The 69,894-nt window shown below is 43.3% G+C and overlaps 4 protein-coding genes across 9 annotated transcripts in view; 3 read left to right on the top strand and 1 right to left on the bottom strand.

The window, feature by feature from the left end:
- LOC139341718 (sorbin and SH3 domain-containing protein 1) overlaps positions 1-33,804 on the top strand; it is a 40,780-nt gene extending 6,976 nt beyond the window's left edge. The window contains exons 2-28 of one of the 4 annotated variants that reach the window (XM_070978362.1): positions 2,888-2,930; positions 3,271-3,357; positions 3,740-3,856; positions 4,619-4,725; positions 4,887-5,028; positions 5,252-5,281; positions 6,088-6,230; positions 6,526-6,586; positions 6,723-6,797; positions 8,311-8,346; positions 8,551-8,653; positions 9,638-9,752; positions 13,361-13,444; positions 17,644-17,693; positions 19,648-19,826; positions 21,716-23,182; positions 24,402-24,466; positions 24,638-24,808; positions 25,466-25,512; positions 26,027-26,141; positions 26,336-26,461; positions 26,607-26,801; positions 27,044-27,565; positions 28,239-28,334; positions 29,219-29,406; positions 29,534-29,640; positions 29,959-33,804. In XM_070978362.1, coding sequence (XP_070834463.1) covers positions 3,324-3,357; positions 3,740-3,856; positions 4,619-4,725; positions 4,887-5,028; positions 5,252-5,281; positions 6,088-6,230; positions 6,526-6,586; positions 6,723-6,797; positions 8,311-8,346; positions 8,551-8,653; positions 9,638-9,752; positions 13,361-13,444; positions 17,644-17,693; positions 19,648-19,826; positions 21,716-23,182; positions 24,402-24,466; positions 24,638-24,808; positions 25,466-25,512; positions 26,027-26,141; positions 26,336-26,461; positions 26,607-26,801; positions 27,044-27,565; positions 28,239-28,334; positions 29,219-29,406; positions 29,534-29,640; positions 29,959-30,026 — 4,443 coding nt within the window. In that variant the 5' untranslated portion in view covers positions 2,888-2,930; positions 3,271-3,323 and the 3' untranslated portion in view covers positions 30,027-33,804. The remainder of the gene's footprint in view (positions 1-2,887; positions 2,931-3,270; positions 3,358-3,739; positions 3,857-4,618; positions 4,726-4,886; positions 5,029-5,251; positions 5,282-6,087; positions 6,231-6,525; positions 6,587-6,722; positions 6,798-8,310; positions 8,347-8,550; positions 8,654-9,637; positions 9,753-13,360; positions 13,445-17,643; positions 17,694-19,647; positions 19,827-21,715; positions 23,183-24,401; positions 24,467-24,637; positions 24,809-25,465; positions 25,513-26,026; positions 26,142-26,335; positions 26,462-26,606; positions 26,802-27,043; positions 27,566-28,238; positions 28,335-29,218; positions 29,407-29,533; positions 29,641-29,958) is intronic. The other 3 variants (XM_070978365.1, XM_070978363.1, XM_070978364.1) reach the window with 3 other exon arrangements.
- Positions 33,805-35,513: 1,709 nt separating this feature from the next.
- Positions 35,514-42,166, top strand: pdlim1 (PDZ and LIM domain 1 (elfin)). Its single transcript, XM_070977537.1, has 7 exons — positions 35,514-35,768; positions 37,033-37,184; positions 37,712-37,796; positions 38,971-39,137; positions 40,479-40,627; positions 40,792-40,909; positions 41,520-42,166. Exons 1-7 carry the CDS (start codon positions 35,676-35,678, stop codon positions 41,704-41,706), a joined length of 951 nt encoding a protein of 316 aa, XP_070833638.1. The 5' UTR covers positions 35,514-35,675; the 3' UTR covers positions 41,707-42,166.
- Positions 42,167-48,384: 6,218 nt separating this feature from the next.
- On the top strand, positions 48,385-60,589 carry sgpl1 (sphingosine-1-phosphate lyase 1). Of its 2 annotated transcripts, none has more exons than XM_070977626.1 (14): positions 48,385-48,548; positions 51,500-51,665; positions 52,308-52,375; positions 52,748-52,895; positions 53,003-53,082; positions 53,934-54,062; positions 54,153-54,241; positions 55,008-55,116; positions 55,206-55,304; positions 55,393-55,539; positions 55,816-56,054; positions 56,144-56,290; positions 56,380-56,500; positions 57,778-60,589. In XM_070977626.1, the coding sequence occupies exons 1-14, from the start codon at positions 48,537-48,539 to the stop codon at positions 57,919-57,921; spliced, it is 1,698 nt and encodes a 565-aa protein (XP_070833727.1). In that variant the 5' UTR covers positions 48,385-48,536; the 3' UTR covers positions 57,922-60,589. The 2 variants fall into 2 exon arrangements, with proteins under 2 accessions (XP_070833727.1, XP_070833728.1); XM_070977627.1 differs by lacking the exon at positions 48,385-48,548 and adding an exon at positions 50,786-50,871.
- pcbd1 (pterin-4 alpha-carbinolamine dehydratase/dimerization cofactor of hepatocyte nuclear factor 1 alpha) lies at positions 59,940-69,535 on the bottom strand. Of its 2 annotated transcripts, none has more exons than XM_070977629.1 (5): positions 69,336-69,535; positions 63,152-66,608; positions 62,254-62,385; positions 62,062-62,142; positions 59,940-61,073 (listed from the first exon to the last, which is right to left on the bottom strand). In XM_070977629.1, exons 2-5 carry the CDS (start codon positions 63,152-63,154, stop codon positions 60,981-60,983), a joined length of 309 nt encoding a protein of 102 aa, XP_070833730.1. In that variant the 5' UTR covers positions 63,155-66,608; positions 69,336-69,535; the 3' UTR covers positions 59,940-60,980. The 2 variants fall into 2 exon arrangements, with proteins under 2 accessions (XP_070833730.1, XP_070833731.1); XM_070977630.1 differs by having other exon boundaries at positions 63,152-63,376; positions 69,336-69,524.
- Positions 69,536-69,894: the final 359 nt, after the last annotated feature.

Genomic DNA, 69,894 nt, shown 5'->3' with positions numbered 1-69,894 from the left:
ATTTGGAAAGGTATTTCAGAACGTTCAGTTGGAGATTTCTGAACTTGTGTGTTTGAGAGAGTCACGTACTCGTGGAACTGAGTGCAGCAGACGGGATGAATCATCTTGGCTTCGCTGTATATTCCTGCTTTTAGGTAATTACACAGGTTCGAGCTCAGACGGTCTTCCATCGGCTGTGATTCTGGAGAATTTTCACTGATTTTAGTGCATGAATGACGCATTCACTGTTGGAAATGGTTCGTACAGTGTTTCTCTGGTCTGTGAATTTGGAGTCTCGAGGCGATCAGAGGACGTCTGAGCTCAGTACAGCTCTACTTCACGGCACCTTTTGTGCTCTCTCTCATTTTTAAGGAGACCGCTATAACATTGTTTGATTTTAGCGTCAGTTCAACTGAAGGCCTTGGTGGAAAATCTGAGCATAAAGCTAAAAAAAACCCCACTTTGAACTGTTGAGCTTCTTTAACTCACTCTCGGCTGAACTTTGAGCTCTGCTTTGACTTTACATCCATTCGTTTTTGCCAATGCCAATTGACCTCTTTTGTGAAGTGGAGACATCCAAAGGCTTTCTAGATTATAAGGAGTAATGGTGCATTCTGGTAAATTGCAGTTTTACAGGAGTTTGGCTGATAAAGTCTCCTCTTATTTTCCTGTTTGTCTTGGCCTCAGTCACTGCTGGCCATCCCAGAGCTCCTGCACTGATCTCCTCTTTTTCACAGGATGGATGGCGTTCTTTGGCCGGCTCTGCTCTGAGGCATCTCTTCCTAAAAAGGCCAGGGGTGATCTCTGCTCTTGTGTGTTTATACAGTGAACTGAACGCTGCAAGATGTCATCTTCCCATTATCTATCATATGTGAGAGGTTCAAAAGCTCCCACGTCTCTCTTTATACTTCCTATTAACCATTTTGGAGTTCGTCTGAGGATACAGAGGAAGTACAGTTGAGATCAGTATAAGCACTCCTCAAAGGAATGTCTGTTAATGGTTTTGGAAATGAGATCATGGACGTGTTGCCTCTCTGGGAGGCAGGGGATCAGGAAGCAAGTTGATTTTATTAAAGAAAGAATGGAAATAAATACAGAGAGTCTCTGATGCTCCGGGACAGCTCAGCTCCAAGACTGGAAGAGGTTTTAAAAGGCTTTTGCTTCGTGTCCCTGTGGGACTTATTTGGAATCGTTCCCATTTTCCCTCATCCATTTAGGCCTATTTGCAGAGGTTTCCAGCTGGAACATGAGTCCCCAGCCTGTTCTGCAGGTTGGCTTATTTACCAGCATGGGTAAACATGGTGCACACACAGTCCCACACAAACCCGGGTGGAGCAAGCACAGGTAGAACTTTAAAAGCAGCTTTAAAATTTACAGGATTCAATAAATTCTGGATGGATTTTTGCTGTTTGGGCTTTTTCCATCACCATTATCTTTAGCCTACAAACAAAAACACCATGTGTCTGTGTGTGTGTCTGTGTGTGTCTGTGTGTGTGTGTGTGTGTGTGTGTGTGTGTGTGTGTGCGCACATGTATACTTGATTGACTGTTTGAGTGCCTTTGTGTGTGTGTTTGTGTCTTCACTCAATCGGCCCTTTTCTTGGCCTTTTAAATGGGGACGTCTCCTAATTCAGCTGGCTGGCTGAGTACAGAGGGGCCCAGTGGAGCAATGGGAAGTGTTTCACAGCTTCTTTTCTGGTGGCCTTGGTGTTGCTTCTGCATGCTCCACTGATGCAGCTCAGATTAACATATGTTTGTTCTGTCTCACACCCTCCCTTCCCTTTCCTTAAAGGGGAGCACAGATAAAATTTTGAATTCATATCGCTGGTCCAAGACAGGCCAACTTCCTCCCTAAACCAAAAGAAATAAAGGCATGCACAATGAGGCTTGTGATGTTGTCACAGACGCTCTCAACTGCACCTGTAGAATTTCTCTTAACAGTACATGAACAGAAAATCCTCCGCCCTTCATTTCACATGCAGCATGACTTTTGACTTTTGTGATCATAGATATCATGGTTGAATAGCCATGATATTGGGCTGCAAGAACACAGTCAACAGATCGCTCCGGCATCTGGGCTGTGCTGCTGTTTGCTCCTCTCATCAGGGTAGAAAACATCATTTTATATATCAGATTTTGCCCTACAAAACACTCTAGGTTATTACTTTCTAAAAATGTAGAGTCTGTGTCATTGATTGCTAATAAAATATGGAGTCTTGTGTGTTGTAGACAAGATTTTAACAGTTGACTGGAGGTTCACCGCCTTCCTGTCTGGCTTCTTTGTATCTCATTTCAATGTGTAACCCAACCACAGGAGTACTAGTGCAATTTCATTAGCTGTACACGGTCCCCAATTACAGCTATTGGTTGCGGAGTTTCCGCTATTTCTCGTAGAAGCTACAGCCAAGCTGACCTCTTCAAGAAATGTTCTCTATGTGTATTATTATTTCAGTAATACACAGGCTTCCATAATAAAGCATCCTGCAAGCTGACACTGCAGCAAAGTTCTGGCCTGGTTAGCGAACTCGCCCTGATCCCCAGCTCATGTTAGAGTCCATCTGATGTGAAGTTTCTTGAGTCTGATGCGATTAATTTGCAGAGCTCTTACATATCAGCAAATACAGCGTGCTGACCTCGTTATGCTACATGTTTTATCTGACTGAACACACAATAGTTCAGAATCATGTGTGTCATTCTGGCTTTAATCTAACTTTCTTAACTGCATTATATCAACATCAGCAGTGGCTGAATTGTCTGTGACACGTGATTATCTTTGCTGCATTCTTTGCTATCTGCAGACTGATGTTTAATGATATGCCACACTGATTTATGTGCAGTATTATTCTCAGATATTAGCTCCTTTCCTTAACGACACATGAATATTCACGTCCCTGTGTGTCTCCATTCAGGCCTGTCCAGAAGAGGGCAGCGTAAGACCGAGCACAACTCCCAGTAAGTCATCTCAGTCTGTGGCCAACAAATAATGCAGTGGGCCTGATTCATGAAAGTACCGCTGAGCAGTTCTAATGCTTGAGGTGGAGTAATTGGATGCACAAAGACACATGAGAACTTTCATTTAGAGCTTTTATTGATACTAATTAATTTTATGTCTACATTTTTTCCTATACAGAGGCTGGGTTTGTTTCAACTTTGTGATTAACTGATGAGATCCTTCACCTTGTCTTTGTGTGTGTGTGTGTGTGTGTGTGTGTGTGTGTGTGTGTGTGTGTGTGTGTGTGTGTGTGTGTGTGTGTGTGTGTGTGTGTGTGTGTGTGTGTGTGTGTGTTTGAAGTCCCATCAGGTCCTCGAAAGGTCTGCTCAGTCAGGATCACACCTCTGACAGCCATGAAAGGCTCTCCTGACCTGATTCCTGCTGCAGGTGACGTATCCCTCCGCCTCATCAATCTTTCAGGCCCTACAACTGTGCACACTCACAAAGAAATAGGAAACTTTTAAAACTCACTCGTTAACAATGTGGCATCTCTTCAGTAACCCGTGCTGAGACGGGACGAGCTCGAGCTGCTCCTCTTCCAGCTCTGACAGTGTGATCATGGCAATTAGTTTTACAGGACTGTAGGCTGTTAATTTAATGGCCTGGTTTTGTTGTTACAGTTCTATTTTGGTCATTTGGGGCACGAGGTAGCGGTAACTTGGATTCCCAGTGGCTCTGAGGCGGGAGTGCACTCTGAGAATACTCAGTATAAGACGGCCATGCTTTGAACGATGAGGAGCTGTAGAACTCATATTCTGAATGTTTTCAGACTTGGACCCCAGCAGAGTGTGCAAAGGGAAAGGAGTCGTGACTCTGAGAGCCACCCTCGTCCACATAGATGATGAGGGCTGCATCAGCGAGGAGCCAAATGTCATCACAGCGCCAAGTAAGTCTGAGGGAATGCCACAGCTGTTTCATAACAACTCTCCACATGATGAAAAAATATTTGCAGGACAGTAATAGTTGCATGGCCACGTGAAAAAAAGGGCAGGCCAGTGAAGAATGTGGACAGAGAATGTGAGAATTTAAAAAGCGTTTCATCATTTTGTTGAGTTGTAAAAATTCCTCGCACGCCGCTCACAGTTCTGCGTCGATGTCAGGATTATGTAACTGGTCATGTTTTTGTGCACACTCAGAGTCGCAATAAAGGCCGATTGCTCATATTTTCATGCGAGAGTCAAAGAGCCTTTTTGTTGCGGACTGCCCACGTTGCACTTTGGAGCAGGGCGCCTTGACTGTGGGCTTGTTTGTTACGTAGAGCACATCGGACCTGGAGGCTGGCCAAGGCTTTTGGGGAGATGCTTTAATTGTTGTAGAGCCTGAATATAAAGGCCATCGGAACAAACGGCCTTTGCAGCTCACTCAATAGGCGCTTTGTCCTGATGACAAAGTTCAGAGATTGTGGGAGAATCTCTTTTTTTTTTTTTCTTCTTTCCTCTCCTGACCATATTAACATCTCTGTACATGAAATCCACCAAGGAAAGCATTCACACCCTGCTGAAAGAAATGGAGATTTATTTGACCAACAATTAGCTGTTGAGTGTTTCTGGTTTGCTGTTAGAATTTCACTGAAATACTGTACTTTATAGAATCCTTTTGTTCTCGCTGCGCTGGCTGCCAAACTGAGAGAGTTCTGGACTGTTTTTAGGTGGCTGGACAAGCCAGATTAATGGAGACAGCACTAAAGCGGGATTGGCTGAGGGAGGCAGCAACATCACAGCTGATTTACCTCCTGTAAACAACACTCATTGCCAGGTACGTTTACTTCCACGCCATCTAACACAGGCTCTTTGTTTGGCTCTTTGTGGTTTCACAGTAATGAGAACTTTGTGATCTCTTTATTTGGAGGTCTTTATTTCACTGAAAATCTGTTTCAACTTTCATGAATTTAACGTTGTATGTTCTGCTACTTTCAGGCATATTCACCAGAAAGCTTAAACAAAAGTCAGGCTCCATCCTCCACTGACGTTCAGAACTGTGTCACATCAGCATCCAGCTCTGTTTATCCCTGCACGAGCACAGTTAACCCCACCATAGTGCTGCTGCAGCACAACAGAGGTGAGCACGCCAGTGTGAGAAATGGCCACGACGGCTATCAAAAAGAGCTTCTTTCGAGTTTCGCAAACATGCTTTCACATGTCTTAGCTAATCCTCAGCTGTGTCTTGTCTGTGGTCCATTAGCCTTGTCTTGCTGTGTGTTACACATTTCCAGTGCGTTCTCACTTTTGCCTCATTGCTTAGTCATTTCTCACTGTCCTTGTCTGTCTTTCTCTCACAACAGAGCAACAAAAGCATCTTTCTCATTTTGAAGGTACGCACTGGGGACTAACAGATATTTGTCATTTATTTTTCATGTGTTAGACTTAGCCAGCAGCCGTGCCAGTCTTATTACAGAGCAATGTTTTTTGTTCCTTGACTGAGCCATCTGTCACCCTCCTCCTGCCATGACACAGGCAGATAAATGTGTTCGCCACAAGCCTCGTGAAGAGAATGAGTCATGTTTTATGCGTCAGTGTGTTCAAAATATTGGGAATGTGAATTTGTTGAACCAGACTGTAGAGAAACATCACCAATATGTTTTTTCCTGCATATTTTCCTGCCATTCGCTTACATGGCGACAGTCAGACATGAAAGTTAACATGACTGCTGGATTGAGATTTCACATTTTCCTTTTTCTTCCACTTCCTTGACACCTGGCACTTTTCAGTCTTGGGGAGCAAGTGCCACATGCTGCATAGGTGTGACAAAGTTTATGCTGAAGTCATCGAATGCCTTTACTACTAATTATAACAGAATATAGTCACAGTATTCAAAGCATGCTGTGACATTTTGGGCAGAATATACAGAATGTTGTGCATTGCTGCAGCATACAAAAATGTTTGCAGTGAGACGGGTTTTTTCTGTTAATTTCCTGCTGTTCACTGTACAGCCCACAGTATCTGCATATCTTGTCTTGTCATGCGGTTCAGTGCAATGCTTCAGCCTGGCCTTCACTCCAGATACCTGACTTAAACTGTTTATCTGTGTTATCTGTAACATTTCACCAGAAATGTGCTGTGAACTTTGAGTTTTGTCTGGCTCACAGTTTGTTTTTTGGGGTGATTTTTTCTGTGACAGACCCAACCCCAGAAAGGGACAAAAGCCCTGATCCTGGGAGAGATTCAGTCAGTCCAGTCCCTGATATGGACTGGAAGAGGCTGCGGCTGTCACTGCACTCCCCTGTCCTCAGTCCTATCAACAAGCCCATTGTGCCTGTACGGGTGAGCAACGAAACCTCCTGTTCTTCCTCCTCCTGTTTTGTTCATATGATACGTGGGGCCTTGTAAAGGCGTGCTTTACTATGTTTTTATCGTAACATCGGATGTTGTTGTGCCAGGTTACACATCTTAATGGAATGCGGCAATTGTTAATGTTAATTATGTGGTTGAGTTTACAAGTCAAATGTCCTGCCAGAACAGTACGCTTGAATGTCACCAGACCTGCTTGAAAAGACATAAATAGCTGTCATCCTCATTTGTTTGCTATCAATTAAAAATCTGCACATCGTAATTTCAGAACACTGAAAAGTCCAAAGACTGGTACAAGACGATGTTCAAACAGATACACAGAATACCCGGTAAGAGAACGTCATCGTTTCCATGACTTGTACGTGTGATCAGTTTTGATCATGTTTCTGTGTTGGCTTCCACGGCCTGTGTGTGTTTCTGTGTAATGTCACGCTGTCTGCTCTGTCTCTCCATCACTGTGCTCAGAGCCTATTGAGGAAAACCCTTACCGCCCCACCTACATTTTCCCTGAGAACTATGACATTCAGGTGAAATCAAAAGGTATCCGATGGCAGTGACTCCACTCTCATTGGCTTTACTAATCTGCAGCCATCCTGGGCCCTTTCAAATACTTTAGCTGTGTTTCATCTGTCATACCTGGCACTGTGACGAGTACAAAACCACATATGTTAAAGATGTCCAAAGTATTTGAAAGGCTTCTTCCTTCCGACGTCTTTTCCATACCAGAGCGCCTGTTTCCATGAGTCTTAAATACGCTGCAGGTTTCGTGCAGTTATCCTAATCTAACTCAGTTTTGCTTCCTGGGGACATTTTTCAGATCAGTCACATGTCAGAGTAGGAAAAGCACAGGCGTTAATGATAAAATCAATCATGATTGAATCCCGTTTAGCTGCTTCAGTTTCAGAGTCCTGTATTGCGCATGCTGGCTTACTGTCACAGCGTCACGACTCAGTGGGACGCTTAAATGGAACAGAGCCATCGTTAATGTTATTAGTGACATCTGTGCTTTTCCTCCTATGACAAAATGTCTGCTGTGAAAAAGGCCTTTAGTCTGAGTGAAGCCTGACCCACACTATGCACAAAAAGTCAGGATTACTCGCCTCAGCTTCATCAATTTGGACCATTCTTTTCAAATCTGTCCAGTGAAAGCCCCCCAACTTGATGGTTATAGCTCTGCACAAAGTACCTTGATATTGACACGTTGACAAGGATGATGCACGGAGCCTCGTAGTGTCACTCTACTTTCAACAAAATGTAGCGATTACTCATGGCCTTTCTCTTTTTGCTGTTAACCATCTGATATTAAAATTGATTTCTCCAACATTTCATTCTTTGGAAATGCTTTTTCTAACAGAAACGTCGTCATACAGCAGAGCATGCTCAGTCTTTTGATGTAGTGTACTAATATAGCCACTAGATGCTGCTGCAGCCCTGTGCTTTGGATTTGGACTGTCTTGCCCTGAGTTCAGTCTCTCAGGCAGTACATGGTCTACTGCTCTTAACAAGCTTCAGCAATCAGTACTGTGTAGTTATGATTACATTTAGGTTTTGTGGTTTTAGTGGTTGGTCGAAGCAAAGGAGGTAAGATATATGTGCAGCCTAAGAGAAAGACTTGCCTGGACTCCTCCTTAGTTGTACTACATACCGTGTGATCAATATGATTCTGTAAATGTTATCTCAAAGCAAATATGGAATTTGTACAGAGATCTTTCTAAACGTGTTGGTTATGGCCTGTTCGCTTTACAATGCATTACTTATTCAGGGCCTTGACGCTCGTCGATGCTTGGATCCCTTTTTAGTTCAGTAATGCTTCCTGTAAAGTGCTTTGATTTGACACACTTTGATTTTGTTTGGTGAGCCTTTAATGCTCGGTCTAATGGAAGGTGTGAGACAGGTAGGAAAAGACTGGAAAAGAGTGTTTCCAAGGCCTTTTGAATTATTTAGTTGTGTGCTACATTCCTTACTATGCATTCACAAAGTATCACTTTCCAAGCGACAGAGCATAGATAAAGACTGTCGTGAATGATGTTTGATTGTTGCACCCCTCTTTCAGATGATGGTCCCAGCCCCTTCGGTTACTTGAAAGATGGTGAGTTTTGGAATTGGTCTTTTGGTCTTTAAAATGAACTGTTTATCATCCATTATTACTATTTATTGAGACTCATTCAGGATAGCACTCAGCAGGCCACGGGCATGATTTATATTTATACACTGGTAACGTTTCAGTTGATGCATTAACACTATTGAGCATCAGGCTACTGATGCCCATCGATATTTATGTGCCTGTTTTCAGTAAAAACGGTCCCACGCTCAAAAAGTGACGACGAGGTCGATTCAAGAGGCCGGTCGATGCCTGTGCCAACAAGGTCCTCCTCCCTCAAACCCTCTGCCAAAAGGTCAGTGTCCTCAGTCTGCTGCAACCTTCCTTATGGCATCCACTCTTCATGTTTGTTCATGATGAAATTAGGTGTGGACAACTCAGAATACTTCAAATACATACATATGAAAATTATCACTGTGAATATCATTCTGACTAGACAAATCTAGTGTTCCTGTGATATAGAACCACGGCTCTAATAGTAGTTCATAATGTGCATGTTCTCAGCTTGCATTGGCCTATTCACATTGCAGTCCTAGTAAGTGTGGCTAAACATGACTGCGCACAGCAGAGCTTCCTAAATTGGTAAATCTGAGGTTATTTTGGCTCCTGTGGCTTCCACTACTGTGTCCTCCAGTTTTTACCGGAGGTGTGATTAGTCTCGCCCTTCCACATGCGTGTCAGCACTGACTCAGGATGATCTGCTCTTAGAGAAATGAGTGATAGAGTGATTAAGGAGGACAGGTGATGGAGGATAAACTGTTGCCCAGTAGAGCTGCATGACATGTGGAGGGATGACCTTCCTCTTTCCCCAGTGGTTATGTATGAAGGGGTACATTCCTAACAATGCCTCTGTCCCTCTTTGAAAAGAATTTCATTAAAAGAAAAAGTGTTTTTGTGTAGTGAGAATATGTGTTTGTTATTTATAGTAAGAGTCTTGTTTCAGTCCTTTATGGCACAGTGAATTTTTAGCTTTGGCTGTCTATTAACAGATCCTCCGGGGAATCGCTGTGCTCTGTTTTCTGTCCCTGGGTCCAATCTTGTTTACCTGATCAAATTACTGATTTGCCTGAACCGTGAATTGGATTTTCTGTCATATCATTATTAGAGGAAGAGAGGGACAGGAGGAGAAAGAGACGGGATAATGAGGGCGGACGTCATGTTTAAATTGAAAAAAAAAAAATCATCTTAGCCTATGCTGGTTGCCATGGAGACTACTTGATAAGGATTGGCTCTCTTCCATCCCACACCCCACCCCTCCCTGACACCCGCCTCTGCACAGGAACGAGTGGGAGCCCCCGGATAAAAAGGTAGACACCAGGAAGTACCGCGCCGAGCCCAAGAGCATCTTTGAGTACGAGCCGGGGAAATCATCGGTGCTGAAGCTGGAGAGAACGGTATGCTAGCCGCCTGCCTGTTTCTCTCTCCCTCTCTCTCTCTCTCTCGTTCTGTCTGTGTGCATGTTGTGTAAGCTGTCCCCCACTCCACCCACCATCCGCCCCCCCACCCACCCACCACCTCTGTATCTAAGCTCCTGGGTGGCAGCTTCACTAACAGCTCAGAAGGCGACGTATGTGTAGCCTGAATCGCCATGTGCACCACATTCCTGAAGGGTGTCTTGTTGCGGTGACAGATGATCCTGCTTGGTGGTGGGGGAGTATCACTTTCAGGGATTGCCATTGTCTTCCTGTCTTCAGTTTAAGGTTATTGGACCGAATCTGCTCGGTGTGAGAGGATCCCAGCGCAGACACAAAACATGGGTCCTGTGTTCTTTCTTGAGAGGAAGTGTAATGCTCTCTATCCCACTTTCATCCGTGGCCTTAGCAGTTTGTGTTGAATCAAATGGCGCGGCATCGTTCAGTGTCCTTGAGGTTTTGTGAGGATATAGCTTTGTTACATATAATAGATGAACGGCAGCTGCTGCCTCAATCTATAATGTAGTATTTACCAAAAGGAGAGCACCTTATCTAAGATCCTTTTATATTAACCTCTTACATAACAGAGGACATAGAGGTGTTCAGTATTGTGACTAAGTAGTAAGTTGATTGTATAATTATTGTTTGTGCTCAGTTACATCAGGCTCGAAGATGTCGTTAGCCGAGATCTGGCCTGATCCCAGTGGCAACAAATAGACTCATTAGAGAGAGTTCGCAGTAGTTCATCCCGGGATGGCTGTAAAATAATGGACTGTTGTTTTTCAGTTACATGCTGAGATATTATGGGTCAGTGTTCTTGTTTCTGCAGCAGGTCATTTTCCACATTAGGTCCATTCTTTTTCCTCTCTGGTACTTACTTTTGTGTTGGTGCCTACATACTTTAAACTTTCCAAAATATGTATCTCAAAGATATTTATCTTACATGTGGAAAAAATGAGTTGCATGTTTTGTTGGTCGTCATCATGTGTTTGATTAGAGGGAATAAATAAAAAAATAAATAAATATGTGGTTAATGTTCGATCACGGCTCTTTTTAGGTAAAAGACTTTGCTCATGTTCATGTTTTTTCCTGTCTATTTTAATGCATTACCCATATGTACATATGTACATTGAAACATTTTGGTGGCCTTCTGTCCATACTGGTCACAAAAAGATATCTTTTAACTAAAGCAATTGCAATAGGGGAGATACAAAATTGCACTTTAACATTCAGCTGAGGCTAATATGAGGCTTCAGAAGTCAATTCTAGTGCACATTTTCCAAAGTTAAAGTCTTTTTAGTACAAAATTGCCTTCTTTGTATTTCATCAGATACTGTTTCTTGCTGGGCTTCAGTGGAGGGTTTGTAACAGTATGTTAGAGAAAAGTTACAGAAAGTTTCAGGTTGAGAGAGTTGTTTCTTAATTCCAGCAGCCTGTAACTTTCTGAATGAGCATACAGTATGTGTATGTGAGTACTGTATCACAGGAATAGTTTGACACTTTGAAGAATATACTTATGTGCTTTCTTGTCGAGAATTAGATGAGAGGTTTATACCAGTCTCATATCTGTCCATTCTGAAAGAACCAACAACTCCTAAGTTTAGCACCTGCTAGCACCTCTAAAGATCAGTGATTGACAAGTTTAATTTCATTTGTTGAGAAAAAAAAAAAACAATAGAGGAAAACCAAATTATGTCAGTCTGTCACTACTTGTAGTCTCAGCTGGTTGCCTGGCAACAACAACAACAACAACAATAATAATAAACTTTATTATATAGTACTTTTCTTAATTAAAAATGTCAAGAATTACAAAGAACTAAAGACAATAAAATTACATGAATAAGATGAAATAAATAGTAATGAAACAGTATAAATATAATCTTTTACAGAAGGAAAAGTTTTAAGGAGAGATTTAAAAAGAAGCTAGATACTAATTTAAGGGGAACATACCAGGTCAAGAAAACAGAAATTTATTTGAAGCAAGGCCGCTTAAGGCCTTAAAAGTAAGCAATAAAGTTTTAAAATCAATCCAAATGGGAGCCAATTCAGGGAGGCAGTCAAAGGCATGTGTCATGTCTCTCTACTGCGGCAATGTGTCGAGCAGCAGAGCTCTGTACCAACTGGAGACAGTGGAGGAGCCGTGGCCGATACCCGAGTAAAGCACATTGAAGTAATCAAGCCAAGAATGGATAAAAGCATGTTTAACTTGTTGTAGATCAGCAATTGATAAAAATGACCTAATTTTAGAAATTAGCTTGAGCTGGAGGAAACATGACTGTGAACACTTCATCATCAAAACAGAGGCTAGCATCAAATATTACCCATAGACTCCTAACAGCCTGCCTTACGTTATTTGAGAGGTCACCAAGATTAACACCAAAATAGCTGAAGGATTTTGAGGGACATAACAGGATGACCTCAGACTTATCATCATTAAATTTAAGGACATTGTGGGACATCAGAGGTTTGATCTGAAAGAGGCAGGTTACGAGATTAGCTAGGCTGCTATGATCTATGGGTTTTAAAGGCATGTAAAACTGAGTGTCGTCGGCATAGAATTGATAAAGCACATCATGATTTTGAACAACCTCTCTAAGAGGCAGCATGTATATAGAAAACAGAAGGAGGCCAAGAACTGAGTCTTGAGGGACGCCACAATTCAACTTAGCTGTCAAGGAACTAGAGTTGCCCACAGTGACAGAAAAAGTTCTATTTCTAGAGGTATGTGTGTAATACGCTAAGAGCCGAGCCCTTGATGCCTAAACAAATCTCCAAATGACGTACGAGGATGCTGTAACTGTGACTGTGTCAAAGGCTGCACTTGAATCTAATCTAACTAAAATCAGGGAGAAGGTCATTAGTAATCCTAACAAGTGCTCCCTGTGCTATGAAGTGCTCTGAAATACTGTTATTATTCAGAAAAGATATCGTTTAAGATGAAATTACATTCTCCTGAACCTTAGATAAAATAATAGTTTTGAGATTGGTCTGGCGATACCGAATATCAGGGGGTCCAAATTAACTTTTTTTTAGGAGTGGGTGAACATTGGCATGCTTTAAGCTGTCTGGAAAAGAACCAGAGACCAGTGAGTTGTTAAAAATGAGCAAAATAACAAGACTAGTACAGATTAAACCAATGTGATATGATGCATTCATTGAAAAAGGTGCTGGTAGGCAGATTTTCTTTCTGTTGAACAAAGCCAGGCTAGCTGTTTCCCCCTGTTTCCAGTCTTTAAGTGGCTGCTGGCTGTACCGTCATATTTATCATAGGGACAGGACAGCAGCACCATTCTTCTCATCTTACTCTCTGCATGAAAACAAATGAGCAGTTTTCCAAAGTATCCAACTCTTCCTTTAAAACAGACTTTGAAAAAATGTGAACCTATTATTTATTTTACTTGTCAAAGGAAATCAGTAGGTATCTTCTTCAGTGAGAACACCTACAGTAAAGCTAATATATGGTGTTGGCTACAAACACCGGCTCCATCAGCGCTGTCTGTTAGGCTCATTACCTTGGTTTGTTTATTCTGTGCTGTCTGAACTGTCTTCTCTTTGTCTTTCTCCTCCTCTTCTTGTTGCCATGCCCCTAGACTCAGGATGTAAGTCCAGAAGATGTAGATTTAGAGAATGAGCCTTGGTATAGATTCTTTTCAGAGATGGAATTTGACAAAGCGGTAAGTGGTTGCTGTCTTTAAAGTGACAGTATATTGTGTTTTATTGCATGTGATAACATCCATGTTTAAATAATGCCTAAACAAACTGTGTCTGTCTATTAGGACTACTCCAGTTTCTACTCCCACTGTCACTCGCAATATTACACCGAAACACAAAAAAGTAATGTGACAGCATGTGTAAGAGGAAAATGTGTTTCCTCTTGAACTTAATTTACTACCATGTGTCCCATCAACGTGGCTTAATGAGACCAACTACTGATCAACTTTCATGCATCCCTTTTTTTCATAATCTCTCTGTTTCCTTTAAATTTTCACTGTTTTTCAGGACATATACCAGCAGTCATGTCTGCAGCAAATGTGCTGTCACTCCTCATCCTCACCTCATCCAATATAAAAGGATTTTGTCCCCAACAGTGTCTAAAACAGTCGACTGAGATCTATTTTTGCCCTCTTCAAAAGTGCCTCCCAGCAATTTAAATGTATCTGTGAGGCTGAGTGAGCACAATCCGCTCAGGCAACAGAAAACTGTCTGACCACTTACTCAAGCTGTGGCTTTCACCTTGTGCAAATTGGATAATGAATATTTAATAAGGCTGATTATTGATGAGAATTTATTATACTCCGCTGATAGCACAGGTGTCCATGCTAAAGACCAATTAAATTATCGCAGGGATGTTGTGAATTTATCACCCTCATATATTCTTAACAGGATAACCTCGCTGTCTCTTGCCAAAAGTGGCAAGGCCTCTGTTCCCCCCACCCAAGAGGAAGACTTTGTTTTATTCATTTTGATGTGCACCCTGCCAATTAGAATACCTGCCATAAGCTGGAGGCCTGGGCTGGATGATTGATCAGAAGTCACTCTTCACTCGGAGAGGCTGCAGTCAAGCATTAGGCTCCAGGATAATCCCAGGCCCTTGAAATAATAATTGCTGCCTGTCTGCTATCTGGTGTATTTACCAAAATATCCAAACGGGTGCAGGCATGTTGAAGCAGTATACAGTGTCATGGCAGATCCATGCCTGGAGCCTTTAGTTGGCACCAGACAAGCGTGCCACCGCAAACAGATGTTGGGTCTCCTCGATCTCTGTCTGTCAGAGCCACACCCTGGATCATATGAGGTGTAACTACGACATGGGGTCACATCCTAGCATCAGCCAGACTCAGGAGCAGAGTCTCCTGTTCTAGGTTAGTGTATATGCGGAGGAGGTTTAGCACTGGAGGCAGCCCGACTCTGTCTCATGGCAGCCTGGATGTTTGCCAGATGAGCTCAGCTTGATGACTGGCTCCTGTTTAATGTCAAAGTCACTTCTAAAGCTGCACCTGGTATGTGCAGTATTTGACCTTAAGGCCCAGCCAGTCACACTGGCTCATTGGAGTTTGATTGACGTATCAGTACTCACTCTGTATTACCAAAGGAGCGATACGGCTGGAAGTCTTTAAAAACATGCTCAAGGGTTAAATGAAGAGCTAGGTCACCATGGCTCTGGTCCAGCTCGCTCTTGTTCTTATTTATAATCTTGAAAGTGCTGCGGAGAACCACTTCTACTAATGAAGTAGTATTCTAATAAGAGGAGACTTCTTGACAGTATTAAAAGTTCATCTGATTCCTCTGATCCACATCTTTAAAACAGTCCTTGTGTGGTTTTCACACTGTTAACCAGATGTCAACCAAATAGCTCTAAAGAGCAGCCTTACTGTAAGTGACACATTAGACTGCCCTGTCTTGTCTTCTTCTTTATCCTGTCTTGTCAAATCATCGTTACTCGTCCAGTAGTGGCCACTTCTAATCACCTAATAGCTGCTGAGTAAGAGTGACACCTGTGTATAATCACAGTCATGGTCCTCTTCATTAATATTACAAGGTCTATATGAAAGAGGAGTCTGAAAACACATCCAGTGACAGTTACCGTCAAACACATCGATATACATGACTAGCTGGAGCTGGAATTCCACACATAGCTATGGTCAGGAAGAGCATTTTGGTCCCCTACGACCGACAGAGTGACTCCATCTGTCGAGCATATGCTGACGAGGGGGCTGCTGCCACACTGTCTCAGCGCTGAGTTACACAGAGCCTCCCCCTACCACCTGACATATTCTAAAGGAGGCAACTCCATAAGCCCACCAGCTCATTGTGCTGTCATATTTAACCTCTGTTACACACTTAACCTTTACCTTTAAGCATTTAGCGGAGATGAGATGAGGGGTCCATGTGGCTATAACAGGCCCTTCACACTGGGGGAGCTGTTTGTTTTCATGAGTACATATCAACACAAATAAGGTGCTGGAAAGAATGAGATTCATGTTACCATGACCTACTCATGATTGCTATTTTGAATATGAAAGCGGCACACAGGAGCCGGGGCTCTGAGTAGCTGGGGGGGGACACCTGTTAGGAAACATGCACAGGAAATTCTGCAGAAACGTTGTCATCGGTGTTCCACTGACTCACCGAGACCTTCATTCATTTCCTTATACAGCTTCAGATATGACACACTGTCACTGCTTTAAGCAAGTGGTTTCATCCTCTGTGTGTGTCTTTAGCTGATAAATCAAGCCACTTTTAGCATCTTTCTTTAATTCTTGCTATGCTTATCTCCCACCCCACCCCCCATATTTTATATGATGAAACTGCCTCAGAGTAATGTGATAATAATAATGATGATAATGATATATTATATAACATATAATTATGGTTAATGTATCAGTGTAGGGTTAGTTTGAAACTCAACAGTTTTACCCTTTTATATGAAGAAAAGTGACACTAATCAGGCATCTTGTAAACATCCAGATTAAGATTCCATTCCTTTACTCCAGATAAGCCTTTCATGCTTGTTTCCTGTTTACTTTCCACTGATGCTGGGTGTGTGTAAGCCCAATTACCCAGGGGTGTCAGAGGACACTATCCTCTGTCCCTGATATCAAATTTGAGGGGGATACAAGACGGAGGAGCAGCAGATTATTCAATGACACTGGCGTGTTCCTCGAGTCGACATGGAACATTTGCCTTTATAAATAGATCAGACTATAGACCTGCCAGCCTGATGTTCTGCTCTGATAAAGATAGGCATTTATTCTGAAAGGTTATTAATGATCGTCCTGCCCTGGCAACTAAGTAGAAAGGCATGTTGTGGCAAATGAGCTGTTGAGAATGCTCCTTGTCTGGTCATTGGTGTGGGAAGCTGAGGCTTGGCCACACCGTGGGGAAGTGGATGCGGTATTAGCAGCAGGGCCGGGCTGGCTGGGACGGGGATTGTGCAATCGTATTTGCAAACAACACTTGTGCTCTTATTCATAGTGCCCGTGTCACGTCTGTTATTTTTACCTGCTGTGACGTCCGAAAAGAAGAAAGCAACAGAAACAGTGGGCTAAAATTAGTTGGCTGTAAACCGTCCAAAATGCGAGCGGGTGCCACCACACTGAGCGATCACCCCTGTGTTTTGGAGATAACATCTGCTCCTAAATACCAACTACATTTACTCTTGTAGCGTTTTCAACGTTGATTCACTCATTTTGTGCTCACCGTTTATTTCTCTCTGCCTTTACATTTTTACTCTTTGTCTTTATAACATTGTTATAATTATCTGTTTCTGTAATGTTTTACTCTATTCTTTGCTTTGTGAATAAGCATTTTTGTTTCTTTTTGACTCTTTAAGTGTATTAGACAGAATGACGAGGGTGTGTGTGTGTGTGTGTGTGTGTGTGTGTGTGTGTGTGTGTGTGTGTGTGTGTGTGTGTGTAATTCGGCCTGCTTGCACCACCAGCTGGTTAATTGTCCCCCGGTCTGGTCCAGTGGTAATGAGAGTGACTCAATACCAGACAAAAGAGACGGCTTCACTGGGAGACAGCAGCCCATTGGCTGAGCCTGTGACAGCCCCCTCCCCGCATGGGCGCCCCCTGACCGATGCACACCCACCCGCCCACTCCCCCCACTGCCCTCCCTCCACTCTCCTCACTGCCGCTTGTTTTCTCCAACTTGCATGCAGGCCAAAACACACGCTTACTCCTCCATGCCAAGCCCAGTCCAGAGAAGCTAAGAACCCCGGCTGCTCCAGACAAAAACCCAGACCAGCGAGTGAACGACACAGAGGAAAAGAAGAGAGAATCTGGCCATAGCTAATGCTCCTGCCTCTGTTCTAGCTGGAGGAGACCTTCCTGTGGATCTATCAATGACTTCTTTGTTTGGTTTGTTGCAGAGTGCCCCCTCTTTCAGCCCCCTGGAAACAGCCTCCGACCTGCAGCAGTAGTAAGTCCATGCCTCCTTCTTATTCAGATACTTGTGCTTTAAATCTTGCTTCCTCCTTCCTGTAGGTTGATGATTATTTAAAGCATGTTATGGGGATAAATGTCAGTGAGAGATTTTTCCACCCTGTAGAGCTCACCCGCCTACTGCAGGGGGACTCCTGCTTCCTGAGTAGATCCTGTTAATAAGGCAAAAAGCTACCAGAACAGCGTGTCCTCTGTCTGTTGGTGGTTGTAATGTGGAGACATGGCTGCTATGTGGTGATTTATTTAAAGACAGCAACCTGGATGTCACTGGGATAGAGGGAAGTCGCCAGCTGCTGCATAACTTAAAAACCGTTATCTCCTTCTGAATGGGTGTGTGTACAGAACCATGACCAGCAACTGGATTATGAAAGAGGATGTGAGCTGTCAAAACAAAGCCCGCCGAGCCCTTGATCTTTTTTGTTTTTGTCTGATGAGATTGACATCTTCTATTTTTGTTTGTGTAATAAAATGCAAGGAATTTAGGACTGAGCCGTGGTGACTGTCTCGCGCTACAGTGCAGGGAAAATAAACTTCTCCCTCCATTTCTGCTAAGAACTTTCCATCTGCTACAATCATTATGTCATCGTGGCCAAGTGTTCGAAAGGAGGTTCCCGCTCCAACTTTTTAAGCCACTGATTTGTTGTTAATTTTTGAGAGAAAGAGGTTCCCGATGAAGGGGTCGTGGAGGTTGGCTCAGACTTCTCAAAGGAAACCTTAAGTCATAAACCGACTTCCCTCAAAGGCAGATATGTTTAAGGCAGGAAGTTGTTTGAAATCAGAGGCACTTTGAAGAGCGTTCTTATAAAGATATCACTTGATTGTCAAATGCAAAACCACACGTGTCAGTGCCATTAGATGAATGAATGAACCGCTGAGAAAATTTGTGCATTTTCACTGTGTGTGCATGGTAGTCATTAGCTTAGGCATATGCTAGACAGCTAAAATAGCACGTGGATATTGTATTATTATGTTAAAGTATGTGGAAGGTTCAGAGAAATTGCTTGTATGGCCTCACATTAAGAGCTGTCATTGTGATGCAGTACTACTCATCCAGACTTATATTTGGCTTTAACTCCTCATTATTCCAGGTAAATAGTTCAACATTAGAGTTACTGTCAGGCAGGATACTGACTGTTGATTTCACCAGAACCTTCCCAAGAGATTGTCTTAAATGTTATGATTCCTGTGCTGCAGATTTCCTTCATGGCATTTATGGGAATTCTTGTAAGTAACCTAGAACCAACATGATTTTAATGGCTCTCTGCAGCCCACAGTGCGCAGCAATGAAAGGGCTTCTTGTTGAGGTGGTGAACAATGAGAGTAATGTATCCATACGTTTGTCCAAGCTTGTAAAAGTCTGACTTGGCAACACTTCCAATGTGAAACACATTTTGGAAAATACATTCCCCTTTCTCCTAACTGAAGTGAAATGTGTTTGCATGAGCTTTCTTTTTATTTAGATGACACTGGAGTCTCTGTCAGTTTAACGATCCTGTTTGTCTGTACAAATAGAGGAGCAGCCTGAGCAGCACATGAGCGGCCTGTGAAAGAGAGTAAACCTGAGAGGTGTACAGGTGCATGGCAGGCGCTGATGCACCATGTGGGAATGTTCAGAGAATATTTTTAGAAATCTGTCCTGTTGGCCCCTCTGGAATGCCAAGATATGTGTGGTAGCCAATGCCCTCTCTTAACATCAGCCTCCAGATTCTGCACTTTCTTTCTCAAGTTTGGCTTTTTCTGTCTCTGATTAGTGTGTCTCCCACAAGTCTGTGAAGACAGGAATTACCTTAAGATATACTGAATAAGAACCATATGACAGCTCATTACCCAATTTGAGTGCCTCTGTTTATCATAAAAACATGTAACACAACCCCCATTGAATGAATTTGTGTGTTTAATTAGCTGTCTGCGTTCCTCTCACCACTGTCTAGCTCCTCGAGCAAGTCTGGACACAGCGAGGTGGAGAAGGACAGTGGATCATCCACAAGTGAGCCTGTGGCTCCAGAATGCGACCGCCATGTTTACAAGAGTGTCCTGGAGGGAGGCGACATACCCTTACAAGGTCTTCGGGCCCTAAACAAGCGCCATGGCAGCTCCTCCTCCTCTAAAGGTAGGATACCAGCCACTTTACATATGTGGCCAGTAAAGTGGAAGGTGTGTGTATGTTTATGGATGGGGGGGCTAGACAGTACAGCCATTAAAGGCCTTCCCTGCTGAGACAGAACCAATGACTTGCAGCCACTGATGTTGGACCGTTGAAAGTGTCAGACAGGGATACATGTGTTTCCGTTTACCTTTCTGTTGGAATCCACACATTTTCTTCGCTCCCAGACCTCACAGCATTGGCCAATCACCTCACAGCATTCATTCGCCCAGCAGCTTTTGATTTATTATTGATGCCATGGATGTTTTCATCAAACATGTACTGGCCCTTTGCTTTGGAAAACTCATGGAGGGAGTGAGGTTGTCTTGCAAAGTTGATGGAAGCTAACCTTGGGGATTTTCCCCCCTCTTGCTCCAGTTGTGGGCCGCCAGTCGCTAGGCAGGCTTAGGGCAAGACTCCAGAGCGTTTAAGCGCCAGGGAGCGGAGGGCCAGAGAGGGGATGGATGAGGAGGGGACGAGGGAGATAAACACAGCTCTGCTCCTCACAACCCGGCCAGACAGGGGTGAGATAAACAGCAGGGACACAGAGGGTGGGTAGGCATGAGGAAGTCAGCTGTCAGTGTGAGGTCAAGGGCTGGAATGCCTGCGCACATGGCCAGGGAGAGAAGCGCTGGGGGGGAGAGGAGATGTAAGGAAAAGAAAGGAAGGGACAGTGTGACCCAATACATGTCATTACATTACATCTGGGAAAACACACAACAGATGTCACTGTAGGAACTGTACATTCAGAGTTCCAGCTTGGTATTTTCCCACAGTAATACATTGACTAAATATGAGCATTTTAGAGGAGGAACCATTCGTATTAGTAGTTTTGAAACAACATGGTTGCATCCAGTCAACTGACCAGCACACTCCTTTATTAGCCTCCTGCTCAAAGAAATAGTGCAGTGCTAGAAAGTGCTAGAAACCAAACACTTCATCATGTGTTTGTGTCTTGTGCTCATGAAATAAAGAGGTATCTGTATTAAACTTTGTGTTATAAAGAACTGAGCCTGAAGGCTTTTCAGTGGCCAGAAGCCTTTAGCTGCCACATGCTTCGGATAAAATATAGTTTACTTCCTCAGAGTGTGTGTTTCTGCTCGATACGAACGTGACAGATGGGTCACGCGTGCTACAGAAGTGTCTCACAGCATGTGAAAGTGTTTTGTCATTTCCCAGTTCCATCTGTAGTGCTATCTCAAGCATACTGTAGCCAGGAACTGAGTTTAGCCAGAAACTGACACGAGTATTTCGCTAAGGTTTTTGACATTATATTTTACTGGGCTGGTTGGCTCAGGCTATATTTTTTATTTACAACTGTGTGGGGGAGCAGTGCATTAACAGCGGTGCCACAGGCCATTTATCACTGCAGCCGTCTGTCTAATTGCTAAAAGTAGAGAAGAATCTGTGTAGGAGGTTAAAGTTGGACAGGCAGCAGTTTTATTTTTATTTCAGTTTTTAAACTGTACTGATACCACAGTCAGTGTTAAGAATCCCTGTATGACTTCGAACATCACATAACATTTCATGGCACATTGCTGTTTTAATACTTTATGTTTCACTTGTTATGTTGCTGTTTACAGTGATACTGATAATGCAGGACTCTGTTAGACAGTCAATTTCCCCTTGTTCCATCCTGACAAAGCATAATTCTTCACTGCACAACCATGCTGTTATTATAACAGTCATCTATTACTTGATGCACGATGCATCAAGTCTGCTTCCTCTTCTCATCTACTTTTGATGCAACTTGGTCTTTATTTTAAAAATGTGCCTGACTCTGTTTTAGTGTGTGTGAACCTGTGACCATTGTAATCTAATATGTTGTTTATTCTGTTGTCCTGCATGCTTGCCAGTGGATTATAAAGGTGGGAATGGCTATATAATTTCACCCTGCTCCTCTGTAAATAGTCGATCGGTTCTTGCCAGTAATGCAATAGGTAACCACTGTAAGAGTATGAAGCCTCTTTCTGCTGCCAAAGCCTGCATACCCCAAATCCTGCCCTCTAAATTCAAGCCCAAGCTGCTGCCGCCCAGTGGTGACAGTCAGGAAAGCAGGACTAAAGCTGTCAGGCACCCAAAGGCCCACAGCTGTGAGGATCTGTACACGGGGCCATGTGACACTAACTTTGCTGGAGCAGAGGAAAGAGAGGGTGGGCAACATTTGGACTCCAAGTCCAGCTGTGGCGCTGATTGCACGGACGGCCTCAGGAATGTTTCCCCTGCAATTAGGAGGAGCGCATCTGAGTTTTCCAGCCTGTACAGGACCATGCATCACATCCAGCGGCCCAGCTCAGCCGGCTGCAGCCCCCACGGCAGCGTCCGCAGCCTGGCTTCTCTTTTTGAGAAGGCAAAGGCCAACGGGGTTGAAAGGTCAGAGGCAGAGGACGGGGGTAACATTCCGCGGGATGCAGTGTCGTCACGGGTCAGCGAGTTTGAAGTGATCATCCAGCGGTCCAGCTCGGCGCCCAGTCGCTCCTCCTCCCTGCCCACCCTGCACTCCAGCCACAGCCACAGCCCCAACCACAGCCCCGCCCACCTCTACATGGCGTCTGCAGTGTCAGCGGAGTCCCTGTTGGTAGCCGACACCACCCAGACGGACGCCTGCTCCCCAGTGGAGGCAGAGGGCAGGAGCTGTGGGGAGGAGGCCTTGTCACCAGGCAGTGTGACTGTGGAGGAGACTGCTTCCTCCTCAGAGGACGGACACAACGACAGGACTGAGTCCCCCTCTAATATTGAGGCAGAGATTGAGCAGATCTTCAGTAGACGTTCCCCAGAACTCATCCACCAAAATGTCAGTGGACCAAAGAGTCCCTCCACACTGCTTACAGCGTCCGCTCCACAACACAACCATATGTACCACCACCACCACCACCTCCTGCACCACCTGAACCATCAACTCCTCCTCAAACCCAGCAAATGCAAAGGCTCCTGCCCAGCCTCCTACACCCGCTTCACCACCATCCTCAGGCATGAGAGGCAGCAGGCCACGTCCCAACAAGAGAGGCCGCCACATCAGGAGAAGAAGACCACGCTGCCAGGGAACCTCTTCCTCATGGGCCCTGCTCCCTTCAGGTTACGCAAGAACCTGCAGTCCCACCAAACTCGAAGAACCCAGTTGGCCACCAAGGTGACAACAGGCACCCAGAGGCCCTGCACTCTGTCTCCTGAGCTCAGACCTCTGATCCCTGAGCGTCTGTCCTCCCTGGAGGTCCTGGAGAGGCTGAGTAACGGAGAGGGGAGCAACACTGACCACCTGAGTAACGGGCAGGGCTTGGACGCCAACGGGAACCTACTGCAGCCGCTGGCAGCTCACCGCAGAGGTGGCTATCTCCATCTCTTCACCACTGTCACCCTCCTCTCTCCTCCCTCTGTGGTCACTCATTTTTCTCGCCTCTCTCTTCACTTTGTGTCCCTTTTCTCCACAAAGCGACGCCGCCACCCTCCATCTTTAGTCTGTGTGGTGTGTTTACAAAGTAACAGGGAAGCCTCCATCTCATTCTGAGTGTGCTGATTGGTGCTCTTCCATTTCACTGTGAATGAGTGTGGTCCCACAAACGCATCAAAACACTTCAGTGACTGTAGGAGGTTCAGGCAGCTTTTGGTAATGTATATTTCTCCTGGTGACATCAGATTTGAGTTGTATGCAAGAGTGCTAGAGGCTGCATAAGCATTACATCCATACAGACCAAATCACACAGTGTAAGATAAGATTTTTCTGTTCCACAGTGGGATGTCAAATCTTGTCGATACACAGGCAATGACTATGAAAGCCTTACCTAAACTACAATCCCAGCATTCCTTTGTAATGTTTAAGCAGGATAATTCAATATAGCATTGCATACGCTTTCTCAAATTGATGTCTCACCATGTCTGTATCTGTTTTTTCTTTTTTTTGTTTCGGGAACAATTTACATCTTCCATCTTTCATTATTTCACTGTGAAAGGTTTGTTTTAGCTAGACAGGATTTCCCCTGCTTTGATTTCTCTTACACAACAGCCGGTACCTTGGGCATCAAACACAAACCTGAAATATAGTTGTTTCTTGTGGCCCTTGCTGGGACACAGAATGAAACATCTATGGTGGTGTAGGGCACACCTTAAGTGATGGAGATACCTGGCTTAGCTAATATAATCAAGGTGAAACTTCAGTAGACAAATGGATGCTGGTTGGTCAATCAGTAACACCATGATGTCATGTTTTTTTCTTTGGCCAAGATACAGTAGGATCCATATTTTCTTTCCTGCATTTGTTTTGTCATGAACACACATTGGATCATTCTGTGTTCATTCCTCTGTGCATGCAGGAATACATTTGGCTTTTTGGGTGTGTGCGTGCTTTTTGTTTCACTGTTGCAGAGATTATGGTGTTCATTTAAAGCATGCCTGGTTGTATTTCTTGTATATTTTTATGATTCTGTTCATTGGAATTGAGGAGTTGACTACAATGTCATCATCTTATATTTGAAGAGTTTTGTTCTTGAATTGGATGTGACAGTGAAAATGCTTCACAGCGTTATCCCCTTTCTGTTTCTGTTTCAGACTCATCCCCAGCTCATGGGGAGAGCCAGGATGAAGTGTTGCGGAGGCGTCATGGGGACAAAGAGGTGAATTACAAACTTTCATGAAATTACACTGGCAGTGCTTTAGTAAAGAGAGCTGTGCAATGAATGGGGAGATCATGTATTGTACATAACAAAGCATGTGCCACATGAATAAAAGAGTAGAGGAGACCCATATCTGCAGGGGACAAACAGTTCAGTCTGGTTTCCTGACAGAAAATCTTGGAGGAGCAGCGGCGGCTGAAGCGGGAACAGGAAGAGGCTGACACAGCGTCGAGGCGACACACGGGCATTGTGCCGACGCACCACCAGTTCATCACCAATGAGCGCTTCGGAGACCTGCTCAACATCACAGATAACACAGAGAAGAGGAAATCGGGCGTAGAGGTACAATACAGGCCCGTGTCTTATCCTTCTGTAAGCAGGAAAAAAGACAGCAGATGCTTTGTCAGTTTGCGTGTGGGTCAGGCTGTGAGGCAGCGATGAGCTGTCAGCAGGATTTCTGCAGACACAGATGGCTTTCTCCTCTGGGTCAAACATTCAGAGGGTGAGAGCTGCGAGAGGAGGCAAAATATGACTTGTTGAGGTTGTCGTTAAATATTTCCTGTAGACCCCCCCGGACCCCCGCACGCTGATTACCAGCTATATCTAGATGTAATGTCACTGGTGTGTTGTGTTTATCAAGGTGTGCCTGCTCCCTGAGCACACCAGTCTCACAGTAAACAGCCCACAGTAGTTTCTTACTGGGAATGTTCCAGAAGACAAGTAACCCAGTCAGTCACAAGAGCCTCATTCCAGTCATTGCTACAATATTTATGTTCCGACGGGGACCCTGAAAGGACACCTCAGGCAGATTTACACCAGAAGAATCTTCTCTTCACACATGATTGACAAAGCCCAACGAGGATAGTAACCAAAACTGATATAAACATAAGAGTATTTAGTCTGCTGCATAACTTTCACTGACTCAGTAGAATAATATTTATGGAGCTGTAGCCATAAAATAATTCACCTGAGACAAGTTTCTTTTTTATATCTACACAGAGAACTCCAGCCATGGCTCGCTTCGACTTCAGAGCAGAAACTCTAAAGTGAGTGGAAATGGTCAGGATTTATATGTGTGTGGGGGTGGAAAAATGCTGTCTGTCTGTCTGTCTGTCTGTCTGTCTGTCTGTCTGTCTGTCTGTCTGTCTGTCTGTCTGTCTGTCTGTCAGGTTGGGATAGATTGCATTAGATTCTAGAGGCATTAATGATTCTGTTGTATTGTGTCCCCCTTGTATATATTTACACATAAGCAGACCTCGCTGAAATGACGATTGGCATGTGTTTTAACTTCTAGCTCATAGGGGGGGTTAACATCTCGATGCCAAAAAAGTCATACAATCACAGGAAATGACTGTTTAGAATAGTAGAATAATGCGAACAGAACTTAACTTGTACTTAAATGTGAATCAGTCACACCCATCAGGGGCTCTAAGCAGACTATACATACAGTGCTATTCTGGTCACAGTTCTGCATGAGAACACGCTTGCTTCATCTTCATGCTGTGCAATTGTTGCTTTCATCTCAGGTGATTAACTCGTCTCTTTTGGACCCTTTTGTAGGGAATTGCCGTTTCAGAAGGGAGACATTGTCTACATCATTCGACAGGTGGATCAAAACTGGTATGAGGGGGAACATCATGGAAGAGTTGGCATTTTCCCTCAAAGTTACGTTGAGGTGTGTGTCTTCCTTCACTCACACTGATTACTCTTCAGTGAAAAGCCACTGTGACAAGTCATTGAAATCATGTTTTTCTTTAGTTTGTCATTTACATTTTTAAAAGTGGTTTTGTGTATTTCTCAGTTGCAGTCTGAGAGATGTTCTGCATTCTGCACTGTGTGTATTTACATGTTATTCGTTGCCTTCTTCAGCTCCTTCCCCCCACAGAGAAAGCCCAGCCAAAGAAGAGTGTCCCTGTGCAGGTACTGGAGTATGGAGAAGCTGTCGCCCGCTTCAACTTCACCGGCGACACAGTGGTGGAAATGTCCTTCAGAAAGGTGTGGAGTGGGAATTAGTCATTGCAGACTGAAGAGCATTTAGTCGCACTTTAAAGGAACTTTGGTTTTCATATTCAAAGAGAAGCTTTCATCCCCCACAACATTTATGAACAATGTTCTGAACCTGTAAAATATGTCTCACCAGGGAGAGAGGATCACGCTGATTCGAAGAGTCGATGAAAACTGGTATGAAGGCAAAATCTCAGGCACCAACCGCCAAGGCATCTTCCCCGTCACCTACGTAGAAGTGCACAGACGACCCCGCATCAAGAACGGGGTGGAGTATCCCGACCCTCCTGTCAGCCAGTCTCCACAGCGCAGCACCAACGCTTCCCCTCAGGTAAAGAATCACAGAGTCAGCAGAGACATTTATGGATGAAGCGACGAGGAGTTGACCTACATTTTTTATTACTATGACATCTCTTGAGTCCAGAAATTCTCTTCTATGTTCACCTTGACACCCACCTTTTATTTAATTTTTTGGTCAAGTGAATTTGTCTCATATTTCGTTTCCTTTTCTTTCTCTCACCCCCTCTTCTTCTCTTTGCTTCCATCTTCCTCCTCCCACGTTGCTCTTCAAAGCTGTATCGTAATCGCCTGACAACCTCCCCCTTACCCCTCCCTCGCTCTCCCCGCCGCTCCGTGTCCCCCGAGGTCCACGCTGTCTCCTCTGAGTGGATCTCCCTGACCGTGGGAGGCGGGAGCCCTCCTGCCGCCCCTACCCCTCCCCTGCCACCTCTGCCCACAGTGTCCTATCGCTGCGGCGAGTACCTGCCCCCGCCCTTCTCTGCCAGCCCTGTGCCTCCCATCACCGGCAGCCCATACTGCGTCTCCCCCATGGCTTCCCCAGCTGCCTCCCCTCTTCCCCCGCCTTACCCGCCCAGGCCAAACTCAACCACTCCCTTCCTCACCTTCACCCCACCTCAGGGGGAGGACTTCCTGCTCTCCCCTCCCTCCCCACGTCTGTCACGCAGCGCGAGCCCCTGTGGTGGGCCAGTGCTGGAGGGCTGGCTGAGGGGGGAGAAGGAGTTGACAGAGGGGGAAGGCGCAGAGGGGGACAGGGCCCCCGCAGCCCCGGGTAGCAGGCGAAATAGCCCTGCAGAGGTATCTTCTGCATGGTGTGCAGTGCTGCATCTCAGGCTCACTCTGAAATGAAGGCTTTTGGCCACAGTTTGATTTCTTAAAATAGAAGTTCAATGAAGTACTGGAGCTGACATTGATGTGTGGAAGACATGACTAACTCGTTGATTTGACCTGGAGTTGGTTTTAGCCCCATGGAGGGATGAACCCTCCATGAGGCAGAATACGTTAAAACCAGTCATACTGCTCAGGGCTGCAAGTCTGCATGTTGTTGTGTGTGTGCTACTAACATGCAGACGTTTTACAGTGTCTTTCATTGTTTATGTATACGGTGAGTTTCCGATTTCAGAGCTGTAAAGGACTTTAAGAGGAGCTATTTTGCTTGCATTTCCAGAATTCATTTGAGAGCTCCAGTTTCTTCCTCTTCATAAAATTCAGCGTTTGGTTGCATGTTGTTGTTCCATGCAGAGGTGTGATAACTGGGATGCCATTGGAGCTTGGAAGTTTATTTAGGACACTGACATATTTATTAGTGAGTATATATAGGTTTTACATGTTGGCTTCCATTTCAAAAGCTGCTGCGAGGTTGAAATTTCCACCTACAAGGAAGGAATATTTACAGCAGGTGGATACACGGTGCGAGAGAAAAGCTCTTATTTTGAAATGTCCTTGCTGATTTGACCTTTCTGTGTTGCAGTTTGTGAGGAATGAAGCAGACCATCATGGACGGAGCTCCAGGAGCCCTGTGATGCTGTTTGACATCCAAGATAACAACAACGTGAACTCGTTTGCGGTAAGCTGGTGCAGAGTTCTGTTGGAGCTATACTGAAGATTTGAAATGTGTAGTTCGTTCAGTGACTTCATCATCTGTTTAACTTTTTAACACATCACCCTCAAAAATCCATTTCCCTCACACCATCTTTAATTCCTACTCTGTACTGCATTTTAAATATGTCAGATATTAAGGACTACTATTAAAGGAGTAGTTACATATTTTTGGTAAAAAAAATGTATTTGCTAAAGTTAAACGAGAAGATCAGTATCTCGCTCATGTTTTTCCATTCATTGTGAAGCTAGAGGTGGCGCCAGTTAGCTTAGCATAGCACGAAGACTGAAAGCAGCTAGCTCAGCTTCATCCTGGGCTAATAAAATCCACCTACCACCACCTCTAAAGCCCAACAATAACTATTCCCAACTGCTCACATTTTGCCCTGTTTTCAGTCATTATGCTATGCTAAGCTAACTTCTTATTGAATGGACAGATATGAGAGTACCCAAGAGTACATTTATCCAAAATGTCAAACTATTCCTTTAAGTTGTTTTTGTCAACTTTCCTTTAATGCTGCATGTTCATTCTGTACAGTATCCTGTCAAACAGTGAACTAATATTTCATGTTTCCTGCCTTCATTCTCTCACTCTGGTGTCTTGCCTTTTCATGCCTTTCCTCCTGGGTTCCACCAACGTCTCCTCTGCTTTTTCTCCTGGCTTTTAACGGATCACTTCCTTTTCTGCCTTGCTACTTACTGGACCTACCTTCCTGTCTCGCCCTTCGCCGTTCGCCCCCCTCCCTCTCTAACTTCTCACCTCCCCCTCAACTTCACCTCGGCCTCTTCCGGGACTCTCGGTCGGGCCGCTGTCTGTCTTTCTCTGACGACTTCACCTACTACTACTACTAGGAGGCAGTGTGTAATGAGATCTTGAATATAGCTGAGACCTCGGTGAGGTACTGCAGCACCCTGTCCCACCACCCTCATGACTCTGTCCATAGACTGCACCCCCACCCCAGTAAACAATCTCTCATCATTTCCCAGCAACCCCAGTCCCACAGCAACAGCCCGGAGCCGAGCCGTCTCAACTGTGGAATGTGAGTAAGATCTGTGTTTCAGTTCCAGATACCATATTTTTCTTCTAACTTTGGTGACCCGCCCTTTCATTTGTACTGATTTCACAGCTTTGCAAGTTGACCAATTACTCCTTGCGTCCTGCTCTAGTTTCCAGGCTCTGTACAGTTATGTGCCGCAGAACGAGGACGAGCTGGAGCTGAAGGAGGGAGATCTCGTCAGCGTCATGGAGAAGTGCGATGACGGCTGGTTTGTCGGTATGTGTCGCAGGCCTCGGGATAGATTCCTCAGGGGTGCTGTCACGCTCGCTGTGTCGCATTAATCCATATAGAGTTTCTGCAGAATGACAGCAAAGGACTGCACGCGTGCAATGTGCATACTCAGGGCTGCTAGAGTCATTTTCACTGTGTCACAACCTTCCATATAGGGTTTTGAAAGAATGACATCAGATGATTGAGTGCAGTGTATGTACATGCACAGGCCTTGATTTTAAATATAGCTAAAATCAGTCATTCTTGCGCTAACGTCGTGGTCATTTTATCCTCGTAGCTGAGATGTCTTTCTTTTTTCTACAGGTACCTCAAAGAGGACAAAACAGTTTGGGACTTTCCCTGGGAATTACGTGAAGGAGATGAAGCTGTAAAGATGTCTAATCTGGCTGTAACACATGGTTGCCTGTCAAGCTTGGGAAGTCATTACTATCACGCATGGCTGTTGGTTAGCGTAGTCATTTAGCCAGGCAAATCCATTTTGTCTGGGAAAGTGATCGGTCGGCCTGAGGTATGTCAAACTGCACGAGGCGGAGAGAGAGACAGCTCACTGCCCAAACCTCAGTATGGTGTTCACCTTGACCACATTTTACACACTTACTGATAGAATTCGTCCATATCCACATGTGGAATTTCTCTGTGAAAACCTACCACACAGTAGTTTTTATTGTACAGATAATAGCTTCCATTTTGTCCATGTAATCTACAGTAGACACGTGTTTACGTGACACCTCAGTCTGGAGGCCGGCAGCAGAGCAGTGTGTGGATCAAAGAGTGGATCTCATTACCTGAACTGGACTTTGGAGGATTCAGAATGTATTTTTATGTGATGTGGGGTTGGAGCTGTTTGTCTCGAGCTACCTTTCAGGACCAGGGGTGTTTATCACGATTAGCTAAGTATGATGCGAACCATGCATCTCATGATTCAAAGACATTATCAGTCTTTTAGACGTTGCCTCCAACCAGTGTTTGGATGAACACAGCATACGTGTATGAAATTTAACATGGTGGATAATTTTCCTTAGTGTAGATTTGAGAAAATGACCTCTGGAGTTGAAATACTTAAAGCCTTATGTATGAAGCCCCTTTAGAAACTGGTCTAACATACCTGTTTTAGTCCGTATTGGCTACTTTTGAAGAATATCACAGCGTTCACAACTCAGTGTAACCCAAAGGCTTTAGATACCGTTTCAGTATTGCCTTCAGTTTTTATCCAAAGGTTGTTACAGAGCAGTTATTACACAAGTCATGTGCATGCAAGTGTGCTGTAAGCTACTCTTTTTCTCAGTTACTGAGCAAACACAAATACAGGACACATGGACTGTGTTGCATGTCTGATAAAATTGAAGAGAAACTGTGCATATGCACGTCCTGTATTGTCAGAAACGATTTATTTGTCCTTTTATTCCTCCTCTGTGAAAATACAAACCCAAGTCCAAAGAAGCTGGGACGCTGAGTAAAACGTAAATAAAAACAGAATGCAGTCATTTCCAAACAAACTGTGTTTAACAGCAGTTTTCTGAAGTGTTCTTGAGCCCATGTAGTAATATATCCTTTATACAATCATGTGTTCACAATGTGGTGAACCTCGCCCCATCCTCAATGTGAGCGACTGAGCCTTTCATACCCAATCATGAGTCAATGAGGTAAATCATTAAATATATCGTCTTTGTACTCTTTTTAATTGAGTGTAAATCGGACGATTATCAAACGATCACAGTCTGCTTTCTTTATGTTTATCGCAGCGTCCCACCTTTGTTGGAATCTGGGTTGCAAAAGTAAGGGTGTGTTTCCTGACAGCGGATGCCTGTAAGGTAGCTGGTGGTAGACACCTGGCTCCAGGACAACCACAAGACAGACGTGATAGCACTTAACTTCCTGTTTGGACCTTTAGGGACATCCCGCCTAACAAGATAATAGTATATTAATCAGTGATGCCACAAAAAGCTATTTAATGTGTTGAGCAAAACCAACAAGGTGTCTTGGAAAATAATCATTTTAAGAGCATATTGAGATTTTAACCATGCCCTTACTGACAAGATTGTATGTTTTAGCCATGTAAATGTGTACAGAAAACTTTAAAAGGCCTTCCAAATATGGCTACATATTTTCATATGTTATGAGTACAACTTGGGTAACAGTCTGTGGAGAGATTTAAATAAGGTCAGCATTAGCACAGCATGCACTATTAAATCAATAAGAGAGCAATCAAATTGGAGCATGAAACACTATCGCTTTATTTGCCACCTTTAGTTTAAAGAGATCAGCAGTGGTGGTGACAGGGTTAACAGTCTTCCCTTTAAGCTTCAATAGCTCCCTGATGGAGGATGAATCCTTTGAATCCTGCTATCAAAGCATCAGAGCCGTCTTCCTGCGAGTACAGAGCTCCCACACCTCGAGCACCATCAGATCCTGTAACAGACGCCACGCGTCTGAATAGATCCTCCGCACGAGCAGATTGAAAGCTGATAGCTATTGTTTTTCTTTGCTTGTGTTTTCATCATATTCCGCCTTGTCATCAACCGCTGCACTGTGCTCATCAACCCTCAGCAGAGCTGTCAAATAGTACTTTCAGATAGTACTCAGAGCTTGTTTTGGCCTGCTCTGGCTAGCAGATGGATGCAGTTTGTGGGGCAAATGCTGAAGATTTGTAAGTCAGTTTAGTTTATATACCCGGAGGACTGACGTAGCGAGCTCGCTGATGCTCCAAGTAGCTGAAGTCAGATCCTTTTCCCAGTCCACACATTTCTAATCAGCTGGTGCCAGACTATCAGTGGGCCTGCCTTTTACTACAACTCTTTATGATCGCCTACAAAAATCAGAAGTGAGAGAGAAAACACTAATTCTCACTAGATCTGAAAGTGTATGTTTACTGTATCTTTGCTTTTTGCGTCTGAATGTGTTAGCTGTTGTGCAGTGATGATGAACGTTGACCTGTTTTGAACATGGTTTGAAGCTGCATGTGGCTCGCACATCAGCAATATATGAAGTTTAATAACTGATGAAGTGCATTTATAGAAGAAGACTCAGTAGCAATCAGTGTTTCATCCTCTCTGATGTTTGCTATTGAGACAAAATCCTGTGCAGATCACCTCTGATAATGTTGCCAACATCAGCAAGGGAATGTTTTCTCAATATAATATGCCGCATTATGGGTTGGCCTGTATAGCACTGATATAATATTCAGGTATTTTGTCACACCACAGAAGCATGTTTTTCCCTCCACTGCTGGCTAAACATTTTTGTTCCTGTGTAACTCCAGCTCCACATGAATGTGCTGATTGGTCGGGAGTCTGTTGACCTGTGGGCTTTTTTTTTCCCCCTGAGAGAACTAAAGGACATAGGTTCAATCCATGTCAGATACACTAAATGACAGACTTTGACTAATAAACAACGGCTCATCTAGTCATAACACAACTGGCTTTAGATTGTTGTTTGATATTGTGCTCTATAAAACATCACAGGATGTATGAATGTATGAATATGTGAGTGTGGCCAATGCACACATAATATGTAAAAAAAAGTCTGAATGTTCATCTTGAATGAACGCGCAGACTGTCGAGCAACATGGCACAAGAAGGATTGTAAATATGTAAAATAAAAAATAGACTGCGAGCGGCGGGAGCGTCACATTGAGCTCTCAGACGCTTGCAGTGGTTTATTGACCTGAAGGGTTTTCGGCAAAGCACAGTGTGGAGCGTTACTGAGCACAGGAAGTTTGACGCAAATGAACATGACGCTGCCATTTGTGAGGATCATAATGCCTTATGTTAGATGCAAAACCGTGCCTCATTTTCATTTAATGTGTTTTTTTTGTTTTTGTTTTTGTTTTTTTGGAGTATCACTGAAATGTATCCATGACATATTTAATGTAACCATGGTTTTCCCATTAGTCCTAGTCTCTGTGATGGGAGAACATTTACTAAGAACTTGTCCGTTACTGTGCAAGTACCTAAAAGTGTGACACAGTGCTTTAACTTAATGATTAATAATCATACAAATGGACTAGTTTGATGAGACGCACAACCTGCAACAGGTTTGGTTTGTTTGCTTCAATTTGCAGTGCTGTTACATTGACAATATTAAAATAAAGATACTATACACTGCTGTGACTTCGGTATTATGCAATATTTAATAAACCATTTAAACCACTTGGTGTGTTGTGTGTTTTAATTTCTGGCAAGGGTTTGAACAAGAGCTAAGAGCTGTGAATTTCTATAACAGCTAAGATCATTTGGTGTGTTAGTGACTGCGGTGCAGCAGTATGAAGGGTTATGAGTGAGTTCACGTGGTGGTTTTTAAAGGCACGTACTCTGTGGCTGAGCAGATGCAAATACATGAGCCTAAGCTGAAGCTGTCTGGGGTGGTGAACTGCCTATTGTTATCTATTGTTAAGGCCGGTAATCTATGTTAGTGTGTCATTTTTGTAATGTTAGTGAGGTTACTGAAATCATAATGGTACACTTATTTTGGCTGCGGTGTGAGGCCCTTAAAGTATCACTGTGGTTAAAATCCCATTAGAGAGCTGATGCTGACAGATGTGTTTTTACAGCCTGAACAATGAGAAGCAGATGCACTTCTCACTTCATATGACCTGCTTTGTAAGGACTTCACTCAAAAGCAAGCAGTCTCTAAGACTTCACTGGCATGGCTGAAGGCCAGTTAAGGATGCATGCAAATCCCACAAGAAAGGACGTGTTTCATTCAGCCAGCCCACTCTAGCTTTTTTTCTCTTCACTTTCAGCAGAGATCCTCGGACAGGAATTCAAGTTTTGGGAGCGGCACATTCCACATCCTGGGATTTAGCTCTACCATAAATGGTAAGCTTGCATGTAACACGGTGACGCACCGGCAGGCCGACATCCATAAAACAAACACTGGAGCTCATCTGAGAGGAGCGCAAGACACGAGAGGGATCACTCTGCTCTGCTTTCAAAGGATTTTCGTGGAGGCGAAGAATGAACTTGAATTGGCCATCAGAGGCCATCTGTTAAAAGTCTTTAAGGTGCATTCAAGAGCTATCATTTAATTATTATATCTCATGTAAAAATATTTAGATGTTTTTCTGCTATAATCCAATTGAAATCATCTTTGTGAGGCTTGATTGTGTCAGTCAGGTTTAAAATAAGTCAGAATCAACTCTAAACTCACAGGTGATGCCAAACACACAATTTCAAAACAGTGTTCATACCTGTTGATTAACAGGTTAGGTGAGCTGTTGTGTTGCTCTGGGTATACATGGAGCAATAACGCACAGGTGTCCTTACTATTTTCAGAATCAGGACAACATACAGCTCAAACCCAACAATCTCATCTCTGAGTCCATTCACTTCCACTGAGGACATTAACCTTTAAAATGTGGCTCTAATGTATTGATTTAAGTGGTCACTGTGATTTTTGGCAAGTGCTAATCAAACAGGAGTAAACAGTGGATTTTTGTGGCACTATCTTCATACTGTATGTGGCCCTGTGGATGGAAACACATTTGGTGCACTTGAAGGCCTATATAGTTACAGCAGCAGCACAGTAAAAATAAATAAATAAATAAATAAATAAATAAATAAATAAATAAATAAATAAATAAATAAAAGCAAAACAAACAAACACACACACAGTGCCTAGGTTTTGATGTATTGTGAGAACTGCCACCCAGTGCAACTAATGTAAGATTTTGGCACAGAGGAATAAGCTTCACTGGACTTTGGATACACATTTGTACGCTTACATTTTTTGTTTTGTTATACGATTTTCACTTCTGACTGCTGGGTCAGCTCGCCCACACACGTTACGGAGTGAGCCATTGTCTCAATACACGATCTTTGTGCTCTCACTTATCAGCGTGGAAACTTCAAAATCTATTCGTCCAACTGTAACCTGAGGGTCCACCCCCTCCTCCAATGCGGCCGAAGCCTCCGACTATCGATCACTGCACATGACATCAGACAGGAGGAAGTAAGCCGGAGGTCTGAGACAGATCTTTGAACACTTCAACACTCGGCTCTGTTAAAAACAGCTTTAACGGTATGCCTCTGCGGGTAGTAGTGCAGGGTCCTGGACCCTGGGGATTCAGGCTGGTGGGGGGAAAGGACTTCGAGCAGCCACTGACTATTTCCCGGGTAAGTTTTGCTGTTAGCTGCCGCTATAATTCAGTGTAACCACACCTGGGCTCGTCTCGACCAAACTTCCACCTCTCGTTGTTTTCTGGACTCTATTGATGGAAACCTGTCGCTAGTTAACGTTAGCTAGTGCTAACACAAGGCTAACATTAACCTCACAGACGCTAAACTCATATCAGTGTAATCGAGCTAACATTAGCTGGAGTGTTGGTGTGTTGACAGTGTGGGATATTCTTGTACTTTCAGCTACCTGCAGTCATAACTTGTTGCTCAGTGGTTGACTGAGCCCTTTATGTAGCCAGAGACAGATGAGACAAGACACCGAATTCCTGTGTCGTTTGAGGTGTCTCTTTGGCGGTGATTTGTAGTTTTTGTTTGTTTGTGTGTCTGTCTTTTATATATATATATATATATATATATATATATATATATATATATATATATATATATATATACCCCTAAACTATAGTGCGCAGGTTAAACGAAAGAGCAGCTGAAATATGGCAATGTTTTGTGATGACTACACACCGTGACAGACTTGGCATGTCATATGTATCCCTCGGAGTCCAAACTTCAAACTAGTCTAATGTGAAGGGGGCAAAAATCCAAACAGTCCTTAATTTTGACATCTCTGAGTGTCCGTGAACGCCCCGAGATCCTTGATTAAAGTGCCAGCTTATTGGTACCTTACAGCAGCATAGTGAGGTATCGTATATATTTGACACTCCTGTCACAGTCAGGACTCAGAATATGACTCCACTGTGTACTTTGCCGGAGTGGAGGCTGCCGTTCCTGTTGTAAATGTTGTTACAGTGGTCAGTCTGCTCCACCCATGGAAAAGTGATTAGGAATTTCTGGACTTTGCCAGAGTCTCTCTCTTCAAGCCTTTGTCCTCGATAGAGTGTCTGCCCTGAGGCAGCTCTCAGGCTGAGCCACTGGCGGAAAACACCTCTCTGCAAGTGGTTTTGCCTGTGTGTACTGTAAATACTGAAATGTGTGTGAAAGTACCTGAAGGTCACAGTTAAACAGCACAGCAGAGGAATTAAGCTCTGATTAGATCAGACATTTTCAGACGACAAGATTACATCTGGCTCTAATTCAAAACTCTGTTTCCCACATTCACGATTTTTTTTTCTTTTTTTTTTTTGAAGAATCTTTTGGAAATATATATTTTTAGATATATAAAAGTACCGCTTTGCCTCTGCCGGTCTTAAATACGGTAAAAACTGCTGATCATGTATCAATTCCGTCTCCTTGGTTGCAGGTCACCCCCGGCAGTAAAGCCGCCCAGGCCAACCTGTGTATGGGAGACATGATCTTGGCTATCGACGGCGAGCCGACAGAGCACATGACTCACTTGGAAGCGCAGAACAAAATCAAGGGTTGCGTAGAGGAGATGGTGCTCTCCATCGACAGGTAGGCTGTGGCAACATGTGCCAGTCTGAACTGCATAGCCGCAGGCCTGAAAAACACTGAGTAATACAAGACAGCTCAGCCTCAGTCCAGGTGTTCAGGGAGCGACGCTGTGTTTATTCATGCTTTTTAAAGCGCGGGTCTGTCTTTTGTTTCACTGAATTCTTTGGTCTGAGAAGTGTATCTGTGCTGAGCTCTGTTGTAATTCTGTGTCATGTCAGTGCGTTACATCATAGCTGTCTGCTGGCCGATGATTTCATGCAGCAGGGATGTCGTAATGGACTCTCCAGGCAGGTTGAAGCGAATATGTGTGTTAAGATTAAGAGGGAACGCATTAAACACAGGGTGGGGTAAACTGTCGAGGAAGGCAACCAGGGGAGCAGACCTGCAAGCTGTGCGTCGCATTCAAAGACGCTGGCAGAATATCACACCCAGAAACAGAATAAAAGGTTATATTGTGAACGATTATTTTGTGGTTCAGCGTTTTTCAACTGTGCAACGTTGTGTGTTGTCTCTCCTCTCGTCCGCAGGTCAGAAGCTAAAATGTGGTCGCCGCTTGCATCTGAGGAAGGGAAGACACATCCATACAAGATGAATCTTGCGTCAGAGCCGAGGGTGCGTGTGTGTCTTCTGTCTCATCATCAAAGCTGGATGTGGGACTGGAGCTTTTAAAACTCTCTCATTTAGATTGAAAATTAGGAAGTCCCATTTACAGGTAGCCCTGCAGCTTCTGAAAGCCTGCACGGCCCTTTCTTACTGCACCCGCAAAGGCCTGTGGGTTTTTTTTTTCCCCTCTGTCGACACTGCCAACGATGAAGTCATTGTTTACTTCTCAACAGGAGGTTTCCTAGGAGACGGTAGTTTATCAGCCAAGCTCTGACGCAAGCCTCGGTTCCTGCCCGCTGACTGGAAAGTCGAGGTCTAAGTGTGAATTCATGTAGGAAACGGTGTGATGCATCTCAGGCTCTGTGTGTTTCACAGATGTTGTGCGTTTTTCTCACACACACATTAACACGTGTTTCTTGTCTGCAGTCTGTCACTTTGATGCCTCTTCACTTTTTTTTTCTTTAAATCATCGCTCTTACTTTTTAGGCTATTAGAGCATTGGTCCATGCTCTCTGTGTACATTCGCCTGTTTGCAGAGACTCTGGAGTACTCAGCGATTTTTAAATGTGAGGTGCTTGAAGCGTGAGCTATGTTTGGAGGCATTTCCGTGTTCCCACTGTGAAGCATGAGCTAGATTTAGCATTTATGAGCCCACTTCGATGGCATGCCAGTGTCGTGACGTGTTTGACTTGAAAGGCCGTTGGCTATAATTAAGGCATAATCCACAGTCAAACATTATCCTGCTAAATTATGTGTGACTTCGACTCAAACTGGAAGCAGCTACAGGACTGATTTGACGTTTTCAGTTGAACGGCGTTTTGGAGGCTCAGCTTTCAGTGTCTGCAGTTGCAATGTTATCAAATTAAATGTTGGAAGCACCAGAGGTTGGGTGTTGAACAATATTGATAACCTTCATGATATCAGCTGACAACGTTAGCAGAAGTATCGATGCTTTGATTCTTTTTCAATACCACACCTTTATATGTTTTGTAACCACAGTGAAGAATTATTACTAAAAATGGCTTTTTAGTACATGTGCAAGCTCATGAAAAAGTTCAAAACAAGTTCATCTGAAGACGTCAAACGTTGCATGTTTCAGACTGCGTGATACCTGCACTCAGCACCATTCGATCGGCTGCTCCCAAAAAGCTTTAACGGTACAATTTTCCATTCATTTTCACAGGAGGTGAAACACATCGGCTCCACCCACAACAGGAGCGCTCTGCCGTTCACTGGTTTTGGCTCCAAGGTCGTGACCAACCAGTACAACAGCCCCTCTGGTCTCTACTCCTCGCAGAACATCCAGGACTTCAACTCCGCCGTGGCTACAGCCAATGAGCCCAGCCGCAAGTAAGATGAGCCTGAAATGATACCACTTTAGTCCTGTCCAAGTCCAGACGGCGTCCCGAGGGGGTCAAAATTAAGTCAAGGCAGACCCCAGAGTCTGATTGTACGTCTATTATCGTATGTCAGTTGTAAAGTTTTATCTATCGTTACCCAACATGACAGTGCCTCCACGCCAGCAGCAGCTGTGGCGCGTACGTTTCCTGGTTGTACATCGGTCCGTCCTCATCCTCATGAACACAATATCTCAGGAACACCTGGAGGGAAAATCTTCAAATTTGGCACAAAAGTTCACTTGGACTCAAGGATGAACTGATTAGATTTTGGTGGTCAAAGGTCACTGTGACCTCACACAAAACACATTTTTGTCCATAACTCACAGAGTTCATACGCTAATTATGACACAGTTCCACACACAGATGTCTCCTAGGATAAATGATGAAGTGATGACAGTTTGTATGCAAAAGGTCAAAGGTCAGCTTCACTGGGACATCTTAATGTTCAGCAAAAACACTTTTCCGGCCATTATTTAACACCACACTCAGAGGGGGAGGTTGTGACCATATTTCACATTTGCTCAGATGCTGAATTGGAGACTCCACCTTCAAACTGGGCTCATTGTGTAGATCTTCTTTGCTGCCGGCTTGAAGATGTCTGTGAAGCAGCCATGTTTTACAATTTGTAGCTTCTTTGCAGCAACATCCATATTTGAAGCATTGTAGTCCACCACAAGTTCTTTGGTTGTGCTGACAGTGAAGACAGCATGTTTCTCACTGGAAATGAATCACTGCAATCATACATGTCAGTATAATGAGAACTTCCATTTCAGCAAAAAAAAAAAAAGTGCCATTTTAAAACTTAAATCAAAGAACTCCCATGTTTAATCTTAAAAGGGACAGTCAGGATGCATGCAGAGGTCGTGGGTTGGTTGGCTTCAAAGTGCTGGAATGAGTGGAGAATTCAGTTTGCAGGATTTAGGCCATCTCCCAAAAGCTAGAATGATATGTTCTTTACAAATCATTAGTAATGTAGATATGATGGTCAGTCAGGGAGAGGTATTCACGAAGAAAAAGTCAAATAACTGAAGAAAATAGTATCATTTAATGAAGCTGATAAAACCAGGAACATGTAACATAATATTAAACTGTGAGAGAAATCCATGTGGAGAAGAGCAGGAGACACAATAAAGCAAAGGGTTTGTGCTGTGATGGACCTTTGCTGCTGTGCTCTTTATGTATCAACAGCAGGGACGATGAAAGGACAAGGTGTTTGCTTTCTGTCTCCTAAGACGTGTCTGCGTCCTGTGTCTCCTGCAGACAAGCTGAAATGTACACACTTGCTTTGCAGTGCTCCCTCAGATCCATCGCCGGCAGGCAAGCGACCACCTGTGGCAGCAGATTCTGAGGTTTACAAGATGCTGCAGGAGAACCAAGAGTCTGACGAGCCTCCTCGACAGTCGGCTTCATTCAAGGTGCTGCAGGAGATTCTGGAGACGGGTACGGATCCTGGTTATCACTCGGTGTATGGCTTTAAGGCACACGATCGTCTTTCATGTCTAATAAGATAACAGATTTCTTGAGGTGTTTTTTGTTTCATATCTGATGAAGAGAACCAGTGAAGGCTGACAGATTGTTTACCTGCGTTTTTCTGATGTTTGTAGGTGACTCTGATAAACCATCAGGGTTCAGGAGTGTGAAAGCACCCTCGACAAAGATTGGATCATCTGTGGGGAACACAGACAAGTTGCCCACATGTGACAAATGTGGATCTGGGATTGTGTACGTATTTTATGATTCCCTAGAACTGTGTTGATCTGTGTTTGCTGAGCAGCACAGAGGAGGTGTCCCAGGGCCATTTATGTCTTCACTGGAATCCAAACGTCAAACATCAACCAGATCTGTGTTCACTTGTGTCCTCGGGAGGTTCAGTGAAACCTGCTGTTTATCTCGCTTCATGTTTTCACCTTTGGAAACTTCCTCATTGTGACAAAATGTTGTGATGCAACACAAAGGGCCCCGAGTGTTGTTGTTTCTGTTTGGAGTTTGTCTCCACCTTGTGGCTGAATATAGTTAAGACCACAGGACAAACATTGCAGCTCTTTTGCTGAAGTCCTGTTGCTGCTTTTATTAGTGGATTTCCCACAAAACAACACTGATTTGGATTGAGTCTCCCTTCAGATTGTTAGACAGTAGTGTGCCTCCATCTTTCGTGGCAGTAGTGTAAGCAATGCCCTTTCCTGTGTCCAAATAGTGGACATTGTAGTGGAGCTCTAAACTTTTTACAGTAACATAGAAAGCCTATTTAAATCCATCTTGTGACTTTGTGTCTAGATAAACTGCAGAATTTGTGCTCATCGGGTTTAACGTGTCGTTCGTATCTCTGCTTCAGGGGGATGGTGGTGAAGCTGAGGGACAAGTTCCGTCACCCCGAGTGCTACACCTGCACGGACTGCGACGTCAACCTAAAACAGAAGGGACATTTCTTTGTGGAGGACCAGATTTATTGTGAGAAGCACGCACGCGAGCGAGTGACCCCACCTGAGGGCTACGATGTGGTTACCGTCTTCCCCAAGTAGAGCGCTCACTGGGCTCGGCCTCGGACTGCACGCCACGACAGGACGCCATGACATAATCCAAGACAATGCAACATGTAGCTCATGCCAGTCCCACGACTATAAAATGCTCTTTTCTCACATTCTGTTGGACTGTAAAGAACCACGTCTTTGAAAAGTGTCAATTTTTGCACAATAAGTTTGACATCAGCGAAGGGAAACTTCATGAATACTGAGATGATGGCATGTAGTTTTTTTTTTTTACATTTGAATGATCGCCACTGTTTTATGTAATATTTGTCTTTGTAAGTGTAAGTGTTCCTTATTTTGAATGACGGAAACAATGGAAAGCCAGACTACTTTTCACAACAGGAGACATATTTTCTACATTTTTATTAAATAAATAAACCTACTTTTATGCAGCAAAAATAACTCAAACAACACATTTGAATACCATTCCCAAATAAATATTTTAGCTTAAACGAATGGTCTCGTCTTCCTGAATCATTGATTGTGCTTCGATTGTAAGAGTGCAATTGTTGAGTCCATCGCATTGTGAAACAGGGAAATTGGCTGAAACATAACTGCTTACTTTAAAGAGTACTTCATCTTTTAACAATAGTTTTGAGATTCAGATTCTGTTTTGGGACTGTGAGCTCAGTTTAAGTGCTTTGAAAAAACAGATTCACACTGAAGGTAGAAAAGGTTGCTGCACTGCTCTGTAGGGACACAAGCACGTTGGGTTTCCAGCCTGTAGAGAGCAGTGAAGCAGCATCATATGGGCAGTCATTAAGAAGCCCTCATAGAAACACAGACATCAAGAAAAGTCATCAGTGCCAAATGTTTTGGAGATCATTTTCACAGCAGAATGACTTGAAATAAAAGGTAACGCTGGGTTGATTTCTTGACAAAAGCTCACAGTTCACTTCCTGAGCCGATGTGTGACAGTTCCTCGGGTCAAAGTCAGCTGAGGTCACATAACCACACTCTGCGGGTGATGCTGAGTGCCACCCCTCGGATAAAACACTTGTTGGGCTGCTCAGATCAGATCGCCCCGGCAGGTGCTCCGGCGCGTCTCCGTGTTGGTCGGCCATGCGCAGAGTCTCCGTCAGAGCCCAGATGTAGTTGTGGGCAAAGCGCAGAGTTTCGATCTTGGTCAGCTTCGTGTCATCGGGCAGAGCCGGCAGGATGCTTCTCAGCGCGTCCAGAGCCGAGTTGAGGTTGTGCATCCGGTGGCGCTCTCTGTCATTTGCCTTCATTCTGCGCCTGCCCCGCTGACCAGGCTTCTCACATCTGCCTCTCTGTGTCAGGTTTTTCATTGAGCACGCGCCCCCTCCGATAACACTCAGCGGTTTTCGAGGCAAATTTTCACTCGCGTCACCGGCTTCATTGACGGGGTGGCGAACAGAGAACCTGCTGAGCGGCAGTGCGCCTCTGGATGAGCGCGGGTCATTGGGAGCGCAGCGTACGTTTGGAGACATCCTGCGCAAATATAAGTACATCAAAACTCTGATGCATAACCACAAAAGTAAAAGAGCATTGACCACTATTTTATAAAAGTTTGCAATAAGTAAATCATGAGAAGTGTTTTAAAGAATCATTCATGAAGCTCTGCTTCTGAACATCAGTTTTTAAGCTTTGGAGTCTGAAAGTCATATTTTCCTCAGCCTGTAACCGGTTCATTAATCTCCCACTGTGCTGAAATGATTTCACTTATTTCCAGTACTGTTCAGTGTTTTAAGCTCTAAGTGGTTTAGGAGACAGAATAAGCACTGCACTCATTTCAAGAAAAGATTATTTTCTCAAAACTTGAAATGGATGGATATTTGCACTTACCTGACAGGTGATGCACGGGTGAAGAGGCAGCAAGTCGTCCTTGTTAACCCTCTGCTGTAGGTGGAGGCAGCAGACACTATATGTGTGCAGCTGACAGTGACGGATGGATGCGCATCTCTGTGATTTTATATAGCCTTTATCTTATCTTTTACGCGGTGGACGCCTGAATCAACAGCGCCTGTCAAGTGGCCAATCAGCTTCCAGGCAGCGCGCCCTTCTCCCTCTCCCCCTCTCTCCCATTCTTCACAGTGCGTGTTTCTTTGTGTTTTCTTTGCAATTTTCACTCAAATACGTGGGTGGTATCTCAAGTGCCATACAAGTATGCCGGGTTAACAATAATCATATTTTACAGCCTGAGTGAGATCAAACTTGATTTTCTTCGGGTAGAGAGCGATTATTAGCCATCTGCCTGAAAGCTACATTTAAAATCAGAGTTTTCAAGACTCCTGCTGGTTCTTCTTCTTCGTGGAGCTTATTGTAACAGTTCACACTGTGTTCACTGTGTAGCATCCGGCCAGTCTGCCACATCACAGAACCAAAGCTGGACGTCTTGGTACACCACACGTCAGGATCTTTGTCTTGGGGTTCAGTGTGGGCAGGCGTGTTTCTGATGTTGTATTGTATTTTTTCCAGTCAAATTTAAACAGTGTGCGGGAACTCATTTTTTTCCAGGCATACAAAAAAAGCGTTGATATTAAAAACAAATGAAGTATCTGCTATAAATGTATCTACGTTTTTACGCATAAAAATCCTTTACGCACAGCTGAACTCAGTAAGAATGACCTGGCAAACGAGTGTCGATGGTAAGCGTTCAGCTCCATTGGAAGTTGTCAAGGCCGGTTGGTACTTTGTTTCTTGTCACCAGTAATGGTGACTTTTTTCTTACAACGAGACGCAGGCGAGGCCTTAAAATTAGGCTAGTTGATGTACTTTTGTGCGCTGTCGCCATGGAACCACGCGAAATATTTAACGGTATTTCTTCCCGGACAGACTTCTGTCTCTGCACGCGGTTTGAGTTTGCTTTTGCAAACGTTATCAAACCTCCATCCTTAAGGACACCTGTGATGCCACATTTTACGCACTCAAATTATTGGCACATGCCGTACAGGCTGCGTGGTGGTCATGGTAACTTGGCAAATTGCCTCAAGAATCAATTTCAAGTGTACCGCAGTATTGAAAACTAACGTGGAAACAACAGCATTTCCGCCATTATTTTCAAATAAATTGTTTATTATTGATTATGCAGTAGCGTAGTTTTGGTTGTGCGCGTATCACATGTCCAGTGGTATGATTTGCACTGAAGACCTTCAAGATGCTGAAAGCGGGTCCTTGGTTTTGAGCGCTGCTGAAAGTTACTTTAAAAAGTAACTTATATGCTTGTTAGCTCAGAAAAACTGATCAATGTCTTAGAAAAGGTTATTTTTAATGGAAAATATATTTGGACAAACATGTGCTTAAGGCGTTATAGCGCAAAGCTCCGGTGGTTGGACAAAGACAATTACGCATGAGGCCACCTAACAAAGAGCGTTTGAGAGGGTGAAACCTGTTGTTTGAATAGATAGTACAAAAGTTCTTGTTGTGTGTCACAACAATAAAATGTCGATTTCTTCTGTCATGTGAGCCTATATGTGTGCGCTATGACATCTCCAAAACATATCCATTATCGCCACAACACAGTGGCGCATTACATTTTTACAATATAACTTCGCTTTTAGAAAGTTAAAGATTAGTAAAATATGTCAACAATATGTAGACACGTTTCAGCTCTGGTGAGGGGAGAGGGGAAGTGTGGCAGAGCTCAAACATGATTTACAATTGCCAACAAAGGCCCACAAAAAGCTCTCCTTAACTTTCTGTCTAAATATGTGTTTTGGGAACAATCTGATAACCATATGCTTTCAATAAACTGGACAAATACAGTAGTGAGATACGAGATGGTGGCTTGCTGTTATAAAAGGCACGAAAAGTCTAAAGTAAACTGAATATTACCACTTTACAAATAATAATTGATGCCAAATCCATATTTGGATATCATGGACAGGTGTGGATTTGAAGTTGTCAGTGTCTCTCCTTGATTTTTTATCAGTGTGCTGTAGTGTCCTGCTTGTTATGCAAAGTATAGGCAAACATAAGCGCGCAGTTGCTGTGGAAATACAGATATCGGAGCAGACTTGGTACGAAAAGTGATTTAGCAATATTTAACAATAAACTGAGCAAGCTCCAGAGCAGGTGATACCTGCCCGATGCTCCTGATTAATACTTCCTCTACTACTTCACTTTACACTCTCTTTTGCTTATTTATTAAACGAAATCTATTTATTATTATTTTAGCAAACAGAGGTACCAGGTGGGGCTTTATTTTCGTCCTCAGCTTTTTGTTTGAAGGACGTTTTGAGGGGGGCAATCAAAGTCCAACAACTCGCTGACCAGATTGTTGTCATCCCAAACCAGCAGCGAAGCCATTCAATGTGTCCCCCCCCCTCCTCTTCTTCTTTCTGGCAAAGAGCTGCCGGGAGAGAAAAAAAGAAAAAGGAAACTTCTTCAAGAAAGGAAAAACATCTTTAAAACATTTAATTGCAACCCGGATGCCATATGTACACCTCTTGTGAAACCCCTCAACAATGTGACTGCCTTTAGAAAATATAGAGTGCGCCTTTGGAGACGTGTGCGCTTTTGGAGAGGTGCGCACGTCGTGACCAGAATGACCCCGAACACACTTTACACAAGAAGTAATTCACTTTTAATGTGCTTTGGAGTTTCCTTTCACAAGCAACGCATTGTACCTCTCACCTCAGCTTTTGAAGACACTGTACACCAATTATAGTGGAATAGCTGTCCTATGGAGGCAGTTTGTCTCTCTGTAATGACTGAAGATTTTAAGCACGAATAGGGCCGTGGCTCCAAGTCGCCTCCTTTCAACCCCCAAACTAATGCAGAATGTCTTTTTTTCCCCTCTGATAGCTTGTTTACAACGCTAAAGCTTCTGTTCATTAGTGGCTCTTTGTGTGTAAAAGGAACAAATGTGGATTTTCTACCGCTAGATGAAATCCTCAGAGGAAAAGTAACATTAAAGCTCATTTTTAAATGTAGAATTTATCCATTAATGTGTTGACTTTTCTATTAAAAATTTGGTATACATTAAATATCTTAATTTACTTTCTTTTACTTTGCCTTGAGGAGTAAGTCGATCACAAACAGATATTTATGAATGCTGACCTGACTCGTAAGGACACCTTGTCGGTCCTTATTGCAATTTTTTCACAACTCTAGATCAGCATTAGTGAAATCAACAGGAGCATTAATTGTAAGAGGAAGTCAACCCACTCTGAAGTCAGATAGCTGTTGCAATTACTTCCCAAGTAGGCCTAATTATAATTAGCCTAAATTTACATCTTTAGAGAAAATTATCTGACAAATACCGTCTTTAATTTGGGCCATTTTTGCAAATGCACAAATGGAGCTCAGTGGTGCTGTGATGAAAACATGGTGTGTAACACTGTGTGTACAGGATGAAAACCAGCAGCACGCCACATCGTTACACCTTGCGCACCACAGGCAGAGCTCACTAACGTTGGTTCGTCCTTATTATGTCGGAAATTATCATTTGAGTGATAGAATATTTCCTTTGTTGTTCTTTTTATAACAACGTTTTCACTGTATCGGTCCAGCTACGACATTAATACAAAGGAAAAAAAAATCTCTTAAACAGAGCGGAATGTATCTCAACCACAGATGAGTTTTGTGTCTGCAGCATATGCCTCCTCGTGTTGTTGGAGGTATTGTTGCAGTGGCAGTGTTTGGCTGCGCTGAGGCGCTGTTTCCACTCCCAAAAAGAAAACAACATGTCACGTTATAAAAGAAGCACCAAATGGTGCCTTCAAGTGATGTCGAAAATATGTAAAGTCTAAGTAGAATAAAGGTGAACAAACGTAACTGTCAGAAACATGAGCGTGCTGCAGAATTATCACAATGTTCAAAATGCAGAAGTTCACAGATGCATGCTGCCCGTGCAACAGCACGTGGCTGAAAAAAGAAAGAAAATAAGAATGAAAAAACTGCTAACTGCAGAGTACCAGGGAAAAAAGTTTCACAGCCATTAATATATTCTTGTCACAAGAGTAGCACAATACCAAGTGATAGATAAACAGTCTTACCTTCATTTCAATCATTACGGACTCAAGGCTATGGCTACCTTTATGGATACAGGCTCTGCATTTTTCTTTAATCATTTATTTATTGATTTATTTTAAAATTGAGGATACGAAATTTAATTTGTAGTGGTGCCCCAAGATTTGACTTGTTCAGATAAACTTTAAAGATCACTGAAAGTGTTGCTTTGTGGGTTGAACTGTTTTACTTAATTAAAGTATTTAAAAGCTGTTTGATCGTGTGCAAAAACCATTGTCACTAAGATGAAATCCGTTTTTTTAGCTCATGAAAAGTTGATGCGGATGTTTCCACAGGACAAAGACCTTCAAGTTGAGAGATCAAATTCACAGACAATTTAACGGAACCGTTAGGAAACCACAAACCGAATGCATAAAAATAATGATTAATAAAACTTATTTTTTTCAGTATAGGGGGGTTGGACTCGTGGTCTTGGTCATTTTGCATGAGTAATTCCTTTAACAGAATGTCCTGACCTGACTGGGACGTGGATTTTACGAGGAGCATTTCAACGCAGCATCAATCCTCGTCCTTCGCTAACTCATCCAGTAGTGGGTGTGAAAACGCGCGACACTCGTCGAAATAGGAGATCTACAAAACATGCGGCGCCACGCGGAAAGCGAGCTGTCATGTGATTAAACCCAGCCACAGTGTTGTCAGATCTGCACATGCGCAGACCGCACGCAGCTGTGTCAGTGTGTCGGCTACTTCCTGAATCAGGGTTAGCTTGCTGTTGTGTTTGATGGTAGCATGCAGATGAGAGCCGAAGACTCAAAGCAGGCTGCCGGAGGTGACTTTCCCGAGTAGCAGACAAAAAAGGAGGACTTTCGGCGAGAGTTTGCCTCGACAACATGGATTACTGGGTAGGTGTCGCCTCACTTTTAGCCTGTTGTTTTTGACACTACACACAGTGAGTGAGTGAGACACAGGACGGTGGCAGGGCTGCTACAAGACGCTCGAAGAGGGTAAGACTTGTTTATCAGTAGTGAAGTGAGCTAATGACTTGTTTTCGTCTCAGGGATGCTCCAAGTCCACAAGCAGCGTGATTGACAGTGACCCTTGTTATCAAAGCCTTACGTTACGGAATAGTGGCTGGTTTTGAACAAACCTACACTGATACTTTGGCCCCTGAAATGGGACACTTCACACGTGATGAGCCTCAGTATGTTTTCAGACGCCTCTAATAAGGCTTCAGGTTTCGCCTCTATTAAGTCAAAATCCGATTTCTTTTTTGATGATTTTTGTGCCAGCTAGTAAGGTTTACAGCTGCTTCCTATTGTTTATTGTAGCAGCCGCTGTTCAAAATTAGAGATCCTGTTCAGCTTAAACCCGCAGGAAGTTTGAACAAAGCGTTGCTCTCAGTTCTGCCACCAGAGAGATGTTGACATTTGTGGGCTTCTCCTTAAAGGAGCAGATTTAAGTTTTCTTGATGGTGGACAAGGGACAGAAGACTGAGCACTAGAGGGCGACACGTCTGAGACTCTCTCTCTCTCTCTCTCTCTCTCTCTCTCTCTCTCTCTCTCTCTCTCTCTCTCTCTCTCTCTCTCTCTCTCTCTCACACACACACACACACACACACACACTGCTGTCTGTCAGTGCAAAATCGAACTGTCTATTGCAGTCTGGACTCCTGGTCAAATCAAGGAAGAGAAAGAGGAAGGAGGTCAAAAAGCTTAATTTTGAGTTTAACCAAAATGTCAGTTCATGTCACGTTAGCCCTGAGGCTCTGTAAACAGCTGAAGGAAACATCCCAGGCGCCACAGCTGTAATTATTCCCCCCTGAATGATTTCTGGATCTCTCTCTCTGACTACAGGCAACTGTGATGTTGTGCTTACAGTATGTTTTCCCCTGATGTATCCAGGAGCAGCCACCTCACAGGCCAGTACATTTCCATGAGAACATGACCTCCCCTCTGAGACAACAAAAGCTCTCCTGACAGAATATTCAAATGTAGCATGAGGGGGAGCAAAGGAATGGGCGTCCACAGCTCAACAATGAGTCGGACAATGCAGGTCCAAGAGTCTTTGTGTGAACTCAGTATAAGTTTTCCTGAGGCGAAAGATAGCACTGAATGGTTTGGAAAAGTGAGGGCGGACCTGAAGGCGAAACACAGACTGAAAATGTGTTGGATAACATAGAGAGTCGTGTATCTCTGGCCCTTTGCACTGATGTTAGATAACACTTTTTAATCTTTCCTTTATGGCTGATGCATGACAGCGGTCACTGATGGGCTTTTGCACCTGCGTTGTACATTCACATACAAACATTATTTCTGCCATGAAAAGTCAAGTCAAGCCTCCCAGTCAGCGCTTGTTATTCACAGCTTATTTTCCGTTGCCTCTCACTTGGCACCGCGTAGCCGATCTTGCTAAACCTGTATGAGAACATGTTATCCAGACAGGCAGGTAAGACCGCTGTAGTCCGGGCAGGGGGGCGGACTCCTGTGGCTCGCTGACAGCCCTCCACTGCATTTCCATTCACTGAAAGCACTTGATATTCTCACTGTGAAACTCCTTATGCTGGAATTTTCACTGTTTGCGGACGGTGCTTTGAATGGTTCGGCTGAAATGACACCTCACATCCTCAGGGTTGAGACAGATATTGAGAAATCTCACATTATGAGGAGAGTGCAGTGTTTGCACAAAGGGACTTGCCTCATTATACTGTTAAGTTTATTTCAGGAGGCACCGACCGGGATTACTTAAGATAATATCTTATGAACCTTAAGCTTTTCTCCATTTGATTGAGGCCGAGGTGGAGAGACAAGCCTTCTCGCTATCAGACTGCCTGCTGTTGAGTCATAAAAACACCACTCGGCAGAGATAATGGAAAGATAATTCTGCTGCACTTGTGAAATAGCATTAATGAGTCTTTACGGAGATATTGCTGTGATTTAGTCTCAGTTAGATCTTCTCAGGCTGTAAAAATCACTGGATGTACAATATCATTCATAGTTCTGCTTATTAGCGAGGCAAACCTCCTTTGATTGCAAAACATCCCGTCCGCTGGTTGGATGTGTTGTTGGCGGCTCGGGCGCTGGGAGGAGTCTGGTGATAGTCGTCCACGTAACTCGGAGCGTTCTGTCACTCTCACCTGGAGAACGAAGAGACGACTGTCTGTCAACAGTCTGAACAGCTGCCAGCAGTATTAGTTTGAGCTCTGTCGGCCTGACAATGTCTTCCGGTGTAAGTACTTCAATTTGTGATATTATGTCATACATGAATCAAAGAGACTTGTCTCCAGCGTTGATATGCAGTTAATAGTACGTCATACTAGGATTTTTGACAAATTGGACATCTTTAACTTCAGTGCGTTGTGACTGTTCAAGCTCTGGGGGAAGTTTGTTTGAAATATGAATTGCTTTAAAAGTAACTAATTGCAAAGTTACTTTCTCTTAAAAGTGAGTTCTGGTCCACTGTTCATCCAGCATGCTTGGAGTGTGCATGTTCAGTGTGCAGCATGGCTTTTACAGAGGAGCCATGCTGTGAGACTGAATGAATGAATAACCTACTGCACACCCAGATTTAGGGCTTGACTTATTAGTATTAGTATTTTATGAGATACTGCGCTGGATTATAACTGTCATTTAATGTCCTTACATCTGTGCTTGGATGTGTAGGAACATGTTGTATTACTGTGAACCTGACTGATAACTGCTGCAGAGTCTGACAAAAACACTCTTAATCCTACATTATCGCTTGACGCAAAACTCCTTTTGTGCTATCAAAATGCTGCTCTGCACCCTGAAACTCTGTTGTGAATTCGAAGCAACCTTTACATAAATGTAACACATCCATGTGTCTGTGTGTCCAGAGTGCCTTGGAGGTGTACAAGGAGATGGTCCTGCTGTACCTGGAGGAGGGCCGGCGGCAGGTCAACTCACACTGTGTGGACCTGGAGCCGTGGCAGATCATCGGAGCCACATTCGTCACCACGCTGAGCGCAGTCTGGCTCAAAGGCTTCCTCTTCCAGCAAGAAAGTAATCTTCCACACGTGACACATGGGTAGAAAGTAGACTAAATCAGAGAGGGTGACACATGAAATGAGCTAACAGTCTCCTGAAATTGTAGAGGCCGTGTTCACAAAGCTTTCTGAGCCTCTTTAACAGTATGTGAGTTTGGTTGCTGTCCTGTAATTTGCAGCCGTACTCTCTGAACTGCTGACATCAGGTTTGACCTCTGCTCATCTGAAGCGTGGTATCTCAATATGTGGTCTGAGCAAAGAAAGGGAATGGCCTTTTGATAAAAACCTTCTGGTTTAAGTTTCCCTGGTACTCTGCAGTTGGCATCTTCCAGCAGAGCACTTGTATGTTTGACTAAGAAATACCTTCAATCAACAAGACTTTCTAGATCTGCTGTCAAACGAACCTGTGGTTGAATTCCTCAACAACAAGGTTAGCTCCACCCGGCCTTCTTGCTTCAGCTCTTAAAGTCGGTCAGAGCGAGGGAGCTGGCAGGAAGACTTGAGCGCTTTCGGGGTCAGAATGAAACGCTTTGTGAACATGGCTCCAGTTTTCTTGTCTTGATGTGTGATTAGGGCTCATAGTCAGCTGTTCAATGGTTGCGGTTGAATGTCTGCCAGCGTTTCACCACAGCTGCTGCCTTGTCTTTTTGGCTGATAGGTCTCACATCCCGAATCAAGAAGCAGTGCTTTCGACTCATCAGAAAAATACCCTTTGTTGGGGGTGCAGTAAGTATCAGTGGTTAATCTGTTCCGTCTTTTCCCAGCAGATGTGCACTGACTGTCGTCTGAGGCTCTTATGAGTCACTGTTGGATGACTGAGTACAGCGTGCGGTGGGGGGAGGGTCAGACCTTTGGCTCACTTAACATCATGCGCTGGTGATAACAGTCGGTTACTTCTGGTCATTATGTCACCAGCGGAGAGCTCACTTTCAGGCTTTTACATAAAGGGTTGATAATACAGTACACATGTCGTCACGTTCAGTCTGAAACAGTTACTTCACGTTCACTCACTTTAGAGAATGACATGCCTTTCTTTACTTTTCTCTTTACAGCATCAGTCGATGCCTATGAATGAACTCTGCCCTTTCTTTATGACAGATTCAGAGCCAGCTCAACAAGGCTTTGGATGACATGTCTACTAGTCTGTGCACTCTGAAGGAAGGGATGAGCTACACCAAACAGCTGCCCTCAAAAGGTCTCTCTCAGAAGCAAGTGCTGGAGAAAATAAGAGAGTACGAGACCCTGAGTAAGTCATGTTTGAGCTTCATGCTTCATTATCTGTAAAGATGATTGTGTGGCCCATTTTTCACGCTGACGAGAAATAGTTTCTAAAGAGACGATGTGTCGTTTCAGACGAGGTGCAGTGGGAGAAAGGATGTGTTTCGGGTACGGTGTATTGGGGTGATGAATCACTGACCAACCTCCTGGTGAAGGTATGCATCTTTGTTTACGCGTCTGGACTTTGGTATTAGTCTGAACTTGAGCACACGCTGTGGAGATGCTCAGTCATCAAGGTCACGGTCGTCCATGTAGGGTTGAATCAAGGGGCAGCTGCACTTTCACGTCCCATCCAAGGGGCTCATACAGTTTGGGTCTTAGTGCTCCTGGCTGTGTTACTGTAGTCGTTAGAGTCATCTGAGGCCAAGCTTAAACGACAGTTGCTGAGTTGTCACATGAGGCCAAATGTGAATAATCGTTCAGTCTCCTGGGGAGGGATGAAAGGGCAGCATTGTAGGTGGAGAATAAGGGAGGGTGAGGGAAGGTTTTTCTTCTTTCTTTCTTTCTTTCTTTCTTTCTTTCTTTCTTTCTTTCTTTCTTTCTTTCTTTCTTTCTTTCTTTCTCTCTTTCTTTCTTTCTTTCAGGTGGAAGCAAACTGCTGAGTCTTGAGTCCCTTGTCGTGTGTTTGTTTAATGGTTGTTGAGTTTCCCTGATAACCAAGTCTGTGCATTGGACTGCATACACTGGATTGCTTTTCTTGTATTTGCTTGTGCAGTCTGAAGCGACAGTAACACAAGAAAAATGATCTCGTGTATTCATCTGAAAGATAACTCATTGGAGAACAACAGCATACATACATATTTTGGACAGGGAGGACAGATGGTTTGAAAGAGGAGTGATAATCCCTGGATAACTTCAATATGTTTTGGTGTTCGCTACAGTAAACAGAACGCAGGTCTTTTTTTGTTTCCTTTTTATATTTCTCGACCAACAAGTCCTGTTTATTCCTTTAGAAAGACTACTGCTTTTCCTCTTTACTTATTTTGTCACTCTGGTTTTCTTTTAGGTGTATGGAGATTTTGCATGGAGCAACCCGCTTCACCCAGACATCTTTCCTGGTGTAAGAAAGATGGAGGCAGAGGTTGTTCGAATGTCTTGCACACTTTTCCACGGTGGACCTAACTCGTGTGGCACAGTAAGCTATCCTAAACATGGATGGATGGATGCTAGGACCCAAAGAACTGACTGGTTTATTTGACACAACCTTCTGCTTTTCTTTGTCCAGGTTACTTCAGGGGGAACTGAGAGCATACTGATGGCCTGCAAGGCGTACAGAGACATGGCGTATGAACGCGGTGTCAAATACCCTGAAATGTAAGAGCAGCTGATTGCTATTTTGCTTTTACAAAATTGAACATTTATGACAACACAGAAAGACAAGCACAAAAAAACAATACAATGAAAGAAACATTTAAATATTAATAGCAGCACAGCAGTGAAGAGGCACTGATCAGGAGCGTTCAGGGCCGTCTGACTGTCGTAGCGTGATTATCATTTTATGATAAGAAGAGATTTACACACTCCTTCACAGAGGAGTGTCTTGTAGTGGAATCAATAAAATGTTCCCATGTCTTGTAAAAGGTTTTGCTTTTGTTTCTCAACTGATATGTAATTTTCTCTCGTGCTATAGAGTTATTCATTTCTGCCATTTCATTTTGTCAAACATTGTTTTGGCAATTATTAGATTTCTGTTAGCTGTGTTCCAGTAACTGAAGTTGGTGGAGTTACCCAAAAATTTCAGGGTCCGCTGGGAAATGAATCCCAATCGATTTGTGATTTGATTTTACATTATTTTTGTTGACTTCCAGAACACCACAATAACAATGTGTGTGGGATGAAAAAAGCACATTTCTTGAAACTCACAATACCTTTTGTCTCTCCTTTTGTTTGGCTTTATCACTCACATCCTGAATTATTAAACATGTGCTTGTCAACCTTGCATAACACAATATGGTAGTACTGCGTTTAATTGAGATTATGGTCATGCCAATAAAGAAAATTTCAATTTGAATACAAGACAGGGCCCATTTTAATCATTGTTGTTGTTTTTAACATAATTTTCGTGCTCTTCCACCTGCAGTCTCGCTCCTGTGAGCGTCCATGCAGCCTTCGACAAAGCAGCGCATTACTTTGGGATGAAGCTTGTTCACATCCCCCTGGACAAGAAAACTATGAAAGTAGATGTGAAGGTGAGGATGCAGCACACAGACACAGCAGGTGCTCACTGACCACTGTTTGAAGACATTAGCTGTCAGCATGCCGTTTCTTCTCTTTGCAGGCTATGAAAAGAGCCATCAACAAGAACACCGCCATGCTCGTGTGCTCTGCGCCTCAGTTTCCTCATGGAATCATGGATCCCGTTGAGGAAGTAGCAAAGGTCAGAAGTGAGACATTCTTTCGCTAAATATGTTGAGAAATGAATACAGACAGACAGAAATGTGACACTTTCCCTCGGCTTGTCCCAGCTGGCCGTACGCTACGGCATCCCGCTGCATGTGGATGCCTGTCTGGGAGGTTTTCTCATTGTCTTCATGGCCAAGGCTGGCTACCCACTCGCCCCGTTTGACTTCAGGTTGAAAGGTGTTACCAGCATCTCTGCAGACACCCACAAGGTAAGGAGTGGTTTCTTATTCCCTTCAAATCTTTTAAGCCGACTTACTTACTTAATTACTCTCTTCCCATTTCGTTCATCTCCTTACCAAAAAAACAAATACACAAAGTTTAGAAAAAAGTTACGATATCTAACACCACATCCTGGAAATAGACAATGCGTGATGTGAAATCTAAGGATCATGGGATTTAAAGATTAATGTTTAATCTGATCTGGCTCCTGTCCGTACTTTTATTGTATTTTAATACTTTGTGTCTGTTACCGCATTCCTCTCCAGTATGGTTACGCCCCCAAAGGTTCCTCAGTGGTCCTCTACAGCGATAAAAAGTACCGTCACTACCAGTACTTTGTAGCCCCAGACTGGCAGGGGGGGATCTACGCCTCGCCCTCCGTTGCAGGCTCCAGGCCGGGAGGAATCATCGCCGCCTGCTGGGCGACCATGATGCACATGGGAGAGAGTGGATACATAGAAGCCACCAAGAAAATCATCAGCACAGCTCGCAAAATCAAAGCAGAGTAAGACACCAAAGAAGTCTTGAACTTTGCACTTTTACATCGTTCATCTTATCACTGTCAACATGTGCTTTTGTTTTTTTAATCGACAGAATCTGCAAGATAAAAGGTGTGTTTGTGTTTGGGAATCCAGAGGTGTCGGTGGTGGCAATAGGCTCGGATGTTTTTGATATCTTCCGTCTGTCTAATGCACTGACGTCAAAGGGCTGGAATCTGAACACACTGCAGTACCCATCCAGGTACACGGATGAAAATAATAATCAGTGTTTAAATTATCTAATATTGTGATAGTTTGGAGTGTAACACATGTGTATCCCCTCTTTCCCAGCATCCATATTTGTTGCACAGTTCTGCACACACAGCCTGGCGTCGCTGACAGGTTTGTCCGTGATGTCAAAGAGCAGGTTGCCATCATCATGAAGAACCCCAAAGAGAAAACCACAGGAATGGTGAGCTAGCGCTATACAGTATACAGCACGATGTTTAATTAGCATGTTTATGTATTCATGTGTCATATCTTGTTGAGTGGTTGAGGATGTACAAAGACACTGCAGCACTAACTGCTGTAACAGAAAAGTGCTCTGTCAATATATCAGTACAGATTTCATCTTGTACATGAAGAGAACCAGCACATCCTTGCATCGATGTGGAAAGAGTTGTACTTCTGGTCAGCCTTCACTTTAACGATTACAAGAATAAATTCAGCAAGCCTCAGTTGCCCTCGAATAAATAAGTTTAGTACAACACAAATGTGACGTCAGAAGGTACAGCTTGTCTGCCTGGACACAGTTTCCCACGACACACAGAAGCACACACTGTAAATTCACACCATCAGGGAGGAAGCCAAACAATGTGTGTCACCCTCAGTCAAGACTATCATGGCAGGTGGGACACCTGAAGCCTCCCAACATTTTGTCTGTGAAGTGTGAAAGACTCTGAGGCCTCTCAGGTTAACTGCCATGTCAGTGCACAAAGTCAAGGAGCTTTACTTGTGCAACAGCCTGCAAGTTCTTTAAACAGAAGTCCACACTCATAGAGGCCAAACTTTAATTTGCAAGTGCAGCCTTTAATACTAGACCATACTCTTTGTGTTGAGGCAAGACAAATATCTTTGCTACTCTATTGTTTACAATGCTGTCGGTACACGTGGCATTTTGTTTTCCTGTTGCATAAGCCATCCACTCAAGCTGACACAAAGTGCTTGTGCTGTTTTGTGTGTCAGTTTTAAATAGATGGAAACTCCACCCAGCAGGCGCAAACCTGTATTGTGCCAGTCAGGTTGGTTGGAGCACATCCATGAATGAAGCATCGCCTTCATTTGAACAACAGAAATGAAAACAAAAGTCAAACATGGAGCAAAATCCCACTGAATAATTAATCCTGAGTAAAACATGGAAAAATATAGATATACATAACTTTGTGGATTTTACATTTTTACGTTTACTTTTCAAATGTTATGTGACAGTTTTATTTACTCACTCATTTTAATTTTAAAGCATGTGACGTGAAGCTAAGATACTGTGGGAGGTGCAAGAGACAAGCGCATGCTGCTGTCTCTAAAGACAACAGGAAATTGGTTATTGGAGTTTAACCCACTGATGTAACTTGCTGAGGCTGTGACACACTGCTTCTAGAGGCAGTTAATGTACTTGGTGCCCAATTGCCAGTTTTTACTTTGTTTATTACTGCGCGTTTGTAATTCACTCGTGTCTTCCTGCTGCTTCAGGGAGCGATCTATGGCATGGCCCAGTCTATCCCAGACAGATCCATGGTAACAGAGATCTCCCGAGGTTTCCTGGACTGTCTCTACAGCACTGAGGTGCCCAAGTCGAACACCAGCCACATGAACGGCAACGGCAAAGCCCACTGAAGCGGGACTGGGTCGTCCTGGCCCGCCCTCACCGCATGCAGGGAAACACGCTCGCCTCGCCCCAGAGCTCTGAGCTAATTGTCCAACGGTTGCCTTATCTTGCATACCTAAACCACACAGAAAACATCTGCAAAGATCTTTGAAGCACAAGCCATTGTCATTTTAATCAGCCCGGAGAGAAATTGCTTGTGTCTGAGTGGCACAGAGAAGAAATGACTGGTTTTAGTCTTTTAATTTGATTTTATTAATGTAGTGAAAGTAAGTGTGTGTGTCTCATTTTGTTTGTTTTAAAAGTTCATTTCAATTTTATCTGTTTTTAATGCATATGTCTGTCATCTTGTAGTCTCTGATTGCAACGCAAAAGCTTTTTTTTTTAAATGCCGGAACATTTCAGCTTGCTGCCATCACTGCTCCACTATCCGTGATGACTCAGCAAAAACACCGACCACTGAAAGCTTGTTAGAAGCTGCTGTGCTGCTGCCCTCTAGCATAACACGTGACGTACTGCTCCGGACGGGCTCTACATGTGGGGGCCTGTCGAAGGTGTTATCATTATCATGTAATAGTTCTCTTTAAAAACAGCATTTTTAATGTAAAAGCACTGCAATGTCCTGACAACAACATATCAGGTTCATCTGTAAATCACTTGAAACTGCTACTCTGATGTTGTGGTAGGAGTTGGTCTGTAAGCATGAACGCGCATGTCCTCATTTATTAGCACTTAGCAGTTTAACATTCATTTAGTTTTTAGTCTGATTCTACAGTGTTTGGGTTTGTAGACGGGGGAGGATGATTTGGATAGTGGGAGCTTTTAATGTCATTCATATTCAATAAAATGGTCCTTAGGTTTAAATTGGGAGAAGTTGTAACCAGGACGCGGATACTTTGAAAGCGGCTAGTGGAATCCAAAGGGCTTCAGCTTTCCTTTTTTGATCTTGATGCTTGTGTTTCACTCAGTAGCCGACTCGTAAAGGAACGCAACAAAATGTACCATTTAACAGACTGGACTGAAGGCGGTTTCCAACCCTGGCCTACTGTATGTTATCAAGAAGCAGATGCTTAATATTTCCTCTGTAGTCTGCTTATTGTCACCTGTGTACCATCTTGTTTTAATAATTTGTCTCCTATTTCAATCTACCTCAGTTTCTACTCAATGCAAATGCCATTTATTCATCCATTGAAACACATTCTAACAGGGCATCCATTTCTAACGTGATTACCTTCACACCGTTGGGGTATTTGACTGCACTGTAAGTGTTCTTAGACATACTGATACTGAAAGGAAACACATTCACTGTGACTGGTTTTGATCCACAGTCAGATTGGAGCAACTCATTCCCTGCCCTGTCTGAATGTGCATGTATTTGGGGTAAATATCCATTCAGCAGGATATGTACACATTGACTAACAGGTTGACAACTGAACAATGCATACTGTAACATCAAAAGGACCTTGTGTTGTTCTTTTCTTTTCATGTGCTCTCCTAATATTGCTTCTTGAAATTGTGTATTTCCATGAAATGATTTCCATGTTTGTGCAATATATAACTTTTCCTTTTATGAAGTGAAGCGAAGGGGAATGCTCTGCTATCAATGTTTAAAAGACAAGTCGTCAGAAGCGTAGTTAGTGTAATTTAACCGTGTGTGACCACTGGGTTTTTATTAATCACCTAATTTGTGAGTCTGTTTTTGTGACTTGTGTTTTCAACAATTGTGTTTTTACATGCTGCGCAGTTTTAAAGAGATTAGACGTGAATGTATTTAGGTTCTTACATGTGTGGGGATGTTTTGGTCTTTTAGTCAATGCCTGGTTAAAAGACAGAGGACGCAACGCCCCCGCTAACGATTCATTCATTGTGTGTCCATCCATCCATCCATCCTTAAATACTTTGCCCAGTGACCGGGCGTGGAAACCCATGCTCATGCAAAAAAAAAAAAAAAGGCTTTTCCAACAATGACTCATTGTGTTTGCTTTGGAGAAAAACCTGCAAAAATGATGACGATTGAATGGCCAAGAAATCTTTTGAATAAAAAACCTTTAATGCTCTTTAACTTAAAGTGACTGCACTCTGTAACATATCCTTTAGAGGTCTGCGGAGAAAATTGGAACTTGTGTTGTTGCAGGTTGGTGACATAATGTAGCAATAATGATCGTGGGCCTCTGTGCCTTCAGAGGTTTGAACTCACGACGTCATAGCAGATATTCTCTCAAACATCCTCAGGGAATTGGCTTCATAACAGCGACATCATCACTGTCCACTGGTCTTACAGACATACACAGGGTGGACAAAGTAACATGGACACCTTGAAATATAATGCAGTCAAATAGATCCTCACATCAGTCTTACAAGGTATAGTTTTAGTCCTGGATTGCATTATATTGTCAGTTCTGTTTGACCTTTGTCCACCACTCTGCACTATGTCATCATATGAGGTTCTGAATGTATAGGATTGTACAACATTTTTGTTAAATCTCTGTTCATGCCAGATTGCATCCTTGTTTAGAAAATGTATTTTTCATTAGGAAGCACCTGCTGGTTTCTTCTAATAAATGATCCATAGCAAACGCTTTTAATCCGCTCAGCAGGTGACACAGTTGCACTCTTAGCTGACCACAGCAGATGTCTATAGTGTTGTGTTTTCAATAAAATAAACTCTGATGAGAAGAATCATTTCCTGGTCATTTTCCAGTTGGAACAAGTACCGTTTGACTGAGAAACTAACATTTACTGACAGTAAAGTACAGAAACATTTGGCACATAAGACACTAGTTGTAACAGAAGGACACTTTATACTTGAATGACTAATGTGTAAACATGATTTTACCTTTGGCCAGTAATCTCATTTATTCACCAAGTGCAAGACCAACGACATATCTTTCTAAGCACATTGGACCCTTTGCAGTGGAACACCTACAGCTACGTTATTCACAACACATTGGAAGTAATTAATTCATATTCTTTGGGTTTGCAGGTCACACCCTCAGATTTCTCAGTGGAATGAATAGATGAAGAGCTGTGACCGGCAGCACTTCAGTGTCACTGTAGAAACGATAAGGTGTCACATCAGTGACGCCTGGTCAATGAAGGTGGCCAAAGTGATGTCACGTTGGGACAACCCCCCACAGTCATGTGTACTGAGAGTGATCTGGACCTGCAGGGAACAAAGACAAATGAAGCAGAGAAGGGAAAACTGAGTTATCATATGACTACAACAGCTAGTTTTCCTTAAGTAATTTGAGTGTTTGAGTCTAAAAATGGTGCTTCAGTGCACATCAGAAAGTTTTAAATCAGCCAACTTCATAATGGCATCATCCGCTCTAGCCTTCCGACTGACATACAGCAAAGCCAAAAAAGATTCAATGAAAATGAAATGAAATGAAATATCTAATATCCCAAATATCCCTGCCTCCACACCCAGCAAGTTGGAGTTTAAGGGATAAAGTAGTTGATGTGTCAGCGGAGGTGAAGGCCTTGATAGCAGTCAAGGTGTCATTTGCTGTGTTTGTGATTAAACCAGGAGAGATGTCAGACGGTAAGCACTGAAAGGAGCTGAAGTGGAAGCGCAGCCAGCAGCTCCAGTGTCAGCTCAGGTGAGTTCAGACAATTATATTTTGCATTGCAAGTCTGAAATGTTTACATATGCAGTTTAGGCATTATGAACAGTCAAAGCTTTTTAAAGAGGGAATTTGAGATATCTTTTTTTATCACTCATTAAATCAGAATATACTGTCAAGAGTCATAAAAAAATCCATTGTCACCATCTTCTTTGGAATAAAATGTTCTCTAAATCAGGCTATGAGTAATATATGAACAAAGCCAACTATAAAAACCTTCAGAATGTAAACAGGAATAAAACTGGAGAGTTTGGTGTACGGGAGTGCTAGCAGAATAGCCCATAATCCCAAAATTGACCAGCGCATGAAAAAACAATGTTTTCATCTGCTGTGTCTAACTATGTAATTTTTAAAGATAAAGAACAATGTTCATGATTTTGCAGGTAGATGTGGAATAGATTATTTAAAAGACTAATTTGAAGCTTCAGTATATGTTCACAATGTTGGGGTTTTCTTTAGCAAGGAAAGCCAATCAGTCAATCCAAGTCCAGCAGTCCAATGTCTTCATTGATTAGACTTTCATACCTTATTATAGACATTAAACCACTCGGGGTGATGGTCCATCTTCTCTGCTTGTAAAGCCACTCTGGACATGAAACCGAAAGCCTGCAAGAAAAGAACATCAAATCTTAAAATCACGCAATCATGCATAGACAGTAGTTGCTTGTTATGTGGGTTTAATGAGTTAAGTGCCATAATATCTGATAAATTAGAAACCTGATTGAAGTCTTTGAAAGTAAACTCTTTGTAAATGGCGTCCCGGCCCACGACCTCCACCCACTGAGCGTTGCGAAGCACGGGGAGTAGGTGGGCCCTCTCCTCCTCAGTCAGACTCTGAATTTTACCAGCCTGGGGGGGAAAGAGCAGAGGTAAGAGTACAGCAGATATAAGAGGGGCAGTTTCACAAACACAAAATGTGATTGGTTGCAGGGGACCCCATCTGGAAACAATGACAGGCTGCATTCCTGCTTTAAAAAAATGAGCTGGTTCAAAGGTATGTGTGGGTGATGGTGGAGGGAGGGGGTGGGGCTCCAGTTTGGTCACCCAGTCCCTAATCTTGACACATGATGCAGGGTCACATGGATTTAAAAGTTGGTCATGCTCGTTTCATTCATTCATGACCCTGACCATCTAAAAACTCCAGACTGCACTCTCAGCATTTCACAACATTCCCCCGAATAGACGTCAACAACAGATTTCATTGCGCAACTAAGAGGGGACCTTTGAAGGCTTTGTCCTCAGATGAGCAGTCATGCTTATAACCAAACGCACAAACAGACACCATGACCACAGCCTGGAACAGAGCAATGACATCAACAGGTATCATAGCAACGCTCTAATCTGCTCTATCAGTGGAGCAAATGGACAGCACACAGACAATACCCACAGGCTTAAACCTCATCTCTTCAACACACACAGTGGCTTTAACGCATACACAAACATATGGCTGCAACATCATGCTGGCACATGTTAAATGTAGCTATTGGAACATCTGCAGTAAAACATTATCCTGTGAACTTAGAAAGTGCCTAAATGGCAACAGGTGTGTGAGGCAGCAAGCAGCCCTGTGTGGCGCATGGTCCACACACACACCGTAGACAGGCTGTGTACTCACCATGTTTGCAGAGTGTTTTCAGGCACAGAGGAGGTGCAGCTCCAGCTCCCTGTTGCACAAAGGCAAATCCACTGTGGCAGCCAGTGAGAGCAACTGGAATGAATCCATCTGACACATGAGCCGCAGGTCCCGCTTAGCTGCCCCCGCAGAAGCCTGAGCAGAAATCCTCACTGCTGATAGGTTGCTCAGCCGGCTGTCAGCGAGGGTTTAATCATAAACTGTCATCTGTTGCACAAGGCATACGTGAGGAGTCAACACAGATGGTGGTGTTTGCTGTGTGATGAAAGGATGAAGATACTCTACACTCTTTAATAATCTACTTTATGTTGTGCATGCACACATATTAAACATGAACTTCATCTTCAGAATAATAGCCTTCTGTTCATGATGTTTCTGTTCAACTGGACAGCAGATTTTAAAGCAAACTCTGCTCTTCGGCCGACTGGGGTTCATGTCAAAGGTTAATGAGCTGCTCCTGTGAGATTGCCCCGGTGAGCTCATCTGTCACGGCGAGCGCTCAAAGAAATGAACTGGTTAATGAAATGGGGAGAGGGAGAGGATGTGACAAGTGATCAGCATTTAACAGTTGGCTGGGTGGGGAAATGAGAGTGGTGCCTCTGTGTTTTTGTTGGAAAGGAAGGCATGCAGGGATTTAGAACTAAAACCATTAGATTGGAGTCAAATTGTTGCATAAATTGTGTTTGGAAATGTAGCTCATCACTCAGACTACTTTTAAACCTTGTGAAGTGTCTGTTTTCATTATTCATTCTGATTTTATTCATCATCTCTATCACAAAATTGGAGACTAAATTTACCTTAAAAGTGGTTGCATGCTCCTCTTTGATTATGTTGGTGTTCGTGTTGTAAAGATGAGCACTGGAGGTTACTGTCCTAACTCTGTTAATCCTTGTAACAAGCACCTATGGAGGACATTCAAATGCCTTCTGGGATTCATGAGTGATAGTTGTGGATCATTCTGGTGTACAGTCTCAAACAGCCATGAAGTCAAAAATGTTGCTGTAGTGACAGTTTGAGATGGGATTGTACCAAAGCTTAGCCTCTCTGGAACGAGAGTTTTTGGGCTCTGTGGCTGAGGTTAAAATTCAGTTCTAGCAAATGCACTTGTAAGTACTATGAGAACTCACTCAGTCAATAGTATTGAGCCAGATCTTGATGATGCTAGTGATCTTATACAGCCTTCTGCTACCTTATATTTATGATGTACAGAAGGCTTTGTGTACCAGCTGTCAATCAGAACTGCTTTAAATCGATGCAGGGCCCAATCAGCTGACAGAAGAAGTCTGGGTCCTCTACACATCAGCTTACTGCTACAAGGTAAAGAATACACAGTATACTATACTGTATCTGTCTGCAAAGGTCTCTCTGCTTGTTAATAAGACATGAACAAGTCAGCAAAATTACTTAATAACTTAATGTCAAGTTTGACATTCATGTTTCTTTCAGTTTTTTAAAAGACTGGTTAAATGGTATTCTGACTTTCATGAGTCAAGCTTCAAAAACACTGCATTCAACATGTTGTAGAATGGAACATAACATCATCTGTCAGTAGACCTCCCCTGCCAGGTAATGAAGGGGTCTTTCAAACCCTGGATCTTCAGTCTTTCTGTTCAAAATCTGAAGTCCAGATTCCCCCTACCTCATGAGAGAACAATTTAACTTCTGCTTGTGGGCCATTGTCACAAGTTAAGTTCTTACAGGGCAGTTTTTCACAGTTCTACTGAAGGGTCATTTTTCCTTTTTAGATTGTTTCAAATTCTTTACAGACCTGAGGAGAGGAAGTGAAGACTACAGAAATGTCAGATAGATAAACCTGTTGTCCTGCACACTGACTGTTTGTGACAAATGTACAGTTTTCTTTTAATGCCTCTGCACTGGTGACAGCCATGATCAGAGGCTGTCTTTCCATCCATCGGTCCATCCCTTTCTCGTGAACACGATGGCCATGTCATGGCGACAACTTCATGTTCTATCAGAATCAACATTATTGGCCAAGTGTGTGAACAGTTTTTTGTTCTGTTCTGTTTTCTTGTTTCTCTCCATGGATGGCAACCAACTCAGGGGGCCTCCTGTTCCTCTGGTAGTCCACCATAAGCTCAGTGGTTTTGCTGATATTGAGCTTCAGGTGATTATTGTTGCACCATGTGATGAAACTCTCTAAATTCCCTTTCTTCAAAAAATACACTAAATACCTTTTATTCTATTTAGTCTTCACCATGTATAATCCAGTCTCTAATATCTAATACGTATTTTTTTGTTTTTACTCCTCAGTGTGTGCATCAGCATTCGGTCACTGTGAAACCCAACAACAGCAATGCTTCTGTCGTGATCAGCACTAAATCCGCCCTGACTATGAGAGTCGAATCACAGGTCATGAATGCAACTCTTTGAAGGCAACAAGTTTAACACTCCAACAAAGCATCAAAAACCAGCTGTTTCACCTACAATCCTTAGAAGTCACAATGCCAATCTGTTTCCTGCTCACTCATATCAACTCTGCCCGTGGGAGCGTATTGCTCTTGTATCCAGACATAGCGTAGTGGCATCTGAGGATTGCATCAGCAGTCTGTGAGATTATTTACAGGGCTGGGGGAGTAATCCTGACCTGCTTTCTGGACCTGAGTGATGCCCTCCCTTAAACTACCTCGCAGGGTATCGATCAGGAGCCTTTTTGGGGTTAATAAGACCTGACATTCCAATATTGATGAAAAGGGCTCATTAAAGCTTCAAAGCTACATGTCCTGTGGAAACCTCAGCGGGGATGTTAACTGGTGGAGACAGTTGCCATATTTATAAACAATCAGGACTGACAAGACACCGGGGCAGAGCTTTCCATTTGGGGGTCACCTGTAAACACGGAGCCAGAGATTCGGTTGCAACATGACAAGCCTCCGGTGCTTTTTCTGGCCCTCTCAGAGGTCTGGTCTTGAGCTTTCTAGATCAATGCTGAGGTCTCTAACCAGACTGTGCAACTATTGATTTCCTTTTCCCCTTTGAGAAAACACTCCAAGTGATAGCTAGTATGTCATCCCAACAGTGGATCAATACGAGCGTGTAATGCATGTTTTTGGGGCCTGAAACTGGAGATGACAAGAGGATGGGGGGGGGTGCACTTTAAGTTTGTGCACACTAGGTGGTGCTCTTGAGCTTCATAGGTGTCATAAACCCATCAGAGGGCGATGAGAAGACCCTTTTTTGGGCTTTGGTCAAGAGGAAAACAGCAGGATTGGATGAAAAAAGTAATTTAGTGTCGGCTCGTAGGGACACATCATTTCAGAGAGGATGGAATAAAAACAGCATGCAGTTTTATGTGCTTTTAAAGGAAGATTTCCACGATATTTCACTGTCTTGGACTGAGGTCAAACATATGGAGAAGGTGGTCGTTTCTCTGTTTGGATCCGGATGTCAGAGGCCGCCAGTAATCCCAGCTGCACTTACACTGTGGATAAAACACCAAACAATGCATATCTAAGTACACAACACTGAGGAAGAATACAGGATGATGAAATTCAGTAATCAGCCGCATAGTTTTGAATAACTCACTGAGCCTGAACATGATCGCTTTGGTGAGACCCAGTGACGGTAAAAGACCCTGTGTCCAGGCTCAGGCCAAACCTTTGATCCACTCTCTATTTAATTGAGTCAGCAAAGTGGAGAATCGCCGGGCTTGTCCACGTCCACTGAGCAGTAATTCTCATCCGTCTCTTGAGACATGATGTGTATTGATCAGATAAGACATGCTTTCTTGAAAAGGGATAAAAGAAAAGCTTTTCTGTTTGTTTTGAAGGCCAGGCTCCGCGCGTGGAGGATTGTGGGTAGTACATTAGGGAGTGTGGAAGGATTAGGGCGTAATGGGATTTTGAAAGCGTCACTCTCCATAATGTACACTCTACTTAACAATATTGCAGATTATGTTGTAGATCAGACTTTTAAGGCCAAGTAGCCATTATCCAAGCAGATATATGGTCAGTGTGACTGCACCCCTCACAGTATGATGAGCTTCCATTAGCTCCACAGACCGGTGATTATACAAACTCCCCATAGGACTTGCTCAGCTTAAGTAATGGTCTGGTCAGCAGCTCAAGACAGGTTAGAGTTGCCCTGTTAGGGAATTTCAAAGTTTACTTCAGTGGCTCAGATTGATCGCCCGCGGGCCTTCATGAGGTCATTTGATGGGTGCGGTATTCTTCAAGGATATGTTTCTATGCAGCTGCTATCAGATCCACCCTTTAATCCTGTTAGTATTGTATTCTGCATTGTACCACAAACCACAGGTCACCTGCCGCGGCCTTAATTCTTAGACACAAATCCACAATATCGACTGCTATTAAGTGTTTTTTCGACTTTAGCAAGCGTATCGATAACTGGTCTGCTTGTTCTGAAATGCCTCAATTAATTTTTTGATTTACTCTGACAATAACTAATAGAGCGAGCGCCATTGTTGCAGTGCTGTTTCACTTCATGTGCTGAGAGCTTTACGGTGTTTTTTGAGGGGACGTCAGAGATGCCAGGACTTTTCCGAGGCAACGAAGTGTCCACTCTTTGTTCAGAGTGGATATCACAGTGTGGATTCAGCTCAGGTTAAAATGGCTTCTTTTTGTTTGTTTTTCCACACAAGACAAACAGTGCGCGCACTGCCCCCTTATTTCCTGTTCTTTGACGCAAGAAGACCATACTGATATCTCCTGCGCCTGTGGGTTATACTGTAGTTTTATAAGCAGTAGCACAGCTATAAAGTGTCTTTCTGATTTTTCAGTGCCGCTGGTGACGCAAACTTGGATTTTTGTTTGCAAAAAAGATGATAGAAATCAGATTAAGTGGTATTTAGCATAATTTGTATTACACTAATGTCTCCACTAACATTTCTATCTACATACATTATGCAGTGATACAAACACGCTTTTCAAATAAGCTTTTTGTTCAATTTGTTTGCTATACAATGGATCCATAAGCTTTACCCCAGTCCTTGTTCTACGATCTAGGTAGATTTCATGATTCATTTAGCCAATAAAATCTCAGCTGCAGTATTTGTGCCCTACTGTAAACCTCTAGCACTTTCCCTCAGCCTTTGTTTTCTCATCCTTGTCCCAGTGTAGCCTTACATTTTCCTTTTCAGATGCCTGCAGGGTTCGATTACCCAGTGATTGAAATGAGTTGATGGATCAACCAGGAGTTTTCCATTAGGTTCTTGTTTGTCACTTGAGGGATCCCCTTTAACTCGGGTTGACTGACAGAGAGCCACAGGGGAGGCCAGAGGCAAGTAGAGCAGACAGTTTGGACTGGTAATCAGGCCTTTCATCCCCAGTCAGATTCTATTCTGATAGTGATGTACAGCATAAAGCTCTGGACATGGACTTCCAGACAGAAAGATGTAAGCATTTCCTTTTCTTAGTCTCCAGCGCTGCTCGTGGTAGCTCTTTTATTTGTTGTGGCACGCTTCATCTACACTTACCCATATGTTTTCTACATTATCCACAATGAAAATATCATCTTGTGCTGATTACTCTTCCATCAGAAGCAAGCAGCTCAAACGTATTGTCCCATTTACAGGAGGCATTGTATTGGCATTGTTTGTTCAGACCATTTGCTGCCAAGGCCCACAGTACTCAGCGGGTAATGTAAGTAAAATGCTGCTTGTAATGAATGCATTAGATTGAATGTCTTAATGAAATGCAATGAGATGACACAGATGCATGATTTGTTTGATTAGATTCAGATAAATCATAAACTAATCAAATGATTTCCATCAAATGAGTACTCAGATGGAAGTCTCATAGATGCAAAACATTTTAGGATGCAGCATCGAAACCATAATTTTGTTCAACAAAATGGGCACATTACAAAAAGATATGGAAGGTTTTTAATATCTTTATTTGGTGTCCTTATTACTAAAGATTTTTGTTCCTGTTCTCGGTAATTAAAAGCATTCAGAAGAGCACAAGAGGAAGAAACTGCGCTAATTTTATTTCTTCTAATGCTTTTTTCATAAGCAAAAGTCAGCGTTGCCTTGATCCAACAGTTACATTGCATTATTTTCATTGGCCAACTACACAGCCAGAGATGCATACCAAAATTGCTCTGAGACTCCAGTCATCAAGCCATTTGGGAGACACTAATGGAATGATTGATACAAATGTTAGCAGAGCCAATTGTACAGCAGACTTACATGGAAGCGTCGTATCCGTCCAATCATCTTCCCTGATGGCAAGATCTGCTGTGTATTTTTGGTGAGCATGAATGGCTCCTCTTATTCTTCCAAGCAAGATGTCTCTGTGTTCCATATGCTGTCTGGATGGCATGCAGATCCATCATAACATATTAGCGCTGGTGTCTTCCTGCTCTGGCTCTTTAAACTGCTGCGTGGAGGCCAGTGAGTCAGGCTAATCCAACTGAGAGGGCACCGGGCCAGAGTCATCTCAATGCTGCCTTCACAGAGAGAGGGAAAAAGAGTCACTGCCGCACAGCACAGAGGATGAACCAGCACAGAGAAATGACCAACATCATTTTGAGGAATTCTGACCCAAGCGCTTATCTGGACTTTTGGTTTTGTCAACATTTTTATATCTTGGAAGAGTTACAGTTAAAATTAGAGCTAATCATTTTGACAAACACTTTACTGACAACAGCACAAAGACAATATATTAATGTTTTACCTCATCAGCTTCATTGATTTTTGTAAATATCTACTTATTCTGAATTTGATGCAGAAACACGTTTCAAACAAG

The sequence above is a fragment of the Chaetodon trifascialis genome, chromosome 13 (assembly GCF_039877785.1).
Source record: "Chaetodon trifascialis isolate fChaTrf1 chromosome 13, fChaTrf1.hap1, whole genome shotgun sequence".
NCBI classification, from domain to species: domain Eukaryota; kingdom Metazoa; phylum Chordata; class Actinopteri; order Chaetodontiformes; family Chaetodontidae; genus Chaetodon; species Chaetodon trifascialis.
Note: the sequence above shows the minus strand (reverse complement) of the source record. Positions and strands in the feature narration are given on the sequence as shown.

Coding starts and splice junctions, on each gene's coding strand:
- sgpl1 (XM_070977626.1), top strand. Junction 55,117..55,205: donor CTATGAAAGTAGATGTGAAG/GTGAGGATGCAG, acceptor TTCTCTTTGCAG/GCTATGAAAAGAGCCATCAA. Junction 56,291..56,379: donor ACACTGCAGTACCCATCCAG/GTACACGGATGA, acceptor CCTCTTTCCCAG/CATCCATATTTGTTGCACAG.
- pcbd1 (XM_070977629.1), bottom strand. Junction 62,143..62,253: donor CTTTCAAAGACTTCAATCAG/GTTTCTAATTTA, acceptor CTTTTCTTGCAG/GCTTTCGGTTTCATGTCCAG. Junction 61,074..62,061: donor GGTTTAATGTCTATAATAAG/GTATGAAAGTCT, acceptor TGTTCCCTGCAG/GTCCAGATCACTCTCAGTAC.
- pdlim1 (XM_070977537.1), top strand. CDS start 35,676: ATGCCTCTGCGGGTAGTAGTGCAGGGTCCTGGACCCTGGGGATTCAGG. Junction 37,797..38,970: donor ATCTTGCGTCAGAGCCGAGG/GTGCGTGTGTGT, acceptor TCATTTTCACAG/GAGGTGAAACACATCGGCTC. Junction 40,910..41,519: donor AAATGTGGATCTGGGATTGT/GTACGTATTTTA, acceptor TCTCTGCTTCAG/GGGGATGGTGGTGAAGCTGA.